Source organism: Sapajus apella, unplaced genomic scaffold (assembly GCF_009761245.1).
Source record: "Sapajus apella isolate SASKATOON/1434 unplaced genomic scaffold, GSC_monkey_1.0 scaffold44, whole genome shotgun sequence".
NCBI lineage: Eukaryota > Metazoa > Chordata > Mammalia > Primates > Cebidae > Sapajus > Sapajus apella.
In genome coordinates, this window is record NW_022436984.1 from 4,894,420 (window position 1) to 4,965,688 (window position 71,269).

The following is a 71,269-nucleotide window of genomic DNA, read 5'->3' on the forward strand; positions in this document are numbered from 1 at the left end:
TTAAAACATTAATAAAATTGTATTATTCTATACATAATAGCCTACTTCTGGCTTTATTCACTCAATATTATATGTTGGCATCAGTAGCACCACTTCCCTCATTTTCCTCATCTGTAGAGTATGTATTTTTTGTAACTTTTATTTTAGGTTAGAGAGTACATGTGAAGGTTTGTTATACAGGTAAACTTGTGTCATGAAAGTCTGTTGTGCAGATGATTTCATCACCCAGGCGTTAAGTCTAGTACCCAATAGTTCTTGCTTTTTGTTCCTCTCCCTCCTCCCACCCTCCACCCACAAGTAGATCCCAGTGTGGTATGTATTTTATACGAACATGGCACAATTTATCCATTTACTTGGTGAAGGACATTTAGTTGTTGCTAATTTTTTGCTGCTGCAAATAATGCTGCCTCAACATTCTTAGACTTATCTCCCTATGCACATGTGCAAGAGTTTCTCTAGTTCACACCTTGAAATAGAATTGCAGGATACAGGTCATAGGACATGTATCTCTTCAGCTTCACTAAGCAATGCTAAATTGTTTCCCAAAGTGTTCGTGCCAGCCCGCACACCCACCAGCATTTTATGAGAGCTTCCATTGCTCTGCATCATCACCGACGCTTGGTATCATCCAACTTTTCTATTTTCGCCATTTTGGTGGGTGTGGAGTGTTAGTGTGGTTTGGCATTTCTCTAATTACTAATGAGATGCAACATCTTTTCTTGTGTTCCTGAACATTCATGTAGCCTTTTGTAAAATACATTTTTATGTCTCTTGCCAAGTTTTTTTCTATTGGAATGTCTGCCTTTGTCATCAATGTACAGGCATTAATTCTATATTCTGGATGTGCTCGTGGGTTTTGTGTATGAGAAATATCTTTTCACTCACTTTTGTATTTTTAGTTGAACAAAAATTTTACATTTTACTATTGCTAAACTTAGTTTTTTTTTAATTTTCAGTTGGTACTTCTGACGCCTTGTTTAAGGAATTCTTCCTGAACTTGTGGTGATATAGATGTGATTTCTATTGCAACTTCTGTATGTATCAGGCTTCCAAATGTCCTGGCTTTTACTGTGTCGTTATTCTATTGGTCTATCTCTGTGCCAAAACCATCTTAACCACTGCAACTTTATAATAACGTCCACTAGGGCAAGCTCTCTTCACTTAGTTGTTGCCATAGCTATGTTACTGTTGTCTTCTTCTCTTCCTTGCTCTCCTTTTTCTTCCCTCTTCCTCCTTCCCCCTCTCCCTCTAGTCCTCCTCCTCCTTGTTCTTATCTTCTTTCTTCTCCTGGAATATCTTAGCTATTTTTGACTATTGTTCTATATGTTATACATTTTAGAATCACCTTGTCAATTTCCACTGAAAACCTTATTTAGATTTTGATTTCAGCCTTATCTCACAATTACTGAATTTATCAATTATGTTGTAAAGAATTCACGTTTGTGACATGGAATCCTTCCATGATGGAATGTAACATGTCTCTCCCATTTATTTAGAACTTCGTGAACATCTTTCTATTTTTCACATAAAGATCTTGCACATTTTTGGTTAGATTTATCCCTGGGTTTTTGTTCTTTTGAAAACAGTATCTTTTTAAAAAATTATTTATGACTTTTTATTGGTAGTCTATAGAAATGCTCCGTTGGTTCCTTTTTTTAAAAAAGATAGATTTTCAACTACTCAAGATTGAGACGGGAGTAGATGTGTCAACAGGAACTGGATAACTTAGATATTCAGAACAGACATTCAGCAGCAGACAAATGGCATGGCTGTGCTGATTACAAAAATCTTGAAATATTTCCATAATGGGTACCCTTGATTTCTTTCCTGTCATACTGGCCATCCTGATCTCTCCCTGGGGACAGGCCCAGACCTCTCCAAGATCCAGACACCACTGTATTAACACCAGGTATGGCACGGGGCCTCAACTTTTGCTACATTAGGAAGGCCAGTTTCTGTTATGGGTGTTTGATTCTCATGCCTTGTGAGTTACTACATATCTTTAATATTACTCCTTAGGTTCATATATTGGTAGTAATGTAAACACCAAGGGTAAAATATTAATCTGAGTACTTTCTCAACAAGAGGTGATCAGTTTTGGGGTTCAAGGAGGGAGTTGGGAGATCTGAGATGAAACTAAGGAAATTCTATTCAGCACTGGCCTCTGAAATCCCTGAAATCCCCTCCCCTGAAATCCCTGCAGCTTCACCATACTCCTCTTGAAGCTCCTGCAGGCACTTCAAAAGTAACATATTTTAGATTGAACACATTATCTCTGCCTGCTAAATCAGCTCTCTGTCTCTGCCTCCCCTAATTAGTGGAATTGCTTCTCTGACTACCTCGTCCCCTTCAGTAGAAAATTCAAAATCATCCTAGACTGTGCCTCACCCTTATATACTCTTTTTTTGGTCACTTACCAAGATCTGACAATTGCATGCCATGAAAAAATCTTTTGAGTTTGACCTTTTCTCCAATCCCATTGCTGCTATCTATTAAGTTTTGGAATCGTTTCCTAAATGGTGTCCTGGCTTCTGTATCAGTCTATTTTCACACTTCTATGAAGAAATACCCAAGACTGAGTAATTTATAAAGGAAAAAGGTTTAATTAACTCACAGTTCTGCATGGCTGGGGAGGACTCAGGAAACTTACAATCATGGTGGAAGGGGAAGCAAACACATCCTTCTTCACAAGGCAGCAAGAGAGAGAAGTGTGCGGAGCAAAGCAGGAAGATCCCTTTATAAAACCATCAGCTCTCATGAGAACTCAATCACTATCATGAAAACAGCATTAAAGAAACTGTCGCCACGATCCACTCTCCTCCCACTAGCTCTCTCCCTAGACACGTGGGGATTATGGGGATTACAGTTAGAGATGAGATTTATGCAGGGACACAGCAAAACCATATCAGCCTCCAACCTCTTTTGCTACTCCAGTCCCTCCCCCGACACTGCTCTTGGTATTGCAGTCCCTGCCTGGTCCATAGCCTGCTCCTTCTTCATCTGTGAAAGGGAGAGTAGTGGGAGCCATCAGCCTGGGCAGGGAGCAGTGTTTTATCACTGCACTGTTTAGAATGGTGCCAGTACAAAGGAGCTTGACTTTCAGCCAATTTATTATTGGGTTTAAATTCTCTACACGCAATCACTGCTTTTTCCTACATCTGGCCAGTGTTCCCACTCACTCCCCTTGGTATGATGCTGGAGGTAACATGATCTGCCATGAAGGTTAAATATAACAACATTCACTGAGAACTTAGCCCAGGCCTCTGCACATGCTGAGCATTTTGTTGATGTAACAATGATTAGTAATAGTATTGTTATTGGTTTCCCATCTCCAGCAAAGCCTTTCAGGCTTGGCCTCCCTCACTCTCTTCCACCTCCCTAAACCCTACACTCCAGCTATGCCAAACTGTTTGCTTTGCCTTGGACACACCAAGTTCTCCCATATTCCTCAAGCCTTTGCAAATGCTCCTTACTCTTCTAGAGTAATGAATGTCAATTCATCATTTAGGATCCAGCTTACAGTCATGCTTTCTGTGAAGCCTTCCTTAAATTAGCCACAAAAAAGCAGTGACTCCTCCCTGTGTTCCCATGGCCCTCTGCTCATGCCTCCTCTTTAAAGTCTGCCTTCACTGGAGTTCCCGGAAGAGAGAGTCTGCACAGCACTCATTTCTGTATCCACAGTCACCAAAATTGTATCTGCCCCATAATAAATACCCAATACTTGCAGGGATTTTGCTTGCTGGCTTGTTTCGTTTTGTTGGGATAAATGAATAAATAAATGGGAATGATTTGGACTTCACCCTAAGCCTAGCTAAAAGTTTGGGTAGTGACAGTTTTGTTTATTTTGTGTAACCTGATAGTGGATCCTTTTTTTCCATGCCTTAAAAAAAAAAAGAAAAATCCGCAAATATTAGAGTACCTGTTTTCCTAGGGAATTGGCATCAGCATCAGCAACTGAAGGAGAGGGGATTCAAGGCAGGGAGGGTGATGACTAGGTCAGCTCAGTCTTCGCAGCCGTCCCTGAGAGGGCGCTGTTCCTAAATCGAAGCCCCAGAGGCGGGGACTGAGACACGGGCGCTCTCCCACTGGACTGGGTCAGCATCCCTCACCAGGCACTGCGGCAGGTCTGGAGCAGAGCGCCTGCCCACAAACATGGCGGCGCCCTGAGCTGCTTCCCGTCGCCTGGACCGTGGGGCCAGCTCGGCCTTGCCAGTACTCGGGGACTTCCTCCGCGCGCCGGCTTCCTGCCCAGCTGGCATTTAAACCAGCGCCTGGGGCTGCAGGATGCTGCTGCGGATGCGGAGCTGTCCGCGAGCTGGGCAGCGTCGCCGCCTCCCCTGAGCCGCCTCAGTCCGGCAGGAGCGGAGCCAAAGCATCCCTTGCTGCAAGCAGAGCAGAGCAGAGCAGAGCAGGCGAGGGCTGGGGGCCGATCGGGGACCCTGGCTTCGGACCCCGTCATCTGGCAGTTTCCTTGCAGGTTCGGCTTTAATTTCGAAGACTGCACCCACTCCTCCTCCAGCCCAGATCATTTATCCTCCCTCCCGCCTGGGCTGCTGGACGCAGCGGCGGCTGGGCTTGGTCCCAGGAGCAGGGAAAGAGTGCGCTCCCTGCCCCGCTAGCCGCGTGCCCGGGCCATGGTGCGGCTGAGCCCGGCGCTTGGGTGAGGCGGCGGCGCGGCTCAGAGCCCGGCGGACCGGCCTTGCGAGGCATCTTCCCCTGAGGAGGAGCCTTACCCTAAGGCTGCGTGCCGGGGGCGAGCAGCCGCCGCGATGTTCAGCTGGCTGGGTACTGACGACCGCCGGAGGAAGGACCCCGAGGTCTTCCAGACAGTGAGCGAGGGGCTCAAGAAACTCTACAAGAGCAAGCTGCTGCCCTTGGAAGAGCATTACCGCTTCCACGAATTTCACTCGCCCGCCCTGGAGGATGCCGACTTTGACAACAAGCCCATGGTTCTGCTGGTGGGCCAGTACTCCACGGGGAAGACCACCTTCATCAGGTGAGCGGGCCCAGGGTCCGGCAGCCCACCCCGGTCAGTGCCCGGCGCTTAGTCCCTCTGGTCACTCCTGGTGCTCCACCCCTGCCAGGGGACCAATGGGAAGCCTTCAGTTGAGGGCTCTGAAGAGGTGTGTTTGTGCAGGCGTCAAAAGCTTACCCCACAATTTTTGCTGGTCTCCCTCCCCAACCTATCCAATGCCTGTCCACTGTACTTGACCCTTGGGCTCTAGTGGTCAACCTGAAGTACTAAAGTGTAAAGCCATTTCTGGTCTCCCCATCTTATGGATGATGAAACCGAGGCCCAGGAGGCACCGTGGGGGAGCTCCTGGTCTCTGGAGAGCCTTATGTTGGTGGGGATATCTTACATCTTCACTTTTTAGGAACACATTATTCACCGGCAAAACCTCTTCCCTTTCTTTTCAAGGGGGCTTGGCACTCACATGGGGGCCTCACGGTTGCAGCTGAGCTCTGACAGGAGCAGGCCTGGGAACAGAGGTGGCCCGGGGATGCTACCTGTCCTCCTTTTATGATTTTCTCCTCTAAAGCAGAGCTCCTATGTGTGTATCTTGGAAACTCAACAGAAGCAGGGTCCAGAAGCAGAATGCTTTTTTTTTTTCTTTCTCTTATTTCCTCTTAATGACTCAATAATAATATTAAAGTCTCTTAGAGATGGAAGGGATATTGGCATTGTCTCATCCAGTTCCTGACTTTGCAGGTGACATAACTGAGGTGCAGAGAAGTTAAATGAATTGTTCAGAGCCGTATAAAGAGTGGGCAGCAGACCTGGGATGCAAGTCCCAGATGCATGTGAGGAGCTGGTTGGCTTAACGCCTGTAACTCTGAGAGTGAGTCATCCATTCCCTTAAATTACAGAATCCTTGGGCTGGAGGGAGGCTCAAGAAGTCAATTTGTTTGCCCTGAATTCAGAGAGGTCCACAAGAGTGATGAGAATCCTTCCTGTCTTTAGAGAACAGGCTCCTCTCTGGTCCTCAATCCTCCCAACCTTCAAGGCCAGCCATTTTTCTTGGCCTCTTTTACAGCCATTCCAAACTGTTGAGAGTGCTGTGGCCCTCTGTCTTAAGAGTCAGGCTCCCACAGCCTGAGAATGGAGTTTGGTGGCCCCTCAAAGTCAAGTATGCTCATTTCCTGCAGAGGGCTTGGAAAGCAGGGGTATTCTTGTTCCTATTCATCGGTTCTTTGAGCGTCTGCAACATGCAAAATGCTGTGCTTTGTTTGGTGAGGAGAGCAGAAAAGTTAACAGTCTAGTTACTAATTGTCTAGGTGCTAATTTTCTCTAACATCAACCTTGTAATGCAAGCCTTCTGGAAGTAGCACCATGCCAATAGGTCATGTCTCAACACAACACCACATTGAGTTTGTCCTTGTGGAGTGCATAGCCTAGGGCTCAGAAGCTTTGAGAAGCCAAGTGATTTTTTTTTTTTTAAACAGTCTTGCCCTGTTGTCCAGGCTGGAGGCAGTGGTGCAATCTCAGCTCACTGCAACCTCTGCCTCCCAGGTTCTAGCGATTCTCCTGCCTCAGCCTCCCAAGTAGCTGGGATCACAGGTGCCCACCACCATGCCTGGCTAATTTTTTGTATCTTTAGTAGAGATGGGGTTTCACCATGTTGGTCAGGCTGATCTCCAACTCCTGACCTCATGATTCGCCCGCCTCAGCCTCCCAAAGTGCTGGGATTATAGGCATGAGCCACTGCACCCAAGAAGCCAAGTGATTTCTGAAGTAGTTTGGGATCTGGAGGTGAAGGGCCTGTAGGCTCTTGTATGTTTAGTAATCTAATCAGTTGCTTCTTAACTTTCTATTTTTAGAAAAATGTATATATATCCCAATAATGTTGGGGGTCCAAGGGCCATCTTTGGATCTTAGGGTGGGAACCCCTGATCTAAGCCATGCTTCTTATTTTATTAAGCACCCATTGCAGCCAAAGGCACTTCAAAGCTGCCTGGGTTGTGTGCAAGGTTTCCTTTGTGAGCCCTGTCCTCCATTTGGCCCATTCATGCCTCAACAGAAGTGCGGGCCATTTGCAGATGGCCTCTGCTCTCTCACAGCCTTCCCTGGCTCTCTGGACATACGTTATTATAACCTTTCATACGTTAGCTGGAGCTTCTCCTTCCTGGAGTATGAGCACTGACCAGACAGCATCTATGCCTTAGCATATCTGGGGCCTCCCCCAGGTCTCAGCTATAGGAGGTTCCCAGCAGACATTTTGCAGAATGGGAGGGAAGATGGGGAAAGACAAGGATGCCCAAGCAGCAGACAGGTTTAAGTGCCTTTTGTCTGAGACACTCTCTAGGCTTTGCCTGAGTCATCGCTGGCTGTTAACTGGGTCTAAGAAAGTGGCAGATTCAAATTGCCACAGATGATTCCTTATCTGAGGGAGCCAGCAAGACTGGAGAGGCAGATCACTCTTCTTTCTTATCCTCCATGTGCAAGAGTTCCCTCTCCCCACTCATGTCAGCGACGGAATTTAGCTCATGCATCAAAAGCAGCCTCCCTTTGAGGGAGTGTCAGCCAGCACCATAGGAGGGGTCGTAACACAGGGAACCCTCCAGAACCAAATCATGTATTTTTCTTCTTTCTCATAAAATCCAATAAACAGTTGTTTTTAATTGGAAAATATAGAAAAGAATAAAGAAGAAAAAACGTCATCCATAATCCCATGACTTAGGAGAAGCTATTTTAATTTATATATAAAACGTATTTAGGCTGAGCATGGTGGCTCACACCTGTAATCCCAGCACTTTGGGAGGCCGAGGCAGGTGGATCATGAGGTCAACAGATCGAGACCATCCTGGCCAACATGGTGAAACCCCATATCTACTAAAAAAAAAAATACAAAAACTAGCCGGGTGTGGTGGTGCGTGCCTGTAGTCCCAGCTCCTCTGGAATTTGAGGCAGGAGAATAATTGCTTGAACCCAGGAGGCAGAGGTTGCAATGAGCTGAGATTGTGCCACTGCACTCCAGCCTGGCAACAGAGAAAGGCTCTATCTCAAAAAAAAAAAATTATATATAAAGCATATAATTTATATGTAAAATATATTTCTAGTATTTTTGTAGCTATTTTATAGTACAGTTGAGAATATGCTGTACACATAATTTTGCATGCTGGCTTGTTTGCTTTTGTTTTTGAGTTGGAATCTCACTGTGTCACCCAGGCTGGAGTGCAATGGCGCAGTCTCAGCTCCTCTGCCTTCCGGGTTCAAGCTATTTTCCTACCTCAGCATCCCAAGTAGCTGAGATTACAGATGCCCACCACACCTGGCTAATTTTTGTATTTTAAGTAGAGCTGGGGTTTCGCCATGTTGAGCAGTCTGGTCTCTAACTCCTGATCTCAGGTGATCCACCAACCTTGGCTTCCCAAAGAATTGAGGATTACAAACATGAGGCACTGTGTCCAGTGTTTTTTTTTTTTTTTTTTTTTCTTATAGCTTGAACATTTCCCATCTTATAAGCATTATTTTTAACAACTGCATACTATTTCATTGTGTGTATCTACAAATCTTCATTTACTTAATCTTCTTTTGGATGTTTTAGGTTGTTTCTAATTTTTTTGTTATCTTAGAATCATTCTGAATATGTGCGTAATATTTTTTCCTATATTATATGTTTTCTTGAATTATTGCCAGGTCAAGGGTTAGGCAGAGTTTTGTTTAAATTATTTTTTAACTTAAAAATTTTTCTATTAAGAGTCATATTTCGCAGTTGCTTTCCAAGAGGGTAAGTTGACCATCCCTTCCCCAGGGCGAGTAAGGCTGCTCTGGGGTGGGTGAGCGCGTCCCTGCCTAGGTCTCAGAAGGCCTCCTTCACTTTCTTCTCCCATCCCTGCCTCTCACGTTGATTCTTGTCTCCATCCCAGGCCTGAACCTGTGAGGGACCTTTTCCTCGGAAACAAAGCCTTGCCTCTTCATTCCCCCAGCTCTTGGCGTTTTGCCCCTGAGCGTCCATCTCTTTGTTCTATGTGCTTGCCACGGGGTCTAATTCTTGTCTCAGGAAGTACACACAGAAAAGGACATTCTTCTAATAACTTATTAATGTGCTGTGATCTCTGCCTGAAATAACTTCCCTGGCCTAAGGCCCGGCAACACAGAGTAATAAAATAAACAGTAAATTGGCTTGGCAGCTGCCCTCTCCAACACAGGCTGCCTCTTTGGAGTATAGTAGCTCTGTGTCTCACTGGCCATGGCAGCCTTTCCTCCTGCCTCTGCTATTCTTCTCCCTTGGCTATTTCTCTGGCTGGCATGCAGCCTTGAATCACTTCTTCCTTGGACCATCTGATCCTTGGTCACTCCTCACTGTCTACTTCTGTGGCCCCTTATTCTGCAGGTAGCGGAGGTGAGTAGCTGGCTGCTCCAGGGGCTAAGGAAGGAAGGCCTGGGTACTTCCACGGGCCATGAGGGAGGCCTCCCTGGGCCTTGGCAGGGCTGAGGTAGAGGCTCTAGCGGGTTCGCTGTGGGGCCTGGGGCTGCAGAGCTAAGCTGCCCTGGGCTCCGTAGGGAGACTGGGCTGGTCTGGAGGGCTGCACAGGCCTTCTATTGTGTGACGTGGATTCCGAGGCATGAGCACATGGTGGGGCTGCTGGAATGAGAGTCTACCGTGAGGGCTACTGAGCTGGCCCTTTCAGCCTCTCCAACTTTGGGAGACTCTGCAACCTCCCTCCCCAAAGGTGATTTGACATTTGCCTGTGGCTGCACCAGCTCACATCACCACCCTGACATCCCCACTCCAGGCATTACAGTGCCACCGTGCTGGGAAAGATGATTCTCCAGAAAGCCAAGGCGTTAGAGTAAGAGGGCCACTACCCCAGTAGACCCACTCAGTGCAAAGTCCATCCTGCCAGGCACAGTCCCTGTACCATCTTCAGCCCTGTCCCCCCACCAAGGCCAGGGGATGTCATAGTAAGAGTCATATTTCGCAGTTGCTTTCCAAGAGGGTGAGGGTGCACCAGCTCTTTTTCTGTCAGGGTTCTGATCTGCTGGGTCTCTAAAGGGGCCTGGGTGAAAACCCACCTGCTTCTTACAAGGCCTGAGTGTTACATAAGGGAGCAGAAAGCCTTAGGCCAGAGTAACTGTGTCTGCCTGCCTTGGCCTGGCTTAGGAGCTGCCTGGAAAGTCAGGTGCCTGGCGGTCATCAGGAAAAACATTTACTGGGAGGAGAAAGACCTTTGGGAAAAGCTCTCCCTCCCATTCCCACTGACAGGGGACGAAGGCCATGGAACACAGCCCAAGTCAGCAGATTCCAGCTCCACCACTTCCTGCCCAGAGACCTGGTTAGGAAGGCCTGACAGGTCAGGCCACCCCCCTTTCTGACCCGAAATTTCCTTATCCATACGATGTGGACAGTAATAACCGCCTCGCAGCGTTACTGATGGGATTCGGAAGGAGGCAGAACCAATTTAGCAGCAGTTGTGCCCCAGGCACCACGCATGGGGCTTTATCATTTCCTCTCCTCTCTCCAGCGGATTCTCTAACATGAGACTTAGAGGCAGACCTTCAGGAAGGTGGGGGGAGGCCCTTCTCCAGCACAAAGGGGCGGGCTGGACAAGAGTCACAGTGCTGAGCTCTGGGGATGGTGCGGGTAGTGCCCTGGGCAGGCTGGCCTGTCACAGGAAGGCTGGGCTATCTGGCCACCAGATTCTCCTTTGTGCTGGAATTCCTTCATCGCATGGCTGAGGGTGCTATCAACAGGGCCAGTTATGGCTGCTCCAGGGAACACAGAGCTGACTCATGCCTCAGCTTGGCCGTGGAGAGTCTCCCATCCACTTCCTTGCTTGGGTCTATGGGGTGCCCTACAGTCTCCCTCAAACCCCATGAGGCTGACAGGGCAGTATTATCATCCTGGACTCAGCCTGTCCTGTCCCCCTTCATTCTCGTGCAGCCCCGTCTCAGCTGTTCCCACCCAGGCCTGAATTAACTTTTCTTTTTTTACACTGCTGTGGGAATGCTTTCTCCTGGCAACAGAGGCAATCTGTATTGCTTCCCATAAAGAATCAGTGCATGAGATTCCTCAATAGATCTTTCCTTTCTGAACACAGTGGTGGCTTTGTTACAAAGGCACCCGCTGCTGTAAGCCATACCCAAATGTCCCTGAGAATCTACCCTGCCAGCCTGTGCTTCCTGGACTTGCTGGTGGCCTCATTAGACCCAGTGTTTCCCCAGACCCATGTGTGGTCAGCAAGTTTTGGATCATGTGGGTTTAGCAGGACAAACCCCCAGGACCTTGCCTGACCACTTCGGGCTGCGGCCCTGTAACTTCCCCAGAAACCACCCTGCTAGGCTGGGAATCCTTCACTCATCTGCTGAGAACACCACGTCCCTCTTCCATGGAATTTAAGACGCCTGTGTGAGGATGACCCTTCATCACTGTTGTTTGGCCCTGTTCATTCTGGGCGTTTTTGAGGCTGCCTCAGAATGGTTCTTTTCAGCCTTCTGTGTTTCCGCTGTCCCTGGGGCCTTTGAAGATCCCTGCTTCCCGCACCCCACTGTTGCCACTCCCTTGCAGAGCCCTGCTTAGGGATTCTCATCTACACACTCGCCTGGTTAGGTGCCCGGGCAGGCAAAGATGGATGGGGTTTCCCGATCAGGGTGGAATCTTTCTCAGGAAGGGTTGCTTGGCAGGGTAATCTTGCCCTACTGTTTGTAAATTCCAAAAGTGTCCTTTTAGAGCCCATGGGGCTAGGGACCTGCTCTGATCACATGATAGGAGCAGCTTTGGGATGCCACACCCCAGTCACTGAGGCCAAGCAGGGAACCCAACGGCTGATATTTATAGAGATGACAATCCTCCTGTGTCTGTGGGCCACAAAGCCTCACCTCTCCTCCAAGGCCTGGCCCTGCCTGCCTCCTGCCAAGCCGTGTTTCCTTGTGGTCTTCTTGTCCCACTCATTGTTCTAAAAGAGAGCTCGACGCTTTTGGCCTGTACTCAGGCTGCATTTCCTGGTCGAGGCAGGAAAGGAGAGTGAGTGTAGTGCTTCGAAGCGTGAACTCAAATCCAAATGCCAGGTTTAAATCCTAGTCCTGTGACAATGTACTGAGTGCATTTACTATTTACTGAGCACACATTGTTAAACCTTTATCTCCTCCTCCATCAATTGGAGTGATAATCTAGGGAATTTAAGGTAGTGGTTAAATGCTTAATGTCTGCAAAAAATTTAATCCTCAGAACACCCTGTGAGGTGGGTTTTCATATTAGGTCCATTTGATGAGGAAGAGCATAGTGCTCACATCATAGTATGTGGGAAGGCGGAATGAGATAACCCATGGAAAGTTGAGAACAATGCCCAGCACGTCGCAGGTACTCAGTCAGTCTGAACGATTACCTGCCATGTTATTGAGGGAGGTACTGAGGTTCCCTGAGTTAAGTACCCCCAAAGAGCATAGCCCTCATGGTTAGAGAAAGCAAGTTGGCACCTGTAATCCCAGCACTTTGGGAGGCCGAGGCAGGGGGATCACAAGGTCAAGAGATCGAGACCATCCTGGCCAACATGATGAAATCTCGTCTCTACTTAAAATACAAAAATTAGCCGGTCATGGTGGTGCACCTCTGTAGACCCAGCTACTCAGGAGGCTGAGGCAGGAGAATCACTTGAACCCAGGAGATGGAAGTTGCAGTGACCCAGGAGATGGAAGTTGCAGTGAGCTGAGATTGCACTGCTGCTCTCTAGCCTGGCAACAGAGTGAGACTCCAGCTCAAAAAAAAAAAAAAAAAAAAGAAAGAAAGAGAAAGCAGGTTGGCTGGCCCCAGGCATCTGAGATTATTCCCAGCCTCTCCCAGGAGGCTCTGAAGGATAAGGTATTCTGAGAAAGCAGGAAGTGCTAGCCAAGGGTGCAGCTGTTAGGATTCCCTCTCATCACATTCTCAGCACCAGCTTTCAAAGTGATCCTCCTACCAGAGGAGATTCTGCCCTCACACTCTGATTATTGGGCTGGGCTCTGGAGGGATGAGGGACTTCCCAAGGCAACCTGAAACCTATCTGTGCCCTGCATGCTGAGTGGCCTTTGGACAGGAGGGCTCCGGCTCCTTCCTCCAGGGCTGGCTGCCGAGACTCCTCCTTGGGGACAGAGTCTATAGCAACCTCCCTTTAACTACCATGGAACCGCAGAGTAAACTCGCAGCTCAGAATGATGCTCAGAGACACACATGGGATGTTGATGAGTGGGAGGAAGGCCTGAGAGCTTCCCTGGCCACCGCTCCTCTGTGCAGACCATGCCTGCTGCTGCAGTCCACCCACACTGGCCCAACCCAGGGAGCCACAGGATGGGCAGAGAGCTAGGGCATGGGCCCTGGTGATGTGGCCTCTGGTACTAGCTCTGCCCTATCTGCCTGTGGGGCCTCATCAGTTCGCTGGGCAGTGATTTCCTCAGGGTAATAGACAGTTGAAGAGTAAAGGATTTGGTCAGGCTGATGTGGGTGTGGATTCCAGCTCTGTTACAGTTATTTAGCTTTGAGAAGCCATGTAACCGTCTAATCCTCAGTTTCCTCAGTACCTGCCTATCTGTAGGGCTGCTGTGAGAACTGAAGGAGATGCTGTTGTCAAAACATTTAGCATAATGTGCCACCTGTGGAAAGGCCATGGAATGTCAGCAGTTGTTTCAGTCACATGAAGGGCTGGGTCCAGAGTAGGTTACCAACACTGGCTGGACCTAGAATCAGCTAGGTAGCCTGGAGAAGTAGCAGTGTCCAGGACCTACTCCTGATGGAGCAGTGAGGACCTCTGGGATTGGGGCCCAGACACCTAGAGCTAAAGCCCCACAGGGGGCTGGGATGTGCAGCAGGCTGAAGACCACCAACCAGGAGATCACCAAGTTTCTTTCCCAACCTAACAGACTCTGTCTTGACATCTCTTCTCCTGAGGGCCCCCTGGCTCTTCCCTCTAAGCATAACTACAGGCCTCCAAGGTTTTAAGCAGGAGGGAGATTCTCAGCACTCAGGGAGAGCTCACCCCAAGGGCCTGCATTTGTTGGGCAACATCTCTTAGCTCCTGTCCATCGAGGTCTTGGAAGATGCCCAGGGCCTTCCTGTGGCCAGTCCCAATCCAAGGTAGTTCTGAGCTCCTTCCTTCAGCCCAGCCTCATGCTTCTTGGCTCCAAGCTGTTCTGAGCTCCTGGAGGGCTGGCAGGCTCTTAGAGGCATTCACATTCCCTGTCTGGCCATGTGCCTCTTGGCTTCTAAAGGGGGCTATGTAGAGGGGCAGGGGACTTTGGGCTCTCACCACTCAGGTGCAGAGAAGAGCAGAGAGTCACCTGCCTTCCTGGGCTACAGCCAGAAGCTCAGAGGAGCAGTCTGCTTACCATCCCCCTGTCCGGTCAGGAGTGGCCACCACCGAGGCAGCGCTATAGAGGTATGAGTGACTGCAGGTGGGCACCACCCAGAAATGCATCCCTCAGTAAGCAGATGTTTAGAACAGAAGGCACCTGAGCTATCACATTGTCTAGTCTCTTAAAGGGAACAGAGGATGGGGCCCAGAGAGGGGAGGGCGCCTGTCTGAGGCTGCACAGTGAGTGAACAGGACCAGATCTTGGACCTCTGGCCCCTTCCTGGCCCAACTAAAGGACAGAAAGAGAACATGTTTAAAACCATTCCTTAAAAATAAACAAACTCCCTTCCTCTTGTTTACCTCTCTGGTTGGGATAATGTGTAAACTCCCCTACTGCCATTTTTCTTCCATCTAGGAAGAATTGAAATAGTTCAGTTATTTGTAAAATTTTAAATGACCAGCAATGTGGCCTTTAAATTAGCCAGTAATAATCCATAGAATGGAATTCTGCATTGTCATTAAGAGGAATAGATCTGTCCTGCTATGTCCTAAACATATGAAGCATGAAAATAAACATGTGCATTGATCATATCCCTATAATCATCACGGGGTCTGTACATTCCTGCCTGTTCACAGTACAGCATCCTTCATGGTTACGACGCATGTGTATGTTGCCAGGGGAGTGTGTGTGTGTGTGTTGGGTGCAGAAGGAAGGCATTGACAGATAAAAGGTAACTTTTGACACCTATTTAGGTAGCACAGGTAAAAAACCAAACACATATTTAAAAACATAGCACAATTATAATCTCTATTGGGGAATCCCACCATATACTATTACATTTGTAATGAAATTACCTAATAGCCAAGGGCACAAGAGAAGACTCATTTGTTGAAAATATCTGTTTTTGCCAGGTACTATACAAGGCATTTTGAATGTAGGCTCTTCTTTGAAAGTTGGAATTAAATGGATAATGACAAGAAAGACAGAATGAAAGGAGTGTAGTTTGCTTCTATGTTAAAAAAAAAGATCAAGCAGCCGGGTGCAGTGGCTCACGTCTGTAATCCCAGCACTTTGGGAGGCTGAGGCAGGTGGATCACCTGAGGTCAGGAGTTCGAGACCAGCCTGGCCAACATGATAAAACCCAGCCTCTACTACAAATACAAAAAAAAAAAGTTAGCAGGACATGGTGGCAGGCACCTATAATCCCAGCTACTCGGGAGGCTGAGGCAGGAGAATCGCTGGAACCTGGGAGGCGGTGGTTGCAGTGAGTCGACATTGTGCCATTGCACTCCAGCCTGGACAAGAGTGAAACTCTGTCTCAGAATAAAATAAGATCAGGCCGGACATGGTGGCTCATGCCTGTAATCCTAACACTTTGTGGGGCCAAGGTGAGCCAATCACCTGAGGTCAGGAGCTCAAGATCAGTCTGGCCAAAATGGCGAAACCTCGTCTCTATGAAAAATACCAAAAAAATTAGCTAGGCATGGCGATGGGCACCTGTAATTCTAGCTACTTAGGAGGCTGAAGCAGGAGACTTACTTGAACCTGGGAGGTGGAGGTTGCAGTGCACCAAGATCACACCACTGCACTCTAGCCTGGGCGACAGAGTGACACTCCATCTTAAAAAAAATAAATAAATAAGATCATAAATGTGTGGATGTGTATGAGCACTTAATAACATAGTACTTGTATGCCTGGGACATTTCTAGAAGGATACATTTCTAGAAGGATACAGGGTACAAAATACAGATACTAAAAATGTAGGATAAGATGGATATTCATTTTTCATAGTGTACCTTTTATATTGTTTGTATTTTGTATCACATAAGCTATTTTTATATTAAACAGCTAGCTGGTTAAATAAAGACCTGTGAAAAGTCAGCAGAGTCTATAAATGGTTTGGTTCTAACCATGTCTTTGTGTGGGTACTCAGCAGGTTACTTTCAGTTATGGAGTCTGTAATACTCTTTGTAAGAATCATTTCAATCCAAGCTTTGTTTCTAAGCTGAAATCTTGCTCCTCCATCCCCCCAGCTCCCAACTGATTGAGAAAAGGAAAAAGATAAGGACCAAAAAACAGAATATTTTAAGATCAGCTGAAATTCCACCTCCTCTACAAAGTTCTTTGGACTCCATTATCTAGCAAGCTTTTCTCTCAGCCATGAGATCCTGCTGCTGCGGCTCTGCCCTCCCCTCTGACTTGCATGGTGTCTGCCATATAGGAGACGTGCTGTGTTGATCTTGAGCAGAACACCTGCATTATGACTGTGTTCCTTCCTGCCAGGTACCTGCTGGAACAGGATTTCCCAGGCATGAGGATTGGGCCTGAGCCCACCACGGACTCCTTCATTGCGGTGATGCAAGGAGACATGGAGGGGATCATCCCTGGGAATGCCCTGGTCGTGGATCCCAAGAAACCCTTCAGGAAACTCAATGCCTTCGGCAATGCCTTCTTGAACAGGTGAGTGTGGAGGGGAACACAACACTTTGGGGTGCTCTATTTTCTTCTTCTTGGAGTATGGGATGTGAAAGAACAGTAGGTAGGATCTTGAGAGGCTTGGTGCCTTTTCCAAACCTGGAGTCTCCTGTCAGTCTTTCCATACCTAGGTTGCCCCTTGCTTGCTGGGAGTATAACTGAGTCAGTTGTGCGATGCAGGAGCCACAGAGGCCAGGCTGATTCCTCCTTATCAGGAAGCAGGGAAGGATACAACAATAACTTAGGTCACATTCCCCTACTCTGCACCTACCCCTAGTAAAAGCGGAGGAAGATGTTCCATATCTTTCCCAGCATTTGCCTAAACAGGCAAAGGCTGGACTTGCATCCAACTAGAAGGAGGCAGACGAAGGCTCTTTTCTGTTCATGGATATTGTTTCTACCTGGTGGAAAGAACCCTGGACTTAAGACGGAAGCCTTAGGTTTGAGCAGTAACTCTTCCACTAAATGAAGTGAGTGACCTTGCACAGGTCACCTCTCTTCCCCTGGGACAAGTTCAGCCTTGCAGATACAAGATCATCATGATGATTTGAATAGAAAAAGCTCTAGAGATGCTTGGCAAACTAATATGAGCCTTCAAATGAATTATTCTGCTTAATCAGAAGCAGGCTGATCCCCTGCTCACACTTCCTATACTTATAAATCCAATTTCACGTGTGCATGGTAAATACTTTGAAAATAATTTTAAAACTACTTTTTCTAATTGGAGGTGTTTAGAGTAGAGGTAATGAATATGGGCTTTGCCTTCAGATAGACCTGGGTTCAAACCCCACCTCATACGGGGGATCTTGAACAAGTTGCAAAACTTCTTTTTTGCTAATTTTTCCCATCTGTAAAATAGGATAATAGGAGTGAACGGAGAAATAAGTGGGATAATAAACAGAAAACACTCTGTTCCCCACAGAACAGAGCCCCAGGCCACTAGGGGCCTGGTGTCTACTGAAATAAAACATGAATTCTATCCCTGGCACATAGTAATCAGCAGGTTAGTTAGTGACAGTGTTATCATGTCTTGTCTCATTTGATTTCTTAATTGTTCGGTGAATGGAATAGGCATCCGCTGTGGTCATTTTTCAGTTGTAGAAGTTGAGACTCATTGCCCAAAGGATTCTCAATGTCTCTAATCCCAAAGAATAGTTTTTATAAAGCTACAAACTTGTCTTTGACCTTTCCTATAGTGTCATGGAGTCAGTCTGAGAAAGGGATAGGAAGAGGACCACATGCATGAAATGTGGAATTCTGAGTGGTCAAGAGCAGGGAGCAGAGGAGGGGTCACGCTGAGAAATCTCGAGAACTTGGCCTGGCAGAGAGAGAGGCCCAGGCATGGGGTTTAGTTTGTGTCGAGAATGAAGCTGAGGTCAGTTTAGGAAGAACGAGGAGGCAGTTGCGGTGGCAAGGTGCAGTGGGGCAGGCGTCCTGGAGTCCAGGGGTGTCTCTCCTACCTGGAACTGAGTGAGGAGGTCCTGGATGCCCAAGATGCTAAAATGCAGAAATGGAGGGGGTGGGATGAGCATGATTCAGAAGAACAAGTCAGCAGAGATGAACAGAAGCAGGGATATCTGAGCAAGGGAGTAGGCAATGAGTTTCATTTTGAACACGTTGAGTTTGCAGTGATGGTGAGTCAGCTGAGGAGCATCGTCCTATCTGAATGCAGAGAGGAGAGGCTGGACCCCAGGGGAGGGAAGAGAAAAGCCAGGGAAAACAAGAGGAAACAGGGATTGTTGCAAGAGAGGCGTACAGGTTTAGTGGTTAATGCCATTTTCGGATAATTGTGCTTATAATGATATAGTGTATTGTATTATGTGTAACAGCATATAGCCTATTATGATAACAGAATTTAAATGATTGCCATCATACGCTGGGTGCATTCCTGAGAGCTGAGCGCTCTTATGTCATTAATCAAACCCAGCAAGCCTCATGAACTCTATTGTTAAATGCATTGAAACCAGGAGGTGTGTGTGAGGTTGGGTGGGAGTGGTTTACTTTGGTAAAGACACTTAACCTCTGAATATTATTATCTTCATGTAGAAAGTGATAAAATGTAAATTGCCATAATCCAATCCTGCAAATATTGTGTGAAGAAAATCTGAGAGAGAAAGGAAAAACTATATAATTCTTTACAGTGGTTACATTTTTTATTTTATTTTATTTATTTATTTTTGAGACAGGGTGTTGCTCTGTTACCCAGGCTGGAGTGCAATGGTGTGATCTCAGCTCATTGCAGCCTCTACCTCCCAGGTTCAAGTGATTCTCCTGCCTCAGCCTCCCGAGTAGCTGGGATTATAGGCATGTGCCACCATGCCCGGCTAATTTTTGTATTTTTAGTAGAGACAGTGTTCTACCATGTTGGACAGGCTGGTCACGAACTCCTGGCCTCAAGTGATCTGCCTGCCTCGGCCTCCCAAAGTGCTGAGATTACAGGCATGAGCCACCGTACCCGGCCTACAGTGGTTCCATTTAGGGAGTGGAATTGAGGAGGGCAGAAGGATGGAGAAGAGAAAGACCTTCCTATTTCATTTTATGTCTTGCTGAACCATGTTTTTATTTTTACCATGTACATTTATTTTACAAAAAAATAATTTATAAAGAAAATATGTAGGAAGGTGTTATGAAACAAATAGCATGCACATAAAAGGTGACATTATTAAGGGGTCCTGAATCTCCTTCTAAATCTGTGACTTCAGTGAATAAAATGAAGGTGACTCAGGCAAGATCCTGCATTTCCAGAGTGACCAGCTGTCTGGCCTGGAGGGCAGACACTGATAAGGAAAGAACTGTGGCCACAGGAGGGGCTGTGTCTCCTGGCTCCCTCCCAGGTGCCTTGCTAAGGGGTAGAATTCATGTTTATTTCAATAGACACCAGCCCCCTAGCGGCCTGGGGTTCTGCTCTGTGGGGAAATATAAGGCTGATCCAGTCCAGTGGACACAAGCCTTAGAAAAGTGGAAAGAGCCAGTGGTAACCCAGGCAAGAGGAAGAGCAGGGCTGACCAGGCCTTTGTGGGAAAGTTGACATTTGACCTTGCCATTAAATCATGAGTGAATGACACCAAAAATGTAAAAAAGAGAGGACATTCCTGGCAGAAAATACTGGAAGGGGGGGAGAGGGAGAGAGAAGGAGAGAGAGACAGAGAGAGAGAGAGAGAAATATGCATCACTAGGGAAGAATGATGAGAGAATGTGGCTTTCTGCAGGCACCTGTGAAGTCGTGAGGTTCTGAGATTTTTCTCCAGCAGCACACAGCAGCTGAAGTGGTGGATGTTTAGGTTGGCTGGGGGTCTGCCAGGCATGTCCACTGAAAGGACAACAGGGGACATGGAGGAGCCCTCTTGCATGTGCCACCAGCTTCGCTGCAGCCCCCGCAAGGTGCTGCACCTGAGATTTCCCGGTTCCCGTCTCTGTGCTGCCGAGTGGTCCTATTTCACACCCTCTGTCTGCTCCCCTTCCCTTTCTTCTCTTGAATTACACTTGACTGCTATCGTAATAGAGATGTTTGGCCTTTAGATGCCCAAATATGTGTTCCTGGTTGGTTGCCATTCTTCAAGACCAGCTCTAGTGCCTCATCCTCCAGGAAGCCATCTCTCTGCCTTGAATCTTCCAAATATTTCATCTGACTTCTCTCAGGGTGCTGGTCCCATTGCACTGTGTATTCTGGTTGTCCATGTGTAGGCCTCCTCTCCTGCACCAGGCCGTGACCCTTGGAGACAGGGATCGAGGTTTGGACATCTTAGTGTCCCCAGCAGTAGGAGCTGCCTCACGATCATCCAGGGAGCTTCCTCAAAGCATAGATCCTGAGTGAGACTCACTTCTGGGGCTGGGATTCTGGCCTGGCTGCATTTTAAGCCAGGCAGGCTTGTGATCCTCTGGCCGTGGCACCCAGCCTATTATCTTGCACAGAGTAGGGCTTCAGTTACTGTTGCATGATAACCCATTTACAATGAGGACCTATACAGAGAAGCACAGCCACTCTGCCCACGAGGATCAGATCAGAAGGAGGATGCCCAGACCCTGACTCTGTACAGCGATGCTTTGGGACAGACCCTCGAAATCCCTCCTGCCTCGCTTGTCCCTAGGGGTTCATAGGAAGAGGAGGCAGGGGGTCTTCTCATTGACTCTCTAAAGAAGCTGAGGTTCCTAGAGAGGGCCAAGCTAAGTGGAGTTACTCAAGGCAGGGAGGTAGCTGGTCAAGGACAAACTAAAGACAGGGCCATAGAATTAGACCCAGGCTTTGGTCACACATGAAGATGGGATGTCGCTATGGAGTAGCCCTGCTGGTCACACATTTTACCAAACACACCCTGGTGCAGAGCTCTCTAACACTGGATGTGGGGAGAGGCAGGAAGACTGGGGTTCTGCCCTGGGTCAGCTGTCAGCCATGCCCTGCACTGGGCAAGCCCCTGGCGAACTGAACCCCTCTGCATGCACCTGCAGCTCACCTGAGAAAGACAGGTGGTTGGAATCATGGGGCTGGATCATGAAAGGTGGGTACTCACCCAGGTTTCCTCTGCCCATGCAGGTTTGTGTGTGCCCAGCTACCCAACCCCGTGCTGGAGAGCATCAGCGTCATCGACACGCCAGGGATCCTCTCTGGGGAGAAGCAGAGGATCAGCCGGGGTAAGCAACCTACCTAAGGGGTGTTGGCTGTGGACTTCATGGTTCTGGCATGTTCACTCTGTTACATACCAGAAGAGAAGCACCCAGGGCCATGCTGTTCCTTGGCCAGCCGGCACTTCACCTGTGCTGTGTGGGATCATTTTACCTGCGGCAGCCCTAGGCAGGGGTCAGCAGGGGTCGGGAGAGGAATTCAGGTCCACCATAGCTCAGGAGACAGTTGGCCTCAGTTTTCCCATCTGTAAAATGAAGACATCAATATCAGCCTCACTTCATTGGGTTTATTCATGCTACAAGAGGTACCTTCCATGGCCCTGACCCTGGCTTGCTTCTTAAGTTCCTGGGGAGCTTGCAGCTCTGCAGGACAGCCAAATGCATACAGAGAAATTCAGCTTAATAGAGTCAGTGCTCTGGGTCCTAAGAGGAGGGAACCAGGTAGTAAAAGCGCTTCGAAAACTGTTCACTCCAGAATAATACAGGGTAATTGCTCATTAAATGAGGTTGCCTGGTGTGGTGGTTAGGAGACAGAACTCTGGAGTCAGGCTGGCAGGGTTCTAAGCCTGCCTTTCCCACCTCCTAGCACAGTGACCCTTGGCAGGTTTCTAAATTTTGGTAACTTTATCTGAAAAATGGTGGGGGGTGGGGTGGGTAGTACTATCCATCTTCTAGAGTTGTTTGAAGATTAAAAGAAATGCTTTAGATAAAAAGCCTTTTCTGGCTGGCATGACCACCTAGTAACCATGAGGTGTTATGGATCATCATCGTTTTCATCATTGTTTTCTTTTTTCTAGTTCTAAAATGCTAGGCAGATGCTGTCAGAAGCTAAAAGCAACTGCTCTGGGCCCCCATCCCCAGCCTGTCCTGCCACAGTTTGCCGAGTGTCCTGCATAGCCCCCTACCCTTTCTGTGCCATGTGTTGTATCTCTAGCAAGAAAATCAGATGATGCCATATCCACCCCAATATTAGAACTAGTTGCTGGGGCTGGAGTGACATCAGCACTTGGAAGTCAGCCTGTGGTTAAGGGAGGGCTTGGAACTGCTGGGGATCTCTGGGAAGCAGCTAGAACTCTTGTCTGAATGGACCTACGTAGGTGACCATCTGCATGTGCCTTCACCCTCTGTGCTCTGTGGCTCCAGCTGGGACACAGTTCCATCCTGCCCGTGTCTGTGCCACCACAGTGGGGCCCAGAAACCTCTGCTCTTTCTGCAAGAGCATGGCCTGCCCAGGCCAGCACTGCTCAGACTAGACCGCTCAGAGGAGAAGTCACAACCTCATGGTGTGACAGGCAAGTGCTCCCACAGCTGTGTATTGATGAGGCCCAAGTGGTCCAGACCCTGGGCCCAGGTGCAGTCCACTAGCACCAGACCTGAGCTTCTGTTCAGTGCCCCTGTGAGCTGCCTTGGTGTCCTCTCTGCAGAGAGCAGCTCTCTTCTGATGAGGCCAGGTGTGTGGTACAGGGCCAGGCTTGGCTCTTTGGGGCTACACTACGTCTGTGTGTGAGCTGCCAAGCCTGTCCTGGCCAGGAGTGGAGAGGGAAGAGGGGCCCTCCAGGCCAGCAGCTTGCTCAAGGGCCGGGTTAACCCATCAGCCCTCCGGGGAAAACACAGCCTGGAGTCCTCATCCTGTAGCAGGTGGGAGGGAGAAGGAGGCTGAACATCCTGAGCAGGAAAGCCCTGCTCTCTCTCCTCACCACCTCTTGCTTTGCTTAGGAGGTAAGACTGGGAAGAAGAGGGGAAATGAAGCAGCTGAGTCAGGAGGGACTTGAGAAACTGTGTTAGCAATTCCTGTAATTGGTGGCCTGTGAGTTCTAGGACATCACAGCGTTCCCTGGGAAGGGAATGTTGGGAGACTTTGTTCCCTGGCTCCCTGTCTCTGCTGTATTGTGGAGGTGAGAAGGAGCAGGAATCCATGGCCTGGGAAACAGGGATGTCTGACCCTCCTTCCTTCCAGCCGATGTGCGCTGTAGCGCCTGGCTCCCTGCTCAGCGCCCTGTGTAGGGCAGCGCAGGTGATTCCCCTGTCTTGCATTGGTTTGTTTCCCTGAGCACCCCTCTTCTCCTAACCCACCCATTCCCACCCTTAAGTGGTTCATCTCTGGGGTTCACTCTGCATTTAGGCCTAAAAGGGATTTGCTGTTTTACTCAGGCAGCTCAGGACTCCTTCAGGAAGGCTGGGGAAAGCCACCTCTTCCCAGGGTTATGTCCCTGGGGGCCGTGCACATGTGTACCCAGAAGGCCACTGCAGCCTGACCAGCAGGTCCAGAGAGGACTCCAGCCTCTGAGGTTTCCAAGGACACTGTACTAGGAGTTCAGAGCTCTGGGCTTTAGAACCTCTGTGTGTCTCAATAGGTCACATTTTCAGTGTCCCCATGTGTAGCAAGGGGTAATGATATGCATCACACAGCCTTCTTGTGAGGTCCATAGACCATATGAAAACACAGGCCATAGCCCTGGGTCTGGATCGCCATGAGCAACCTTCCTCCATCCTTATCTGTCAGTTGGCATCACCCATTATACAATCCCAGAGTAATCTCTGTGAATGTCTGTGCAAAGGATTCTGGGCCCCACTATGATGGCACAGACATGGGCAGGATGGAACTGTGTCCCAGCTGGAGCCACAGAGCACAGAGGGTGAAGGCACATGCAGATGGTCACCTACCTAGGTCCATTCAGACCAGAGTTCTAGCTGCTTCCCAGAGATCCCCAGCAGTTCCAAGCCCTTCCTTCCAAGCAGTGCACAACCTGTGCAGCTGTATGTGGCAGACTGGTTCCCAGGGACTCCTGCCTTCCTCAGTTCCTATCCTATTTCATTCTTTTCCTATTTATCTACCTCTCTCCTGCCTTTGTCTGTTGGACCTCAGTGAATGCCTTATGCAAATTAAGTTCTTGGCATTCTTGCCTGCACTTCCTAACCCCTCTCACCCCACAATAACTAATCCCCAGGTCCCCATACTTCTGGGAGAAGTGATGGCCCTAGGAGTGGCTTTGCAAGCCAGTTTGTTTTCTGCTTTCTTGAGTCCAGAGTGTAAATGCAGCTGCTGGCAAAAGCAGCCTGCATTAAAATCAAGAGCTAGGAGCTGGGCTGCTGGTGCCTGGTGCAGTGCTGACCTCAGCACCCTGAGGAGACCAGGAAAGTTGGGCGGAGGGCATCAGATGCCCTCAGTTATCTGTAGGACCCCAAACAAGGAGAGTTTCCAGGGTGCCTTTCTTTCCCACAATTGGCCTTAGAACACATAGTTCCGGTTTAAACTGACACACATAGACCCTCCCCCACCCATACCTCCTTTTACACACACACCCACACCCACATATGCACACAGACTCCCCACACATATCCCGCACATATACACAACTCCCCTCTTCCCCACAGCCCTCCCTCCCCCACTACACAAATGTGTGCTGAGAACCAAACTTGCTTCATCATGGCTTCTTGCCTGGGGCTCCAAGAGCTCTGGGTTTGGCCACAGAGCAGACTGGGTGCTTCTCACCTTCCTCCAGCCAGCGCAGGGCAGGACTGGACACCCTTGCTCCCTGGAATAATCCTGCCAACTATGTCCTGCACTGGGCCTCATACCTGGCGCAGGGCTGTGTCTCACCAGAAAAAAAGGGGCAATGTTATCAAGTCAGCACAAAGGCCCCAATGGGCCACGTTAGACTGCCTGTTCTGCAAAGTGAGCTGCTTCCAGGGGCTCCAAGATCTCAGGCTTCGCAGGAAGGAGCACTGGGGACCCAGGCTAGAAGGCAGCAAAGTGTCCTCCTTGCTCAGGGTATTGCCCCTCTACTGAGCCTGGTGGGGGTGATGTGTCTGGTGGGAAGAAGGGTGGGGTGCTTCTTCCTGGGGAAGCTGATTCTGGGAGGTCCTGGGGCAGCACGTGTCTCTGGATGCAGATGTGTTGGGGTGGGCAGGGGAGGCAGGCAGGGAGGCGGTTCCTGGAAGTGGCAGGATGTGCCCCGGCCAGGCTCATTACTGGGAAGAAGTGAGGATGCGGCAGAAGTGGGAGGGCTCCAGAAGGCTGAGTGTCCTCAGCTTAGGAACCACATTTCCTGGCTGCTTCCCAGCTAGAAATCCCCACAGGCACCACCTTAGGAAAGCAGGCCAGGGCTTTGTGCTGACACCACAGACTGCACAGCTGGAAGCTCCTCCCCACAGGCCCCTTCCTGTACAGGTGAGCTCAGCAGGGCCAGAGCAGGTTGAAAACTTGCCCAGGTCTCACATCTGCAGTGAGAACTCTGGTCTTCCTATTCCAAGTCCCATGGCTTCTCAGCACACTATCATCACCTACCCAGGAAGAGCGCAGAGGGTAGGAATGAGCGCAAACCTCTCATCTCCAAGCTTCTTCTAGGGGGCTTTAGGGCTCAGACCTTGGCAGTTCTGGGCTGATCCTTGCAGCCTCACATTCCTAGCCCATCTGGGGGACTCTCTCTGGAGCAGAGCCTGTACTTAGGGGCCTCTGGGTCTTCCCAGATTATGTGCTGGGACATGCATCCCCGTGTGGGCACTCCCATGCCTGGGCAGAGCAGCTGAGTCCTGACACCCTTCAACAGGCCTTGCCGACCATCTGCTCGGGCCGCTCTTTGCCGTTACTTCTTGGAAGCGTCTAATGTGGCATTTGTTCCCCATTGTCAGCCAAACTCTTCCTACATTTTGGACATTGATGCCTTGTTATTCCTCTTTTGCTCAAATGTCTTTAAATCTTGACGGAGACTTTTGAGAAGGAGCGATGGGCTTTTGTATGTACCCACTGCAAGTAAGTGCCTGGTTTGAGGGCTTGGCCTCCAACTTCAGGCTCACATGGCTGTGAGCTGTTATAGAAAGAGAACGTGGGCTGCGAGTCAAGGAGCTGGGTTCCAGGCCTCAGTTGGCCACCGGCTGGCTGTGTGAGCTGGGGCGAGCCCCTTAATCTCTTTGTGTCCCCATTCCCTGTCCTGTAAGATGTGTATGCCCTACTTACCTCCTGGAATATGGAGGATTATGAAGAGTAAATGAGGTCGTGTGGCTGGAAATGCAAAGAAGCTTGCTGCCCTGTCAGGGCCCAGGCACTGCTTTCAGACCACGAGGAAGCTGGTGGGTGATGAAGGAGTGGCTGTGCTTACTGTGTTTGTCTGATTGATTTCCTCCTGTGTGGCATTACTTCGGAGTGCTTTCTTTCCAGTCCTCTGGAGCCTAGGGTTGCAGAGGACCACAGATCCCTGCAGGCTGCCCCGTCTCCAGGCCCACAGCCGGTTGACTAGACCTCTTAGAGCCAGCAGACTCATGCCATGATGTCCAGAAAGGCAGCTTTTCTGCTCTGCCTCCTGGGGCTTGAATCTCCCCCCACTCACTGATCCATATTTCAGGAACCCTTGGGCTGCCGCGGGTGCTCAAGAGCTACTGCTGTGGGTCTCAGAGCCACTGCTGGAACCAGAGAGGGAAAGGGGGCCTGCCACTGGTGATGCCGCTCACTGCAGCTGCCGAGGCAGAGTCTCTGCCGTCAGATCTGCTGCCACAGCTCTACCACAGACTCCTCTTTCAGTCATTTGTTATCCCCATTTTGCAGCTCAGAAAACTGAGGTTCAGATTTGACAAATAAATGAAAAGCTAATCCTATACCATACCCTTTTTCTTACTGGATCCAGTCTATATCTTTGAGATACCCCCATTCCTAGATCTACACCGAAGTCCAAGCCAAGTAAAGAATGAAATTTCGGTCCTGCAGGTGACACAGGCTCAGGGGTAGCCAGGAGCAGGGAGGCTGAGCTTCAGAGGAACCCATGGAGTCATTGCTTGATGGTCATGGTCTTCCTAGCCGCACCTGGCCGGAAGCTACTGGCATTACTGAGTCTGTAGTTTAATAGCAGCTTGCCAGAGTGAGGAGGAGGCCTCTGCTTATAAAATCATAGAAACAGTTCCTGGAAGCCCTTGGCCTGTCCTGAGGCAGAGAAGGACTTCACCCAGGCATCTCCGAGGCCTGTAAGACAGCAGCCTGCAGCCTCGTTCTCTCGTTGGGCCTGCAAAGTTTCTTTGCCTAATCTCCATCCATCCCCCTGTACTCCCGACCCTCACACCTCTGGTTTCAGATGCAGAGAATTGTCAACAGAGAAAGGAAGCTCAGAGGTTGTCCAGCCCAATCCCCTGGTTTGATGAGGAAAGACAGCGAGGAGGAGAGAGGGGAGGCTGCATGCCCGAGGACACACAGTCCATTAGTGGCTAAGCAGAAATGAGAGGTGGGCTCCCCCAGGCCAGTGCTCCTCTGGTGACCCCTTCCGAGCATGTCCCATCTCATAGAACTAGTGCTTAGAAGGAGCACTTTATAAAAAAAAAAACAGCAGGGCAATCAGAACAGTCAAGATCACAGCTCAGTGGTTTCACCTGCATCCTCTGATTTGGTTTGATCCTCACAGTAACCCTATGACTGAGTCGCCGGTTCTTCGACCATAAAACTGAGGCCCAGAGATTACTCATTTACTGTCTCCCAGATGCAAAATGTGTAACAAGGATCCCATGTTCCATTCAGCAAATACTGATAGTGCATCTGCTATGTGCCACGCACTGTGCTGGGTGCAGGGGAAGCCCAGAAGAATGAGGTGCTACCCCTGTCCTGCCCAGCTCCCAGTGCAGCGACGATTTCAGTGGGCTGAGCGGCAGAACAGGAGCATGCATGATGCTTCAAGACCACCGGGGGCAGGGACAGGGACGGCCAGGGGTCTATCCTGTTCTGGCAGCACCGACATATTGCTGACCCTCAACCTTTGCAGACACAGCCTCCTCTTACATCACTGGCGTCATCAGGGATTGCCGCAGGATTGCAGGGACAGAGCCTCTTCTCTTCTCTGCAGCTTCTCTGGTGCCTTTGTGTTCCCCAGCGTGATGGAGGCATGGCTACAGTGCAAGAGTTGAGTTTGGAATTCAGGTCTTGGCTCTGACCCTCAGCATTGCATGGCCTTGGGCCTTTCTCTGACCCTCTATAAACCTCCATTACCTTATCAGCATAGGGCTCAATGCTGGCCGCCCTGGCTGCCTTAGCCTGTTCTGAGCCATTGAGCCAAGGCATGGGGCTGAGATTTGCTAGACAGGTGAGAGAGAGCTGTAGCTCAGTCTTATCCTCCCAGCAGCCCTCCTGGGGGCCTGCCCCACTGCAGCTAAAATCCAGATTGGGAAATGAAGAGCAGCAGAAGGCCAGGGGCCTGGCAGAGAGTTGTGGAGGGCCCTGCTGCGCTCCTGATGTGAGCTGTTTGTGGAGGCGGGGGTTGAGGTAGGGGGCTCAGGCTGCCCTGATTTTCTTAGCCCTCCGGCCTCTCTCCACCCACAGCTCTGAGGGACTGCCTTTGGGAGGTGACAGCAGCCTTGCCATGGGCTGTGCCAAAGGGAAGTTAAAAATCGTCTGGAGCCGTCCCTGGGGAGAGGAGGAGGGATGGAGGGATGGAGGGATGGAGGGATGGAGGGATGGAGGGAAGGAGGGGAGGAGTACGGGCTGCAGGCTTCACCTGGAGTGGGAGTGTTTAGGCCTCCCACGCTCCAGTGAGGACTGGCTGGGCCTGCGTACCAGGGAGGGAGGGAGGCAGGAAGTGGCCAGGTGCAGAACAGCTGGATGGCTGACAGCTGGGTCGTCTGGCCTCACCACTTGCCAGCTGTTTGGCCCTCTCCTCTTTGAACCTCAGTTTCCTCCCCTGGAGGTGAGAATGATACTCCTCATGCTGCCTATCTCAGAGGGTGTTATGAGGGTGAAATGAGGTCATGAATGAACAGCTTGCCATCCGCAGAAAGCACCGAACTTGGAGTTGGAGAGCTAGGGGTTGTGTCCCACGGGTGGTCTTTGCTGAGTCACTTAACCTCATAGAGTTTGTGTGAACATCTCCCAGGCAGAGCAGCCTCTGAAGCACTTTCCTGGGCCTTGCCCCTGAGCCCAGACAAAGCACCTGTCTTCAAATGAGAAAGAAAAATCTAGTTCACACCAGGTCCTCCATGACACACCAAACAGGGACTGTCCTCAGGGTGGTACCTGGAGACACTGGGCCAGCTCTGCCCTTTCCTGAGCTTCAGTTTCCCTATCTGTAAATCAGGGAGTTGGACCATTGATTGCTAAGCTCGTCGTAGCCTCATGTGTCTACCCCTCAAGAGCAGGGGAAGAAGACTCGTGTGTTCGTTGAGATGTATATTAGTTGAGCAGCTGATAGATCTTGGAGAAAATCACCTGGGAATGGAAATACTTTGAAGCACTTCATTTACCAAAGACAGAGGAGTTTAAAATGGATAGTACCAGTATCTGGGTAAGCAGAGGAAGGTTTTACCATCCTTTGTTCGTTGGAATTCTCTTACAGCCACTGGACAAACGTTAAAGGGGTCCTCCAGGAAGCTTTAGGGCAGCGACTTTTCCCATCCGTGCTGATCCCATTCTCTTAGCCCCTGTGACAGTGCCTCCACATGTCCTAAATATGTACACCACTGGGTTCACTAGATGCCACAGGGTAAGGGAAACGCTTCTTAAACTTAGTTCCCTTGACTCCTCCTCATCGATGCCTGCAGCTTAGTCTGATGTGACAGCCTTTGAAAGCCAGCTCAGTGCAGTGATCCATTGCACTGACTCCAGGGCCACCTTCCTGGACTCGAGTCCCAGCCCATTGCATACCAGCTGGGGAACCTTAGACAAGTTACTTTATCTGTTTGTATCTCTGGTTACTCCTCAGAGAAGTGGGGCTGACATTAGTGTCTAATGACACTGCATAGGGTCTTCATGAGGATTAAAGGAATTAATGATTATGAAGTACTTAGGTCAGTGCTGCACACCTTTTGAACGCTATGGAAGTGTTAGCTTTTGTTCTTTTTATGGACCAGTGGTATTCAAAGTGTGGTCCTTGACCGACAGCCTCAGAATCTCCTGGGAGCTTGTTAGAAATGCTCTGCGTCAGACCTACTGAAACAGAAACTTTGGGAATAGAGTCCAACCATCTAGGTTTTAACAAGTTCTGTGGGGGATTCTGATGCAGGCTAAGTTAGGACCCCCATTACAGACAATCTGAGCTTCTTAAGTCTGATTCAGTCATAAGACAGTTGCCTGATGATCTTGCCTGGTCTCCAGTCTCCCTCTGTGAGGCAGGGCAGGCTTTTCCCTAATGATTTGGTTTCCCATTCAATGGTGGCCATGAGCTTTGGGTCCCCAGTGAGTGTCCCCTTGGAACCCTTGTGCTACGGGGAGCCAGGGTGGTTGATCACATTAGACCCCAAGAAAGGGCTCCTACCTCGGTGCCAGAGTTATGCCATGGGGCAGTGGCAGCAGGGGAGGCTGAGAACCCTGCTTAGACTCTGAGCGGGAAAGCCTGCCACCTCCATCCTCATGCCACTGCTGCTGCTCATGGGCTGTGTGCACTTCCACAAGTCACTTGACTGAGCCCCACTTCCTTAGCTCTTGTCTTCCTATTTTATGTCAGAGGAGCCTGAGACACAGAGTTAAGACCTACTGGGGCTCTGGGTGTCAGGAATGTATAGACTGTTGGTCTGCCCTCCCGCTTCAGCCCATCCTGGATCCACAGCTACTTGGGATTGAGTATAACAGCTTCTGTGGGGCTCCTGTAACCAGCCTGACCTAAAGCAGCTTAGTGCTCAACAACCAGGCTGTGGGTGACCAGAGTCCCAGTCACATCCTAAGGAAGAAACCCCTTGTGGTTTCAAGAGTTGGGAATTCTGTGCTGCAGCTGATTACAAAGGAAAGAGCCTGCGTAAGAACAAATTGTGTGTTTTTATAAAAAGAATTGCAGATTTATTCCAGACCAGTGATGGGCATGGTCTGAACCATCATCAGTATCTACCTTTTACTCTTTCATTGTTTTCAGACATTACAAAGGATTTCTGAGTTTTTGTATCAGGTTAGGTGTCCAGACTTCCTTTTGCAGCAGGCTGCTAAATACAGTAAGCATGGATAGGAGAGCTGGATAGTGGCGTGTCTTATGGATATAATGATGTTAATAAGAGTAACTAGGCCAGGTGTAGTGGCTAGCCGGGGGTGGTGGCTCATTCCTGTAATCCCAGCACTTTGGGAGGCCAAGGCAGGCGGATCACCTGAGGTCAGGAGTTCAAGACTCAGCTTGGCTACCATGGCGAAACCTTGTCTCTACTAAAAATACAAAAATTAGCTGGGCGTGGTGGCACATTCCTGTAATCCCAGTTACCCTGGAGGCTGAGGCAAGAAAATTGCTTGAACCTGGGAGGCAGAGGTTGTAGCTAGCAGAGATGGTGCCACTGCATTCCAGCCTGGGCGACAGGAACAAAAAAAAAGGAACTAGCATTTACTGACAATCTACTAAGTGCTGGATTTTTGGATTATTTAATCTTCATAATTCTATCAATTAGGTATTCCTATTATTTTAGTATTTAATAGTATTTTTAGATGAAAAAATACTGAGACATTGAGTAATTTGCTCAAATCCAAACAGTCAAAATGTGGAGGAGCCAGGATTTAAATTCAGATCTCACTCCCAAGACTGTGTTATTTCTACTGCACCTGACTGCTTCTCCAAACCCCTGCCCTACACCCCAGCGGCCCCAGCCCCTGACTGTCCCTCTGCCGGCAGGGTATGACTTTGCAGCTGTCCTTGAGTGGTTTGCCGAGCGGGTTGACCGCATCATTCTGCTCTTCGATGCCCACAAACTGGACATCTCTGATGAGTTCTCAGAAGTCATCAAGGCCCTCAAGAACCACGAGGACAAGATGCGGGTGGTGCTGAACAAAGCTGACCAGATCGAGACGCAGCAGCTGATGCGGGTGTACGGGGCCCTCATGTGGTCCTTGGGGAAGATCGTAAACACCCCAGAGGTGATCCGGGTCTACATCGGCTCCTTCTGGTCCCACCCCCTCCTCATCCCTGACAATCGGAAGCTCTTCGAGGCTGAGGAACAGGACCTGTTCAGGGACATCCAGAGTCTGCCCCGAAATGCTGCCCTGCGCAAGCTCAATGACCTCATCAAGAGAGCCAGGCTGGCCAAGGTGAGGCAGCCCCCTGGAAGGTGGGCAGCTTGGGCAGGGGCCAAGAGTTTGGGGGTCAGCTGCAGGAGCTGAGGGTTGCTACCTCCAATAGCTGGGCTGGAGAATGTCCTGCAGCCACCTTGTCATGTGTGTGGCACCAAGGGGCAGGATAGTGTGGGGGCCACGGTTACAGGCTCTGGGATCAGAGGGCCAGATGGGAACAGACTCCACTATTTACTGTCTGTGGGATTCCCAGCCTTGGCAAGGCTGATAGTCTCTCTATGCCTCTGTCTGCATCTGTAAAATGAAGGGGTTGTTGGAGGATAAAGTGAAATAAAGAGTCTCAAAGCCATCATCACAGCGCCTGACAGCTTTGGAGATGCTCAGCAAATGTCAGCTGTTAGTATTGTCTTTAGCAGCAGCAGCAGCAGCAGTAACATGACTACCTCATCCTGACTTTTCCGTAGCTCCCCACAACCTCACCTTGCCCATGTAACATAGAAAAACAGCCCAGCCCTCCAAGCAATGTGGGGGCATGAGGGTAGTAGAGGTAGAAAGAATTTCAGAAGTAGGAGCAGGGGGAGGCAGGAGGGATGTAGGGTTAGCAATGGGGTGGGAGCCATCCTAGAAGGAAGGGAACGTCCAGGGTCTTGATGTGAAGGCTTCTCTCTGGCCCTGTTTGTCAGGTCCACGCCTACATCATCAGCTCTCTGAAGAAGGAGATGCCCTCGGTGTTTGGGAAGGACAACAAGAAGAAGGAGCTGGTGAACAACCTGGCTGAGATCTATGGCCGCATTGAGCGGGAGCACCAGATATCACCTGGGGACTTCCCCAACCTGAAGAGGATGCAGGTAGCGAGGGTTGGGGGTTCTAAAACCAGGGACAGTGTCTGAGAGCTGGCTGAGCAGCCTGAGTATGGAGGAGGCCACCCTTGGAGCCCCTGGGGAGAATCCAGCTCAGAATCATCAGGCAAGGCGGTGGCCCTGGATCTGCTCTCTGTTGGGCGGTCACTGGCCCAACAGGGGAGAGACACGGAGCCCACCGCCCCAATGGGTGCAGGTGTGTTAGATGATGTTGGGGGTCTGACACCTCCAGTTGATGACCTTCTCTAGTCACGGCCACCACCGGCTTGACATCCCACCATCTCTGGTGCAATGGGATGGGCCACCTGACCAAGGTTCTCCAGGCTCTTAAAGTGCCTGAGTTTACATCCGAGGTCCACCTTATGAGCAATTTGAGAAACAAGCTTCAGGGAGGCAGAAGTGCACACGGGTGCTCATCTTTGGGTCATATTGCAGGTGCCTATCTTGGGCCAGTGACCATCACATATGGTTTCTTGTGGTTTTCCCCAAAGCACTCCTCAGAGGGAGGCATTTGTCCTCTACCGTTTTACAGAAGAAACTGAGGTCTCAGTGTTTTCTGAGTGTAGCAGTCACATAGACCACAAGAAGAAAAGCCAGGAGCTGTGCCCAAGGTCCAAACAGGAAACCACCATACCACATTGACTGGATCCTCTCTGAGCCTTCATCTCCCCATCTGTAAACTGAAGCTACAAAATCACCTCATACACAGGTGTTGTGAGCACCAGTGAGATAATATTTCCAAAGCCCTTAGCATAAAGCCAAACACAAACTACACCCTTAATACACAGTAGCCATCACTGGGTGGGCAGGGGGAGCTGGGCGCTAGCACAAAGCATCTACCCTCTGTAGGTGCTTCTTATGATTTTAGTTTTTAGTTGATAAGTTAAAAAAGGGGTCTTAGGGTTCCTTTCAAATGTTATCTTCTCAACTTCTTATCAACTTCTTATGATTCTAGAAATGAGGGAATTAGAGGCCGGGCACAGTGGCTCATGCCTGTAATCCCAGCACTTTGGGAGGCTGAGACAGGCAGCTCACCTGAGGTCAGGAGTTCTAGACCAGCCTGGCCAACATGGCAAAACTTCTACTAAAAATGCAAAAGAGTTAACTGGGTATGGTGGCAAGCACCTGTAATCCCAGCTACTTGGGAGGCTGAGGCACAAGAATCACTTGAGCCCAGGAGGCAGAGGCTGGACTGAGCCTATTTATATACACCATAGAATGGATATACACAAGACTGTGCCACTGCACTTCAGCCTGGGCGACAGAGCAAGACTCCATCTCAAAAACTAAAAAACAAAAGAATTAGGGAATTAGAAAAGTTAAAAAATAGCAGCCATAGAAGGACTTAATAGATGCTGTTGCTCTTGTGTCGATCTTTAGCTTGAGAATCAGTTTCTCAGTTTAAATCTAGGGTTTTCATGACATCACTATAGTCCTAAATAGGTATTTTTAGTTTCCTATCTTTCAAAAGAAAAAGAAAAAAATACATATTCCAAGTATTATGTATCCATTCATTCCTATAACCACCTACCTCGAGCCATTCACTAACCAGCATTGCTTTTGTGTTGAGGATTTCCCGGTCCTTGACTTGGAACACTTCAGCTCTTCGCTTCTCCTTTTGTTAAGAATTTAATGATCTGTAAACAAACATTTGGGAAGATAACATTTGAAAGGTACCCTAAGACCCCTTTTTAAATGTGAGAAATCCTTTCAAAACATAAAAATTCTCGCCTCATTTGCTTGCCAGTTTGATATTCTGTTCTGTGCTTCAGTATGCTGAATCCACAGTGTAAATAGCTGTCCTGTGTGGGTGTCTGTGTACGGTGATGGGAGTACCTGCCCATCATGCCCCCTAGGAGATACTGGGACCCCTGCATGGGAGCCCACCAAACACACCTAGATGTGAGCAGGCTGGGAGAGACAGGAGGAATGAGAGGTGGGAGGACCTTGGGACATGATGCCCTGAGGAGTGGGAAATAGGGCTCTGTCTGCTCCTTCTCCAGGAGGCCTTCAGCCCTCAGGCCTCTGTGGCTCAGCCCCACCCTAGGAGGGAGGTGAGAGGTACTCAGGCGAACACCTGCCCTAGAAAGCTGTGGGTGTTTTCTGCATTTTTCTGCAGCAAACTAGCTGTGCTTCACCCCTGCATACTGGCCCCTTCTCAGCCTCTGGAGAGTTCTGTGGCCAAAGCTAGGGCAGGAGCAGAAAGCTCTTACCTTGTCACCCTCTAGAGGCCATGGAGAAGTTGCTGTTCTAGACTCTGAACCTTTCAAAATTGAACCTTTCAAAATTGCAGAAACCTGAAAAGTAGAACATATTTCTTTTATGGTGTGGTGTGGGTAGTCATGTGAAGGCAAAGGGAGCTCTTCCAAAATCTGCCTGCCTGCCTGTGCCCTACTGTGTCAAACCCCTGAGGGCAGTCATGCCTTGTTAATGACAGGGACGGGTCCTCAGCAGTGCATTGTGAGGTGATTTTGTCGTTTCTGTGTGAACACCATAGAATGTATATACACCTGGATAGTAGAGCCTACCAAACACCTAGGCTATATGGTATGATGACCTATTGCTTCTAGGCCACAAACCTAGCATGTGACTGTACTGAATGCTACAGGCAGTTGTAACTCAATGTATTTGTGTATCTAAGCATAGAAAAGATACAGTAAGAAAACCATATAAAAGATAAACAATGGTATACCTGTAGAGGGCACTTACCATGAATGGAGCTTGCAGGACTGGAAGTTGCTCTGGGTGAGCCAGTGAGTGAGGGTGAGTGAGTGTGAAGGCCTAGCATATCACTGTACACTGCTGTAGATTTTAGAAACACTATACTGGCCGGGCTCCGTGGCTCATACCTCATACCAAAGTAATCCCAGCACTTTGGGAGGCCAAGGCAGGCAGATCACGAGGTCAGGAGATCGAGACCATCCTGTCTAACACGGTGAAACCTCACTGTTGTACTGGTGCGAGCACAGAAAGTCAACACCAAGACAAAAGTATATCAAACTGCAGGGTCTTTATTGCTGGTGGCCACGGAGGACTAGCGCCTCTCCAACCCGTGGCCCCAAAAGGAGAGTGTCAAGACCTTTTATGCCCGTAAACTACCTCGGGGATGAGGGTGAGGGGCGGGGGGTGAGGGTGAGGGGCGGGGGGTGAGGGTGAGGGGCTTCAGACATTCCAAGGGCCAGTGGACTTTGGACATTCTGTAAATTACCTCCTGGGCAGAGATGAGGGTGAGGGGCTTCGGACATTCTGATTGTTACTTAAGTGGTTCACAGAAGTCAAGATAAGTGTTAGTTTACATGTTGTCTGGGTAGGGTGGAAATTACAGACCTTAGTTACTTATTACAAGTCGCAGGGGCCAAGATGGTATGGGTTTGGACTGCTTGCCCATCATTAGGGTTACAGAGAGCAGTTTCAACAGAAAGCTGAGGTATGGTTGAGGTCTGCAGTTTTTTTGGGCTTTTACCATGTCACACTCGCCTCTACTAAAAATACAAAAAATTAGCTGGGCGTGGTGGCATGTGCCTGTAGTCCCAGTTACTTGGGTGGCTGAGGCAGAAGAATTGCTTGAACCCGGGAGGCGGAGGTTGCAGTGAGCTGAGATCGTGCCACTGCACTCCAGCCTGGGCGACAGAGTGAGACTCCGTCTCAAAAAAAATTAAAAAAAGAGAGAGAAACACTGTACACTTAATCTACACTAAATTTATTTTTAGAAACATTTTCTTTCTTCAGTAATAAATTAACAATTCTACTTTAGAAACTTTTTGACTCTTATAGTAACACTTGGCTTAAAACATGCATTGCATATCTATACACAAATATTTTCTTATTCTATAAGTTTTTTCTATTAAAAAAGCATTATTTTTTACTTTCTAATTTTTCATGTACTAAAAACCAAGATGCAAACACCCACAGTGGCCTAGGCCTACACAGGGTCAGGATCATCAGTTTCACTCTCTTCACCGCCATGTCGTATCCCACTGGAAGGTCTTGAGAAGCAGTAACACACATGTAGCTCTCATCTATAATAACAATGTCTTCTTCTGGAATTCCTCCTGAAGAACCTGCCTGAGGTTGTTTTACTGTTAACTTTGTTTGTAAATAAGTAGAAGGAATACACTCTAAACAATGAAAAGTACAGTATAGTAAATATTGACATAAACCAGTGACAGTCATTATCATTATCCAGCATTACGGACTCCATGTAAATGTGTGTGCTAGACTTTTATACCACTGGCAGCACAATAGGTTCATTTACACCAGCATCACCACAGATACATAATGTGTTGTGTTATGTACAATGTCACTAGACAATAGGAATTTCCCAGCTCCATGACTCTCTTCTGGGACGCTCATCGTATGTGTGATCCCTCATTGACTGAAATATTGTAATGCAGCACATGACTGTATTTTGAAATCTCTCTTCAGGGAACTCCAATGAGCATCCTGATTAAGAACCATACTTTGGGGACAACCTTGGCTTCTAATTATGATTTGGTTTTAGTAGACTGTGCCTTGTTTTTTTGTTTTTTCACTATGTGGGGATAGAATGTGATTTTCCTACCTCAGAAGGCATTGGGGGACTGAATGAGGTAATGTAGTGAAGACCTTTGTGGTGATTTTCAAGTACAGCATAACCCTTATTAAAGTAGAGGCCATCGTGTGGTGGCTCACGCCTGTAATCCCAGTACTTTGGGAAGCCAGGAGTTCAAGACCAGCCTGGCCAACATGGTGAAACCCCATCTCTACTAAAAATACAAAAATTAGCTGGATGTGGTGGTGCATGCCTGAAGCCCCAGCTACTTGGTAGGCTGAGGTGGGAGAATTGCTTGAAACTGGGAGGCGGAGGTTGCAGTGAGCCAAGATCAGGCCACTGCACTCCAGCCTGGGTAACAAAGTGAGGCTCTGTGACAAAAAAAAAAAAAAAAAGCAATAATAAATAAAATAAAAGTAAAAAAAAAGTAGAGGCCCATATGACCTAGTATCAGGGAGTACAGCATTCAAGAGACAAGATTCAATAGCCAAAACTGACTTAAAGAGATATGTATGTTTTCCTCTCTGGAATGAAATTAAAAGGGATTGAAATAAATAGGTCAAGCCAATACTTGTTAAATTTCTCTTTCTTCCCAGCCCCTACAACTCTTCTAATTCCTCCTGAAAAATCCCATCATCAGCCCAGTGGGCCTTCATTCCCCTCCCCTCTTATACCTTTGATTACCATGTCATGTCCATCAGCTGAGCCTCTAAGTCACACGTCTTTCGTTGTGGAAAGGGATCAGTTGTGAACATTCTAGTGTTCATAGGAGGCACATGACAAATGGAGGGCTCTCCCCTCTCACTGTATCCTATCTTCATCTTCTCTCCCCTTCTTCCCAGGACCAGCTGCAGGCCCAGGACTTTAGCAAGTTCCAGCCGCTGAAGATCAAGCTGCTGGAGGTAGTGGATGACATGCTGGCCTACGACATTGCTCAACTCATGGTGCTGGTGCGCCAGGAGGAGTCACAGCAGCCCATCCAGATGGTGAAGGGCGGAGCATTCGAGGGCACCCTGCACGGCCCTTTTGGGCATGGCTATGGGGAGGGGGCTGGAGAAGGTATTGACGATGCTGAGTGGGTGGTGGCCAGGGATAAGCCCATGTACGACGAGATCTTCTACACCCTGTCACCAGTGGATGGCAAGATCACAGGCGCTAATGCCAAGAAGGAGATGGTGCGCTCCAAGCTGCCCAACAGCGTGCTGGGCAAGATCTGGAAGCTGGCCGACATTGACAAGGATGGCATGCTGGATGATGAGGAGTTTGCGCTGGCCAACCACCTTATCAAAGTCAAGCTGGAGGGGCACGAGCTGCCCAATGAGCTGCCTGCCCACCTCTTGCCCCCGTCCAAGAGGAAAGTTGCTGAATGATGGGGGTGGAGGGGCATTCAGACAGGCAGGTGTTAGAGGAGGAGATGAGAGCAGTGACTACACACACACACACACACGCACGTGCACGCATACACACACACACACACACACACATACATGCACAGATCTTGACATTGCACTGTAGGTAAGAGATGACCATGATGCCCATGTTTGCAGCTCATACTTGTTTGGGTACATCTCTAAGTTCTCGGGATCAGTAGAAGGAAAGGAGCACTCCCGGGCGCCAGAGTCTAAGCCTAAGTCTCCATCCCTCCTCCCCTCTCATCATCCACTCCCCTCTCAGAGACCTGAGGATATTCACTTGCCCACAGATGGCCCACCCACCTTCAGATTCCCCAGTGCCTCCACACCCGGGCTCTGGGCAGATGGAAAAGACTTTTCATTTAGTAGACAATTCACTTTTTTTTCTGTGCTTCCTCTACCTGCTTTGGCTTCATAATAAGAAATCCATTCAGGAGCTAGGAGATCTGAGGGCCGGGAGGCAGCCTCAGGGAGGAGAGGTGAGAAAGGAAGAATCTTCTAGAGATGTCATCCCAGGAACTCTGTTCTTTCCTTATCTAAGCCTCTGTCTTCTTCAGCAAAACCTTGTTTTGAACTCTGCCGGTATTTCATTTTAAAGAATCCCAGAGGCGGAGAGAGAAGAGAAAAAAATTCATAGCGCAAGGAAGCTGTCCTATAATCCACTGAAAACCTGGCAAAGTGGTTTTAGTCCATGGATTTTGTTAGATGTTCTTTCCACCTGGTCTATGGTGTTTAGATGTTCATACTTGACTCACATTTACCCAGCCCCCACTGCGTGCCAGGAGCTATGTTAGGCACTTTATATACGTTATTATATGTGGCCCTCCCTGATGCCCCAGGTAAGTATGCATTAGCCTTCCCATTTTGCAGATGAGGAGGCTGAGTAGTCTCAGAAGGGTTTAGGCAAACTTCTCAGACTCACAGAAGTCACATGTGATGGAGAGAGGATTCAAAGCTGGAGCCTCAGACCCTCAGATGCTTCCCTGCACTATGATGTATTCAGAATCCCAGCATTGATACCCAATGACGAACCATGGAGAACAAGCCAAGCATGCAGGCCCCCTGCAGCCTCCTAGGACAGGCTGGCAAGGCAGGAGGGCCAGCCAGCATTTGGTGGGCCATCAGTCTGGCCATCTGTCATGTCACAGAAGCAAACCGTGCCTTCTGGCTCTGCGCCCCGTATTTCCAGCCTCACAGACGTCCAACAGCACCAGCAGGAGAGTGGGCTGGCCTGCTCGGTGCTGTTCGTGCCTGTCCCTGCTCTGCCTCCCACCCAGTTGTCTGAATCATCCCAGCTTAGATGCAGCTACCATACCATCTCTTTTGTCAAGTGGGACCTCATGCTAATTCTTAGAAGGCTAACTTGAGAGGTCTGGTGTCTTGGATCCTCAGGGACTCTGCAGAGTCCTTGGAAAATCCATACCATGCTCAATGCCCTACACTCTCTGTGTTCTCTCCCCTGGCTTGCTTCATGGCCACTGAACCAGTCACTTTGTATGTTATGCTCCTACTGTGATGGAAAACAAAATGAGTATAACTTATTTTATATCCATATTCAGACTATATAGAGAATATTCTATGTATCTATGATGTGCTTACTACTGCAGTGCGTCTGTCATTAGTCTTCATGTTAATACAGTACATTTATTCTTTGGTACCTGCTTGGCCACAGAGCATCGTTCAATGGAGGCTGAGGGAGAGGGGCCGGGTTCTTAATTGGGGTTCCTGGTGGAATCTTTAGCTGAGCATGGCTCACTGTGGCCACCCAACAGCCAGTATCCACAACCAGCTTCCCAGTGGCCTGGAGTTCCCCTGGGCCCAGTGACCAACCCAGGCGAAGCTGGTGGAGCCACCGCTCCCTGCCTCTGTGGAGTGAAGATGTTCCCCAAGCCTCTGGGCTTCCTTCTGCAAACACGCATTTATCTTTCATATGAAATGAAGGGCAGATGAAGACCAGGCAGAGGTTTCACCTGCTCTGGAGGCAACCCTTGGGTGCCAAAGTGCAGGCTAGGGACCATTTCTCAGCTCCACACTTTTCTTTGAGCTGAAAGGGAAATGGGAAGAAAATAGCAGGGGTAGGTGAAATTCTTGTCTTTTTATTTTACTGGAAAGGGAGCTATCTGTTCTCCCCTTTATTCACCACCACTTGAACACATGCACCACTTTCCTGCCCTTCTACATTTCCTGCCTCTTTTCTCTCTTTTCTCCTCCACCCAGGAGGGATCTGTGAGATGTGGGAATTCCATGTTTACACAGCTCCCATCGCCCTGGAAAGCGGAACTGATGTTTGAAGGGACAGATGTAGCTCACTCTCCCTGGGAGTGCCCACTAGCCTTGCTGCCTTGGCTTCCTGACCCCTTCCAGGCTTTAGGGTTCTGGGAGATCTCATGCCTCAGCCTGGGAAATTTAATAGGGAAAGCAGAGACATGTCATGTCAGTCCCACAGACAAGAATTTCTAGAACACTTGTCCTGTTGTTCCTTTCCCCCACATTACTCGGTCTGGGCCATGGAATCCATCCAATAAACATACCAACACCCTATGCTACTGACCAAGCAAAGCTTGCCCCTGGGACCAAAGAGCTAAATCATGACCAAAGTGTAACATGAATGTAACCGAAAATGCAGGTTGGTTGCTCAATGCATGCAAAGTCCAATTAACAAGAGTGAGGTCTGATACAAATAAAATGAATGTATTCCCAAGCTAGCTTGGAGGAGGGGCACACAATGTCCCGCCTTTTAATGTGCCGCTTCCCCTTGGGAGCAGAAAGCAGACACTTTTATAAGGTAAGGGAGCAAGTGAGCAAGGGTCCACCTGTTATCGTGGTGCCTTATCTACTGGACAGTTAAGTAAGGCCTTCCTAGGCAAAAATAAATGGAAAAAGTGGCCAAGCAGGCATGCTTTAGATACGCCCTCCTGGTGAATGAAAGTCCTGAAGCAGCCCCTGGAGGGTGGGAGTTCCAAGGCAACCCTGGAGGTGAAAGTTTGAGGACACCGTGCTTTGGTCTGCAAATGGTCTCCAGTCAACTCTGGAGGATCATTTTGGAGCAGAGAGATAAACTTGCCCTATAGGGAATATCTAATGAAGGGGAGGTGAAAGGTTATATTTGCATTTTCTTTTTTCGAGACGGAGTCTTGCTGTGTCGTGCAGGCTGGAGTGCAGTGGTGCGATCTCGGCTCACTGCAACCTCTGCCTCCCAGGTTCAAGCCAATCTTGTGCCTCAGCCTCCCCAGTATCTGGGACTACAGGTGCCCACAACCATGCCTGGCTATTTTTTTTTTTTTTTTTTTTTTTTTTTACTTTTAGTAAAAACAGGGTTTCACCATGTTGGCCAGACTGGTCTTGAACTCCTGACTTCAAATGATCTGCCCACTTCAGCCTCCCTAAGTGCTGAGATTACAGGCATAGGCGAGAGCCACTGCACCAGGCCTATATTTGCATTTCCAAAGGGCTAAGTATGAAGTTGGGAACCTAGGAAATGGAAAAAAAGAAGAGAGGGGAAAAAAAACACCTCCTAGAAAAAATGGGGTGCTTGTTTACATGAATATTTCCAGATGACACTCCTGGCCATAGCAGGGCATGGGCCTTGGTTTGCAGAGTGATGAGAAATTGCTGTGAGTCAGCCCCACTCCCATTTGGTTCCGAAACCTGTATTTATGAGTTAACTCATCAGAATTAGAGTGATCTGGAGAGGAGAACAGGCTTGTTTATTCTCCCTACGTGATGCTGACTGGAGTCTATACATCTTCAGTCCTTTGTTTAATTTGTCCATCCATCCATCCATTCATCCTTCGATCTTTTTTTCACTCAAAAGATGCTGAGCACCTCTTACAGAAAATATCCTGAGGGAGAGAATAAAGAGATTCATTTCCTGAGTCATTCAAAAACACTCAATAAAGTTCACCTGAGTGTAGAGACAATTCTATATGGATCAAAGAGCTCACAGCCTAGTAGGGGGGAAGGGGCATTTATGCAAGCATTGATAATACAGTGAGGGCACTTGAAAGGGGGGTGCTCAAGAAAATCAGAAATGGCTTTAAACTGGGGAGAGGTGGTCAGAGAAAGCCTGTGGCAGGGTGGGCACTGGAACTGAGAAACTGTCTACGGCCAACCTCTTGGTCCTCTTTTCTTCCTTCCTAATCTAAGAAAGATAGGCAGAATTTTTACACAAAACACAGCATAGAGCATTCTCAGCCCACCAAATCATGACAGGCTGAGAACCACTGAAGTATTTGTGGAAAAGCACAATTAGAATTTTGCCTCTGGGGACTGTGCTGTTTTTTCACAGGCCATTTTCAAGTGAAAATTATATCAGTATCTTTCAAGTTGAAATGTTAAATGCCTGGAGGGAAAGAAAAATGGTGATGGAGGAGTGTCAGTTATCCTGGCCGAGGGATGAGGACACTGGGAGCACTTCACGGGCATAGACTCCTAATTAGTGCTGTTTACCACAGGTCGGTTCTCCTGTCCTCTGTCTCGTGGGAGGTTTGTGCTTTTCACCCCTTTGAAGTAGGCGAGCTGTGTGACTTGTTTTGGCTCATGAAATAGATGTGTAAGCAACATATCAACATGTCTCTTCCTTGCAGAGACAAATGTGCAATTTGCCACATTCTACTTTTCCTGGCTCTCCAGCAATGTGTGTGGGAGTGTGTGTGAAAATGGAGCCTATGTCCCAGTTCATGCTAAAACCCCTTCCCAACCCATACGGACAGATGCCATGAACAAGACATAAACTCTGTCATTTTAATGTTAAGCCATTGAGAGTCATGGGGCTGTTACATGACATAGCCTATTCCATCATGACCAACAGACCTGGTAAGTCTTTCAATAGTTTAGCCCATGGAGCAAGTGAAAAGGAAAGAAAGTCCCTTGGAAACCGAGTTTCTGCCTTCTTTTTTTTTTAAGATGGAGTTTCACTCTTGTTACCCAGGCTGGAGTGCAATGGCTCAATCTCGGCTCACCGCAACCTCCACCTCCTGGGTTCAAGCAATTCTCCTGCCTCAGCCTCCCAAGTAGCTGGGACTACAGGCTACACCACCATGCCCAGCTAATTTTTGTATATTTAGTAGAGATGGGGTTTCATCATGTTGACCAGGATGGTCTCAATCTCTTGACCTATGATCCACCTGCCTCAGCCTCCCAAAGTGCTGAGATTATAGGCGTGATCCCCTGCGCCCAGCCTTTCCTGCCTTCTTAAGAGCTGAGGTCACTTGAAGCTGAAGGGATGGGTTACTCACATAAAGCCCTTCAGTGTCTGAGTTGTATTCTGCCATATCCTAGCCCCACCCTTCAGTGTGGCTTTTTATGTTGGAGAACTTTCCAGTTAACAGTGTCAAATGCTAATAAGACTTGCCTTCTCCCTGCAGGAATGTAGGTACTGGGGATTGACTGGGTATTTGTCTGCCTAGGGTTATACAGGGAGGTATCCAGGTTGGAAAGAGGAAAACTACAGTTCCCAGACTCCCTTGCAGCCAGGTTCAGGATGTGATTTTAAGTCCTGCCAATCAGATATACTTGTGGGAAACTGCGCTGTAGCACATTCTGCTAGAGGTGGACCCAGCAGCTATACAGCTATGACAGCAGCTTCCTGGCTTCACAGTTTCCTATTCCTGCTCAAGAAGCTGGGAGTCTTGTTTGTGAGGTCAGAGAAACAATGGCAACACTAGTAGACAGCATTGTAAGTGACCATCCACCACTTTGTGTTTGCTCACCTACCTATGGTACCTGAGCATTGCTGCCATGTACAGATTGCACAGAGGGTACCTGGGGCGCCGCAGGAGAGGCTTCATGTCTCTGTGTGTGTGTATGAGCATGTGTACATACCTATGTGTGTTTGGGTCCGATTGGGACGGTACACAGAAGTGGTTCTTGCAAGATAAGTGAAAATAGGAGAAGACGTGGCAGGGTTTCTCAGAGAGAATGCTGCAGGGGAATTTTCAAAGCAAGAATTCCTTCCTAAGGATTAATTGGGATGCATATGTGCATGTAAGACACTTGAGGCTATAAAATATAGACATGTCAGAAGTAGCAGTTCTATATCCTTCCCTTAGAATTTCATGAAGTGTAGGGTGCCCTTCCCCACCCCAGGGAGTATCACTGAAGTGTCTCGGTGGCAGCCATGGCCCGAGGGCAGGTAAGCACAGAAAAACACGGACTCCACAGAGAGAGGCTGTCAGGAGCTGGAGCTTGAGCATCCGGCAATCTGAGTTCCTCCGTCAGAACAAGCCATGGGGCCACTCTGTGCTCTTTCCCCAAGCAGGGTCACTTCAGACATTTGGAGATAGGAGGCTACAAGGAGATGGGAAAGTTCACCAACAATGTAAACACTCTACATGAGAGAGTTTTGTTGCCATGTGCTAGAATAGGCATGCTTCAGGGAAGAGGTGAGAATCCTATACATGGGAAGGAAGGAAAGAATCAAGCCCTGTAAAAGTACAAAGGAAAAAGAGACTAGAAGAGATGTGGAGCTGGGGCATCCTGCCAAGGATCTGGGTGCAGCAAGGTTTACAGTGTTGCATAGTCTAAAGGTGCCAGGATCCTGGAGATGGCCTGTGGGGTGTCTGCAGCCCTCGCCTACTGTGGCCACTGCCACATCCCGAAGTCCCTGTCTAGCTTCACAGCCATCATGATGTGGTGCTGACAGGGGGCTGTGAACACTCAAGGGGCACTCATCTGGGTGGGTTTGGGTATGACGCAGCATGACAGTCTGGTTACAATGCAGACCATCTGAGAACTCCAAGGGTGTTCTCAGCAGATCCTCCAGTGTGTTGAATGCATGACTCTAGTGGCAGGTGTTTCTCTTCATTTGCAAAGTGTCGGGATCACACTATGTTATAGTTTCCTTTTCTGACAGCCAGTGCTTTTATAGCATTTCTTAAACCCCCTTTAAGACAAGGAGCTAAGGCTGTGGCAAATGCCAGATCACTATGGAGAGAAGAGGACCCATCACTGCATCCTAGTCCCATCACAGGCCGGAACGAGGATTTGGTTCACCTTCGAAAGAATCTCAAGCTTAGTGGCATCATGGTACCATCAGTGAAATCTGACTTCACTGCAAGGAACTCAGCTGGTGCTTCTTGCCCTGCTCAGAGTAACCCTTCCAGCCTCAGGCAGCTGCAGCTTATCCTCTTGATACCCTGGTGCATTCAAGAGCCGCAGGAACTCAGGCCCGAGATAACATTAGCCTTGAACTCTTCAGCAACATTTCCTGGAACTTCGTGAGATGGAGAGAAAACAAGAAAACTAACTCTGAGCTGCAGCACTTGGCCAGATGTTACTCCTCAGCCCCGGAGATTTACTTTACTAGTCTGTAATCCTGGTTTAGTGTTCTGTGTAAAAGAAGCCCTGCTTTATGCACCAAGGGTTTCACTCAGGCTAATGACTAGACAATGACAAAAATCCTCAAGCTAGGATTTTCCAAGACCCAGTGCAAATATGTCCTCCAAGCCAATGTGACACCCCACTCCCACCATCCCTGCCATCTGCAAACCCCTTGAGCTTTGGAAGTGCTACCTGCCTAATGCCACCTTATAGCACCATCACTTGCACACTTGTTTAATTCCACCTATCTAGATAATAAGCTTCTTATGGGCACAGAATATGCTTTGCACAGAACAGTACATACCTTGCTACTCCCCCAAGTCCCCTTTCAGGGGTAAAGGACTTATTTCTCCAGCTGCTGCACTTCAAGCTGTCTCCAGAAATTTCCCTCACCTGCAAAGATCTGCCTCCCCACTGCTTACGTCACACCCTCTTCCCAAGGGCAGCTGTACCCAATGACTGGTCAATGAGGACATATGAAGGTCTGGCCCCCTTGCTTCAGCCTGGAACAGTTCTGCAGGGATATCCCAGCTCCAGAACTCCCTATGGGGTCAGCTGAGCCCTCATGACCGCATTACAGTCCCACGGCTCCCTCTGCCCAATCTTGCTTCTCTTCCTTCCCCTTTCCAAGTGTAAAACCAAAGGCACTCTTTAATAAACGTTTTGCATTATGAGTTCCATCTCAGGGTCTGCTCCCCAGGGAACATGACCTGCAACAGTGTCTAGCAAATAGAAGCTACTCAATAAATACTTGTTGGCATTAATGAACCATCAATTGCTTAATAACAAATCCAGAGGATGGCCTCCTGGGGATTACTTAGCTGACCATGTGAGTAGGTGCACTGGCCTTGCCAGAAAATATGTACCACATGGCACCAGATCCTTGGCAGGCCACTTTGAATCACTGGGAGAAGATGGAGCCATGGAATGTGCAGGACTTCTCCTGTGAATGTGGCCCCAAAGTTACCCCTTGGCTGGAGTGACAGCTCCAGCTAGAGGGTCGTTCTTACAGAATGATAAGGACCACAGGGCTCATTCTGTGCAGAATGAGACCATTTCTCAGATTGTTCCATCTGCTGTTTCTTATTTTCTTAGAAAAGCAATCTCTCCTGTTATAGGACATGCTACAGCTCAGAGACAGAAGTTGGCAGTTGAGAGGGAAGGCATCCTTTCCTGGGGTCCAGCTCCAGCCCCAGCTTTACATAAAGCAAGCATTCAAGGGAGGGACACTTCCTTAGGAATGAAATTGATAAAGATACTGCCCTTAAGCAGCAGCCTAGAACAACCACGTATAGAAAGTGAGACTTTCTAACATTCAATCTAAAAGCCCCAATGATAAGGATGAGATATTTTCAACTGCAGACTTCAGGATATGAAAGATCAGTGGATGACAAAGAACTATGACAACAGAAGACCTGATTGGGGTTAGGATACCAACAGCTGGTTCCAAAATCTAAGTCACCATGGATTGGCAGCAAGGCATGGAACCTGCTGGTGGTAGGAGCCAGAGAGCAACACGGCTTCCATGACCAGTTGGCGTGTCTTTTCTGGCACCGACCTGGGGAACCGTGGTACATACATCTTAAGACTATGGTTTCACCAGCTCCTCAGTGAAGAGGAGTCAAATTTAATATCAAGGCCATATTGTATCTTATATATAGTTTATTATATACATAATTGCATGCTGTAAGTAGTTAAAAGTTTTGTAAACCATGAAGACCTTATTCCATATTCTTGTCACTTTACCATCTTTGAAAGGTGTTGAGAAAAAGAATCCTCTGCAGATACTTTTAAAGGAGTATCTTTAAATTCACCTGGCCATAGTGAATTCCAATTGGTCTTCGTGGTGAGGAGCCTAGTGGTCGGAGTTTGTAGGCAACACCCCCTCATAGAATATGCCTTTAGAAGGTCTGTTCCTGATTGTGTATGGCCTAGGCTACAGGACCGCAGGATTTGGGGACTGAACATGACCTGGGAAATCACCGTGTCCCCCCAAATCTCAGACACCCTCTGATGAAGTTCTGTCTCGTTGTGACTGTCCCTGGCCCCTCACATGTACAGACCAATTTATTCTGGATGCAGTATCTTCCAGCAGTGACTGTCTACGTTATAATACTATGGCTTTGAAACATGCTCAAAGAATTACATTCAGAAAGCAGTTAGAGTCATTAAAAATTTGTCAAACCTACTGAATGTATAACACTAAGAGTGAACCCTAGTGTAAACTATGGCTTCGGGTGACAATGATGTGTCAGTGTAGATTCTATTGTAACAAACGTAATTTTTGGTGCAGGAGGTTGATAATGTGGAAAGTTGTGTGGGGTGGGGTACAAGGAATATATGGGAACTCCCTGTACTTTCTGTTCAACTTCACTGTGAATCTAAAATTGCTTTAAAGAGTATTTATTGGCCAAGGGCAGTGGCTCATGCCTCTAACCCCAGCGCTTTGGGAGGCCGAGGTGGGTGGATCACTTGAGGTCAGAAGTTCAAGACCAGTCTGGCCAACATGGTGAAACCCTGTCTCTACTAAAAAGGCAAAAATTAGCCGGGCATGGTGGTGGGCCCTGTAATCTCAGCTATTCAGGAGGCTGAGGCAGGAGAATTGCTGGAACCTGGGAGGCGGAGGTTCCAGTGAGCAGAGATCACGCCACCGCACTCCAGCCAGGGCTGACAACAGTGAGACTCAGTCTCAATAATAATAATAATAATAATAATAATAATAATAATGTTTACTAATTAAAAAAAAAGAAAGAAATCTTGGTCCTCTCTGTACAGGTGGACCTCAATATCTATATGTAGCAGTAAAGGAAATACTGTCTGGTATGAGCTGAGTCACTGGAGTTGGGTCCTCTAGCTCCTTCTTTCCCATCAAAATAAAATTTAAAAATAATAAAATCAATGACTGCTGGGTATTATGGTGAGAGTTTTGTGTTTTGAGCTGGGGTTTGCGGCCTGGTTATTTGATTAATTATCTGCTTATCTGGGGAGCACTTGGTTTCCTTGTCCTGTGGTCCCCTTCTCTGCACCCCCCATCAGTTCCCTTGTCGAATGCCCACCTTCCATCACAGACAAGCTTTGAGATCATCATGTCCTCTCATTTCTGTTAGTTGTTGGTCTCATGCAATTCATATATGGAAAAAACTAACCCAGGGTGACTTATTGTGGAAGGAAAGGGAGATAAGTCACGAAAGGGAAATATACTTTTTTTCTTCGCAGCTCAGGAAATGCAACTCTCTAGATAAGTTATTGTTGTTAACACCTTAATTTTCTTCCAATGCAAAAATAAAATTTCCCTTGAAAACCAAGCATATCATTCATGTGGCCCAAACCACGTCATTTTTTTAGATAAAAAGGGCATATTTGTGACGGGGAAAGATGATCCATTTCAGTCCACTCTCCCATCACTGAGCATTCACTAAGCAAGGATTAAAAGCAAAATAACCTCTCCAGTGCCCTTCCTCTGACTCTTCCCACTGCCTGCAATGGTTTCATACAAAGTTATTTCAGTTATTGTAGTTTCTGGCCCTAATCCAGCTTTTCTTTTTGGCCGAAGTGTTGGGACATTGCAGTGTAGACAGGGCTTCAGCATCCTTGTGTGTGTGTGTGTGTGTGTGTGTGTGTGTGAGAGAGAGAGAGAGAGACAGAGAGAGAGAGAGAAACGATTTGTGTGTGTGCTTGCTTATGTGTTATATGTTTTTGTCCCATTTCTTTAACAGTGCAACAGTTTTGAAGAGCACCTGGGAAGAACTTTGCAAAGCACACCTTACCACAACATTCCTATCCTGTTTCTATTAAGCAATTCCAGCTTTGGAAAGAAAACATTGAAAAGGGCCTCTACTTGAGCAATTCGAAGATTCTAGACAATGTTTGCATATTGTTAAACAGTCCTCTCTCAAGGCCACAAGGCCTATTACCAGTGCCTCTGCAGCATATCACCCAGGGAGGTTGTTGAACCCTTCTTTGAAACACATCTGTAAAATACAGGCAATTAAACCCACTGTCACAGGGTTCTCATGAGAATAAAGTGAAACAACGTCTCTAATGGACCTAGCACAGAGGAGGTGCTCAATACATTGCGATTGCCTTCCTCCCTTTCACCCCTTTGCAGTTCTTGGGCGAAGGCATGGCTCTATCCCCTTTCCTCCTGACATTGCCTGCCGACAACCTCCAGCAGAAGGCAGGTAGGACACGAGCTCACTCTGATGGTTAGCACATTCCCCTCTTTTCAGCCCTGTCATAAGTCCACAGTGACCTCTCCCCTTCCTGAACTTGATAGTACCCACAAATGCAGCACCTAATAACATGCAACTAAGCGCTTATTAAGGGTTCACATGTCTTTCTTTTGTCTGCCAACAAGGCTGTAAGCTAACAGACGGCAGCCTTATGTTTCCTATTCCTGCTCGTAGGCGATCTGCTGGTCTTCGGCAGTGGACATGCCAGCACAGGCCCAGCGAGTGGAGTCCCTCAGGGCAACAACCTAAGAAGCCTCCAGCCTGGCCTGGCTGTGCCCATCACACACCAAAGCTGGTGAGTCCGAGATCTGGCCTTGCAACCAGGGGAGAGTCCTCCAAACTTCCCAAAGCCCAAGGCTTCTGTCCCCTCTGCCTGCTGAAGTTGAGTCACAAAAATGGTGACAAGGACAAATCTTGGAAGGCAAGAGTGGGCCTGATGTCAACAGTTCATCTGGGGCTCCTCTTTGCTCAATGGACACCCAGACACCTCACATAACCTCAACTTCTGTTACCATCACTTAGTCCAGAGCATAGTGAAATGTACCTTCTTGAATACTGAAGCTTTCTATTTTGCTTTTCTGAACTCTTGGTATTACTGGGACAACATTACCCTGTGTGAGGGAGGTAGAATCATCCAGAAGAAAATGCTTATTTTATAAAGTCAGTAGGCCTAAGTTGGAAGCCCAAATCTACCATGTAGTAGCCTTGGATGACTATGTATCAGATATTTTTTTTTAAAAATAAAGGTAGTATCACCAGAACTTGTATGAGTATTAAAGTTACTAACGATTGCTAACATGTGCTAAGTACTTATTATATACCAGGTGAAGTCCTTCACATGCATTTCATCTGGACCCCAGAACAACCCTCTAAAGTCAGCACTATTATAACTCCCATTTTACAGAAGAGGAACTTAAAGGGTAAAGCTGAGATGAGGTGCAAGAGATGAAGTGACTTGCCCATGGTTACCATCCAGTAAGTGGCAGATCTAGGGTTAGCAATAAGAAGTCTTTCAAGAGTCATTGCTCTTGTGTATATCTTGTTCTTTCATCTCTAATAAAGACTTTTTAAGGATAGAGATGTACATTTTACTGACTTTATATCCAACTCTAAAGCCTGTAAAACATGCATCCAAAAAAAATGCTAAAGAAGAGAAGGAAGAAAAGGAGCCAAGGGCACAAAATCTTTAGGGAAATAATAAAAATTTTGAATATATAAAATGTGAGATTATTTACATGCAGCTCCACCAGAGACCAGGAGAATAAACAAATTGTTCTTCACAGTCCTTTCTAGACATGTGACACTGAATACTAAAAACAGCTTAAATATTCAAGCTGTTGACCTTGTTCATGTCTGAAATTCCCTGTGATCTGTCTGCTCATTATTTGCCTATCATCTTGGGCTCACTATCACGCCTCACTCTGCCCCTTAATTGTAGTGGAAAGATGAATGAATCTGTGATGAGTGAAAAGATTTTTATCAGCTAGAAGATTTTTTTTTCCACATTAACAATGTTCCCGGGACTTCACTAGTAGGTTCTTATCTGTTCCCATCAAGGTCATAACTGCTCTGTGATGACCTGTGTGATTAGGAACCTGTTGATCACCTGCTGGAAGTTGAAGGTGGCCCAAAGTCAGGTGAGGAGAAGAGCCTTCTCAACCCAATGTAAGACCAAGAACACTTCTCCCAAGTCAAAAATGGGGTATTTCCAAACCTGAATAGTGAATTCTTGCTTAAGGTATAGCCACATTTATCACTGTGCCCTTGAGTGGAAATACTCCTTTCCCAGGTTACATCATGTGTCCTCCTGAAAATTTACTTCCAATCACAGCTGTACCTCAAAAGTTGTGCACTCAAGGCCGGGTGCGGTGGCTCACGCCTGTAATCCGAGCACTTTGGGAGGCTGAGGCAGGTGGATCACCTGAGGTCAGGAGTTTGAGACCACCCTGCCCAACATGGTGAAACCCTGTCTCTACTAAAAATACAAAAAAATTAGCCAGGTGTGGTGGTGGGCACCTGTAATCCCAGCTACTTGGGAGGCTGAGGCAGGAGAATTGCTTGAACCCAGGAGGTGTAGGTTGCCGTCAGCTGAGATCTCGCCACTGCACTGCAACCTGGGCAACAAGAGTGAAACTCTGTCTCAAAAAAAAAAAAAAATGGTGTGCACTCAAACCAAGGGTGGCCAACTCTTTTAGAAATCTGCTAAAGTGAAAACCTCTTTAGATGGAGCACATACTCTCTGGTTCGCTCCATCTCTATTCTAGCTGCCTAACAGGCTGCATTGATCACCTGACTCTTATAGGCTTTTCCTATAGGAAAAATCAGTGAGACCACAGGCCCAAGACCTGGACCTTGAGGAGTATCCCAAATGGACAGACAGCAAAGGCAGGGTTTACACCCTAGATCAGAGACAGAGAAATAGCAACTTCAGAGATGGAAGGAGAAAATGTGGTCCCAGAACCCAGTAGTGCTAAATGCAATGGAACCATTATCAAAAGTGAGGGGAAGTGAAGTTTGATAGGAGAAGGTTCCTGAGTCCTCTAGAAGGTGAGGGACATAGTAAGAGCATGGACTACAGTTGGAGGAAGTTTAGGAGGCCATAGATAAAAAGAATGAACAGGAGCTCAAGGGGAGCAGAATTGGTTAACAAACAGTAGACATGGGAATGTTCACAGGTTAAGAAGGAGTCAGTGGAGGAAAAAACTTTCAGGTGACCAACTGTCCTAGTTTGCTCGTACTGGGGGTTTCATGGGTCATGGGACTTTCAGTGGTTATGACAGAGATATGTGAACCAGAACAACTCCATCTTAAATAGGAGCTGGGTAAAATCAGGCTGAAACCTACTGGGCTGCGTTCCCAGATGGTGAAGGCATTCTAAGTCACAGAATGAGATAACAGGTCAGCCCAAAATACAGATCACAAAGACCTTGTTAATAAAACAGCTTGCAGTAAAGGAGCCGGCCAAAACCCACCAAAACCAAAATGGCCGTGAGAGTGACCTCTGGTCGACCTCACTGCTACACTCCCAGCAGTGCCATGACAGTTTACAAATGCCATGATAACGTCAGGAAGTTGCCCTCTATGGTCTAAAATGGGGAGGCATGAAAAATACACCCCTTGTTTAGCATATCATCAAAAAATAACCATAAAAATGGGCAACCAGCAGCCCCCGGGCCTGCTCTATCTGTGGAGTAGCCGTTCTTTTATTCCTTCACTTTCTTAATAAACTCCCATTCACTTTGCACTGAGGACTTGCCTTGAATTGTTTCTTGCACAAGATCCAAGAACCCTCTCTTGGGGTCTGGTCGGAGCCTCTTTCCTGTAACACTTAAACCAGTAAAGTCCCAGGCAAATGGCAGTGAGTGAGTCATCCTTACAAAACACAAAGGGGACAGGGAGAGGATAGAGTGAGATAATTACAGGATCCTGGAGAAAGCAGAAAGGTTAACCTGAGAAAGGAAGACAGATATTTTTATATACCAATTTTTTTGTCACTGAGAAGTAATATCTTGGCACACAAAGGACAGATAGGTTTATAAATCACAGAAACACTCTCAGTGGCTCAATTAGCTTGGTGCAAGATTAAACTCTTGGTCTCTCTCTGCTATCTTGAGCCTTCTGATCACTGACCTTCAGCTGTCTGTCCTCCCGCTTAGGTCAAGCTATCACTGTTAGACCTCAGCCCTGATAAGTAGTTTGTAAAGTCAAGACCACAGGCTGGTCCCCTGCTTTGGCTCAAAACACTCTTCCAGATGCTACAAAATCCCCTAAAGTCTACTCACAGAAATTCCCAGAACTTGCCTCTCCTCCATGGTGCTCCCAAGCACCTTCCGACTGTTTCTTGCTCTTCCTAACAGGTAACGGTGTTAATACATTCATTACACCAATTCACAGTTGGCTGCCAGCTACTGACAATGCCCTTTTCTAAAACCTCAAGCCCTCAAGGGGGGTCCCCAGGCCCTTGGAAGGAAGCACCCAGGCCTGCAGCATGTGCCATTTTGTGCCCCATCTTTCTCCCCTCCCACCCAGCCCCAGTAGTGCCACATTCCCAAATCCCTTTGACACCTCATCCTACCCAGCCTTCCCCCATCCTGGACCCACTTTTTGTACCAGCGATTTCTCAGGAGAAGTGCTGAGACACACAATTTCTTTTTAGTACATATTTTCTCAGAGTTTAGGAAATTCTCCAAAGCTGAAATGCCTTTCCCCTTTCAGTCAGAAGTTAGAAACAAATGAGTATCTTGAAAAGATAAAATCAGAGGACCAGGGGATGGCTCCTGGCTCTGTTGCTATTAGCTCTGTGACTCTGAGTAGGTAACTTGAGCACTCTCAATCTCCATTCCCTCTTCTGTAAAATGGGCATTGCTGTGATCTGAATGTTTGTGTCCTTCCCAGAATTCGTATGTTGAAACCTAATCACCAATGTGATGGCATTAGGAGGCAGGGCCTTTGGGAGGTGATTAGGCCATGAGGGTAAAGCCCTCACAAATGGGATTAGTGCCCTTATAACAGAGGCCCCAGAGAGCTGCCTGGCCACTTCCACCATGTGAGGACTATGAACAAGGAAACGGGCCCTCACCAGGCACTGAATGCACCAGTGACTTCATCTTGGACTACCCAGTCTCCAGAAATGTGAGAAATAAATTTATGTTGTTTATAAGTCATCCAGTCTGTGGTGTTCTGTTTTAGCATCCCAAATGGACAAAGACAGATGTATAATGTGTACGTCCAAGGGTTAGCCTACTGATCAAATTAGAGGGGATAAATAAAAACAGATTGTCAATTCTGAGGCCCATTCTAAGAATTCCTAGGTCCATTCTATAAGTAAGTTGGCAGCACCAAAAGTAACAATGAGGTGGGGTGCAGTGGCTCACAACTAGCTCTTTGGGAGGTCAACGTGGGAGGACAGCTTGAGGCCAGGAGTTTGAGATTAGCCTCGACAACATAGCAAGATCCCGTCTCTACAAAATTTAAAAAAAAAAAAAATAGCCAGGCATGGTGGCACACACCTGCAGTACCAGCTACACGTGAGGGTGCAGTGAGAGGGTTGCTTGAGCCCAGAGGTCTGAGGTTACAGTGTGCTGTGATCATGCCATTGCACTCCAGCCTGGGCAACAGAGGGAGGCGCTGCAAGTTAACAATGAGTTAACATAAATGTTTGTTGGATGGATGAATGAATGAATGAATATGGGATTGCTCAGATCAGTCAGACGTGTGGAGAACCTTCACATCAGTCAGTACTAACAATGTGGGTATAAAAACCAGGCCGCCAGGCGCGGTGGCTCAAGCCTGTAATCCCAGCACTTTGGGAGGCCGAGGCGGGTGGATCACGAGGTCAAGAGATCGAGACCATCCTGGTCAACATGGTGAAACCCCGTCTCTACTAAAAATACAAAAAAAATTAGCTGGGCATGGTGGCACGTGCCTGTAGTCCCAGCTGCTCGGGAGGCTGAGACAGGAGAATTGCCTGAACCCGGGAGGCGGAGGTTGCGGTGAGCCGAGATCGCGCCATTGCACTCCAACCTGGGTAACAAGAGTGAAACTCTGTCTCAAAGGAGATCACATGCCCTTTCCCCGGCCAAGCAGTCACAAGTTCAAGAGCCCATGGTGGTGGGAATTTGAAGTGACTCGGTCAGTGGGCAGGACGAGAGGTAAAATGTCAGGGCACCAGGTATGAAGTACCAGCTACAGAGGAGGCTTGACAATGGAAAAACAGCACCACTAGTGAGAAACCTCTTGAACAGGAAGGAAAGGCCAGGGTGAAGGGGCATGGTAAGCATCCTAGAATCTCAAACACAGGAGTTGTTGGCACCAGAAGAGGCCACAAGAGCCATCTTGTCTGACAATTCAAACTCAAACGAAAACAAGTGAAGTAGATGGGTCTGAGCCAATGAGCAGCGCTGGATTGGTAGCAAACAGGAGATCACATGCCCTGGTAGAAAAAGGCATTCAAAAATCAGCTACAGACAAAATTGTTCGCCAGCCAAACAAAATAAAGATGAAGACACCGGTTCAGAAGTACAAGTGCCTGCCAGTTAATGACAGTCCTGTTATTGAAATCAAGATCTTCTGACTCCTAAGCAAGACATTGTCAAGACAGCGAGGGAGGAAGGAGGGTCTGTGGGGGAGGCATCTCCAACACACATCGGCCCTTGTGCCTCAGCTGCAGGTGGACCTCTGAGCACTTCAGAACCAGCTTTGTTCTAATGCAGATTTGGAGAGAAGGAATCTTATAACAAGAAATGGGAGAGAAAAGCCCAAAGTCATGGAACCAACAGAAGGATGTAACTCTCAATAGGTAATTAGAAAGGGAGAGACAGAGAGAAAGAGAGAAACTAACTCTCAGTGACACCCAATCTGTCCCTCAGCATTTTTGTGAAATTTGTCATCCCTGGTGCGGTGAACACTAGAAATAATCAGAACACTTCATGGGAACAGGAACAAGGAGGCCTAGCCACAGGACACTGCAGCCAACAGACTCCACACCTTCATCCTTTCATCCAGAATCTGTTTCTCAAGTGCCTGCTCTAGTCCAGTCTCTCTGCCCAGTGCTGGGGACACAGTGGGGAGCAAAGCTGGCCTGGCCTGGGCCTCAGAGTCACTCAGAATCTATTGAAAACACATTTCCTCTGGGCTCCACTTTTTAGTCCTTATGTGACGTTGACCGGGTTGCTTAACTTCAGTGAGCTTCAGTTTCCTGTGAGATGGAGAAAATAATACTGGTAGTGAGAGAATATAACATGACCTACATAAAGTGTCCCTCACAATAGCTTCTCCTCTATGACCTGTTACCTAGGATTTCACACAAAGTAATGCATTCTAAAGAATGAAGCTTTCAAACCTGAAATGCAACATCTTGACTTCGCTGGAATTTACTACTCCCTATTCCAGGACAAGACAAAAACAGGACCATAACTTATGAGTGAAGACAATGAATATGTTATCATCAGAAATGTACATTTCAAGATAATGCAAATCCTGCTTCCCAGGATCCCGCATATACCTCCCTCTCCCACCCCATGGGCCAAGGAAGGGCTGGCGCCATCTTGGACCATAAGTCATTTCAAAACAGTTCCTGGAGGGCACAAACCCTCAGGGCAGAACCTTCCACACAGCTGAAGAATTTCCTGCCAAAACAGATAAGAATTTCCTGTTTTGCTTTTCATTATTACTTTAAATAATCCCATTCAGCATCTTTGAGGAGGATGGTGAGCAGCAGGGGCTGAGAGGCAAGTCAACATCTTTTCTAGATTAATTCAGGATGATAGCAGTGGCTTTGGAAATGGCAAGTTGAGATCTTGCCAGAATACACAAAATGACTGGTAGAAACTGAGCCCTCTCTGGAAGGAACAGTCGATGTCAGCCTAGTTATTCTTCAGACCCTGAGCCCCAGGGGTCGGGGATTTCCACCCCTGTCCATTGGAGAGAGGGGCTCCTTCAGTCACCCACAGCAGCGACTTGGAATCAGAGCTGATAAGTCCATCACCTGCTTTTGCCTCTTCTCCCTGTCTCTGAGAAGCCATCAGCCTCTCAGCATGGAGAAGAGGAGACCCGCAAATGACTCCTTACAGAGATGAACAGCTGATGAACCAGGTCGCTTTTGCTTGGCATTGGACTTTGTCCATGCCTTTGACTATGAGTCCAGGCAGAGTGTCCTCTTGTTATGGCCTTAGAGTTCAGGAGGGAGCACCAGAAGCTCTTGGTCTACTAGAGAGGCAGAGAATATCCTTTCTTTTCTCAAGAAGTCCCCTTAGAAAAACACATGTCAAGGCAGTTCCAGGCAATTCCCAAACAAAGTACCCCAGCTCCTTTGGGACACTAGGACCACTGCACGTATCTGTGCGTGCTCAGAAAATACAGGCTGGAGAACTCAAGGATCCTCTCATAGTTTTGTTCCTGGACCCAACTGAGGGTTGGGCTGCTTATTCTAATAAGCTGCTTATTCATTATTATTCTAATAATAACAAGATACAGATGAACTGGGAGAGAGGGGAGTTTTTATTTCTGTAACCAGTTATAGAGAGAAGGCCTGGAAATTCTCCCAAGACCAACTCAAAATTACAAAGTTTTCCAGAGCTTATATACCTTCTACGTTGTATTTCTACATGTAAGTGTGCATTCATCTAAAGACATAAGTGATTAAATTCTTTTAATATATAACTAAGGTCTGAGTCTTGAAGACCTTTCTCTGGAGGCTCAGTAAATTTACTTAACCTAAATGGGTCCAGGACTTGTCTCCTGCTAAATCACAGAGGTTTGGGGAGTTCCTTCAGACCCCCAGTAAAACTTGTTTAACTCTAAGAGGGTCTTGTTAAGAGTTCCCCCATTATCCTGTCATACTTCACAGCCCAGGAAGGGCCTAGGCAAACTCTGCGGGCTTTTGTTACATTCCAGCCCTTGTAAAAGGGCGCTGGCTCTTTCAGCTTCCAATATTTAACTTAACCACTCAGTCAGTGCTGAAACGTTGTTATGGAGGCCTGTGTGCGTGAGACCTGGCCTGCCACAGTTTCCCTAGTGGTTTTGGGAACACTTGCTTGAATTTCATATCCAGAAGAACTGCTTCAACCCAACTGCACACTCCAGCAACCTGTTCTCTTCACTACACTCCCATGAAGAGAGGAGGGAATGAAGAGACTCACTGGTCACCTTTAGAACTGAGTGCTACTCACCACACCCCTCATCCCAAACCAGCTCCCCATGCTGACTCCCTGCTTTCCGCAGATGGCATCCTTTTTTTTCCAGGCACGGGACTCAAATCTTCCAGCTTGTCTTCATTCTTCCCTCTTCCTCTTTAGATACCATCAACTGGTCGCCAAATTCAGGCCACATGTCAAAGGTGCCAAGAGCTGTGCTAGGTTTTTCCCAAGTCATTTCTCTTGCATTTGTTCTATTTCCCCTGAGGCTCCTGCCCTAAAATAAAGCGTCAGGCTTCGGGGCCTTGTCACCTCTCCCCATAGGAAAGCAGTGGCCCCCTGGTCTGCCTACTTCTTTGTGTTCTGCTGACCTCTTCTCTAGAGCTGCTGCTCCCATCCCATACACCGCTTGATAAGCTCACAAACTCACTCAGAAATTTCAGGGCCTGGTCGGGCACGGTGGCTCACGCCTGTAATCCCAGCGCTTTTGGAGGCTGAGATGGGTGGATCACTTGAGCTCAGGAATCTGAGACCAGCCTGGGCAACATGGCGAAACCCCATCTCTACTAAAAGTACAAAAATTAGCCTGGCATGGTGGCACGCACTTGTATTTCCAGCTACTTGGGGGGCTGAGGCAGGAGAACCATTTGAACCTGGGAGGGAGAGGTGGCAGTGAGCTGAGATGGTTATTGGACTCCAGCCTGGGCAACAGAGGGAGACTCCTCTATCTCAAAAAAATATAAAAAAAATTCGGGGCCTAGCAAATGCTGATAAGGGAGCACACACCCCTTCAAGCCCCTGATAGCCTTTAAGATCCCACATAATCTCGTGTCAGATTTCTCGCTTCTTATTCTCCCCTAGAGCACTTATACTTCAGCCCATCTAGGCACTAGACAGTTCCCCCATTCAGTTAACATTCTTGATCTTTGCCAGCCCTTCTGCTTCTGCTCCTGCGAACCCTTCTAGATTCAGTGCTTTCTAATCTCCACCTCTCAGAGTGCAGCCTCTTTATGAAGTCTTTCCATGAAGTCCACTGGAGCAAGTATTTTCCCACACCCCTCTCCCACCCTCACCCCCACCCTCACTGATCCACATAGCTCTTTGCACCATATGGGAGGCAGGATTGTTGTCAATTTCTTCTTCTGAGTGCATGGTAGATGACCTTGTGACTTGCTTTGGTCAACAAAATACATGTGGAAGTGACAAATGTCACTTCTGGCCACAAGCTTTAAAGGCCAGTATACATTTTATTATATTTTCTTCCCCGTGAAACACTATGGAAGCTCAGCTCCCATCAGCTTGGGTCCTGCCAACCCACCAGGATCATATGATGTGAATGAGAAAGAGGCCTTTGCCCTGTTGGCTTGAACCATCATCTTCCCGTAATTTGCCAAAATGACAAAGACAAGTGGAAGGAGGAGAGGCGCCCGACACATGTTCTCTAGGTCTTTTAGAAAACAGAGTTGTCAGCTGGGCACGGTGGCTCACACCTGTAATCCCAGCACTTTGGGAGGTTGAGGCGGGTGGATCATCTGAGGTTGGGAGTTCGAGAACAGCCTGACCAACATGGAGAAACGCTGTCTCTACTGAAAATACAAAATTAGCCAGGCTTGGTGGCACATGCCTATAAGCCCAGCTACTTGGGAGGCTGAGGCAGGAGAATCGCTTGAACATGGGAGGCAGAGATTGCAGTGAGCCGAGATTGCACCACTGCACTCCAGCCTGGACAACAAGAGTAAAACTCCATCTCAAAAAAAAAAAAGAAAAAAGAGTTGTTCCTTTGGCCACATACATGCAAATCTTTAAGAAAGGCCATATGGTAGACATCAAGGAAATGGGTGCTGTTTAGAAAGGAAGGCCTCCCAAGTGTTACCATGGCAATACTGGAAGAGCCTACCGTGCCATCCAGCATGTTGTTGGCATTGTTGTAAACAAACAAGTTAAGGCCAAGATTCTTGCCAGGAGAGCTAATGTGCATATTTAGCACATTGAGGACTCTGAGAGCCGAGGTAGCTTCTTGAAACACATGAAAAAAATGATCCAAAAAGCAAGGAAGTCAAAAAGAAAGTTACCAGGATTCAGCTAAAGCTCCAGCCTGCTCCACCAGAGAAGCACACTGTGTAAGAACCAATGAGAAGGAGCCTGAGCTGTTAGAACCTCTTCCCTATGATTCATGGAATAATAAGTGCAAAAAAATAAACACCCTTTGGACTATAAAAATATTTCTCTTCATTGAGTAGAAGTGTGGTGTCACCGCTCCCAAAGAAATGTTTAAAGCAAATTTTAATTGTGTCCTAATTCATTGCATAATGTCTTTTTTTTTTTCTTTTTGAGACAGGATCTTGCTCTGTCTCCTAGGCTGGAGTACAGTGGTGCCATCACGGCTCACTGCAGCCTTGACTTCCAAGGTTCAAGCAATCCTCCTACTCAGCCTTCCTAGTTACTGGGACTACAGGTGTGCATCATCATGCCGGACTAATCTTTTTTTTTTTTTTTTTGAGACGGAGTTTCGCTCGTTACCCAGGCTGGAGTGCAATGGCGCGATCTCGGCTCACCGCAAACTCCGCCTCCTGGGTTCAGGCAATTCTCCTGCCTCAGCCTCCTGAGTAGCTGGGATTACAGGCACGCACCACCATGCCCAGCTAATTTTTTGTATTTTTAGTAGAGACGGGGTTTCACCATGTTGACCAGGATGGTCTCGATCTCTTGACCTCGTGATCCACCCGCCTCGGCCTCCCAAAGTGCTGGGATTACAGGCTTGAGCCACCGCGCCCGGCCAGGAGTAATCTTTTTTTTTTGTAGAGATGGGGTCTCTCCATGTTGTCCAAGCTGGTCTTGAACTCCTGAGCTCAAGTGGTCTACCTGCCTTGGCCTCCAAAAGTGTTGGCATTACAGGTGTGAGCCACCACATCTGGCCTTGTAATGTCTTTACTATTCAAATTTAATGCTTTTCCTGCTGAAAGATGTGAGGTGGCTTATTGTACAACAAATTCCTCAACTGGTAAGAAAGTGGCCAGATATTATTTATTAAATATTTGTACTGGTTTGAAGATAGTCCTTCTCTATCATAGGATAAATAAAATAATTTACACAAATAAAAATAGCCAGGTGCAGTGGCTCACACCTGTAATCCCAGCACTTTGGGAGGCAGAGGTGGGCAGATCACAAGGTCAGGAGTTTGAGACCAGCCTGGCCAATATGGTGAAACCCTGTCTCTACTAAAAATACAAAAATTAGCTGGCATGGTGGTGGGCACCTGTAGCTACTCGGAAGGCTGAGGCAGGAGAATAGTTTGAACTCAGGAGGTGGAGGTTGCAGTGAGCTGGGATTGTGCCACTGTGCTCCAGCCTGGGCAACAGAGTGAGACTCCATCTCAAAAAATAATAATAAAAATAAAAAGTAAAAATAAAAAATAAGCCTTTGCTTCTTAAGCCACTGAGATTTGGGGGTTCTTTGTTATCACAGCAAAATCTAGCTTATCCTGACTCTTGAAACATAAGACCAAAAAGACCATCTAGTCCCATCCCCTGTTTTACAGATGGGAAAACTGAGGCTTAAAGGAGGTGAAATGAAGTCCCCAAGGTTGCATGGTAGGCAGCTGACTCAATTCTAGAACCAAGTTCTGCTAACATTCAGGCCCACACCTCTTTTACGGCACCATTGTAACTGCCCAATGGGTTCACCTTGCCTACTGCCGAGACAGAACTGATTTTTCAAGGCAGAAGAATTGCAATGGTGAAAGAGTAATTCACACAGAGCCAGCTGTGCAGGTGATTGGATTTTTATTATTACTCAAATCAGTCTCCCTGAGCATTTGGGGATCAGAGTTTTCAAGGATAATTTGGCCAGTATGGGTTTAGAAAGTGGGGAGTGCTGATTGGTTGGGTTTAAGACAAAATCATAGGGGGCCAAAGTAAGTTTTTCTTGCTGACTTCTGGGTGGGATCACAGAACTGGTTGAGCCAGATTATTGGTCTGGGTGGTGTCAGTTGATCCATAGTGTGAAGGGTCTGCAAAATATCTCAAGCATTGAGGTTAAGTTTTACAATAGTGATGTTTACTCCCAGAAACAATTTGGAGAGGTTCAGACTTCTAGAGCCAGAGGATGCATGACCCCTAAAATGTAATTTCTAATCTTGTAGCTCATTTGTTAGTCCTGCAAAGGCAGACTGGACCCCAGACAAGAAGGGAGTCTTTTCAGGAAACGTCTGTTATCAATTTTGTTTCAGAGTCAAACCATAAACTGAATTCCTTCCCAAGGCTAGTTCAACATACATCCAGGAATGAACAGCTTAAGGATTAGAAGCAAGATAGAGTCAGTCAGTTCTGATTTTTTTCATTGTCATGATTTCCTCAGTTATAATTTTGCAAAGGGGGTGGCGGTTTCACCATTTTGTAGTATTGTTGAGACAAGAACCTAACCACAAGAGCCCAGGATCCTGGCCCCCGCAAACAACTGCTTAGCTATGTGATCTTGAGAAAGTCACTCCTGCTCTCAGGTCTCAGTTTCCTTATCTCTATAAAATGAGGGACAAAACTCTCTTCTAGGCTGTCTTGCTATGTACCCCTCTCTTTGTGTGATCTTTTCCCCAGTACTCATTATGGTACCTTGTGTTGACCAGGCACTCATGGTGTGGTGATGATTGACTAGCAGTCTCATAGGCACATTGTACCCACCTGATGGATTTTCCTTCCTGCTACACAAAATAGACCATGGCACTGCAGTAGAGAAAGAGGTTAATTGATGTAAGGCCAGCCACGCTATGCAGGAGATGGAGTTATTATTCAAATTAACCTCATCGAAGGCTCATAGGTTAGGGGTTTTTCAAAGACAGTTTAGGGGAAGGGCTGGGGGTGGCTGGGGAATGGACATTTGCTGCTGATCCGTTGGGGTGTAATTATAGGGTGGAAAATGGTCCTCCTGTGTGCTGAATCACTTCTACATGAGGCCACGGGAGCCATTGATCAGTGGGTCCAGGTGGAGCTATGGATGCCAGACATGCAAAACACCTGAAAACATATCTTGAAAGGCCAATTTTAGGTTCCACAATAGTGATACCAACTGTAGGAGTAGTTGGCGAAGTGGCATATCTTGTGACCTGTGAAATAATGGCTGGCAATTGCTTATGTCTATACCTTAGCAAAATTCAGGCTCCTCTTCCTCTTAACCTAGTGGTATCTCATTAGCTTTACTAAGGCAGTTGAGTTTTGAGGAAGGGCTATTATTGTTAGATATAGTGAACTCCAAGTTTCTCTTCAAAGAATCCGTATGTCAGTATGTTCAGCCCTCTTATTCTTTCATTCTCCACTTTGAAGTTTAACTTCCTGGTTCTCTGTGCCTCCTTGCCTCTAGTTTCAGTAAACAACTCTCCTGCCAGTTCTAATCAATAGTTCACATCTATTCCCCTGGTCACCTGCTTTGACCTGAGTCACCTCTGGTCACCTGCTCTGACCGGTTCCAGAACCATCCTTCCTGCCAAACTACCCACCCCACCACTCTGGCTTGTACCCCTGCTCTCTTTGAAATAGCCAGTTGGAATTAGCTTAGACTGTGCGGCCAACCCTAGCCAATAGGGGAACGACATAGCAGTAGGGGTACCTGCAACAGGAATAAGAACCCCTTCCCTACCTTGTCCAGGTGTGCTCTTGCCATTGCTCCATCTGTGCAATGCACCCTTCTATAGAAGTAAATTGCCTTGCTGAGAAAATTAATATTTGAGTACTACTCATTTTGCAACACTGAAAATTTACATATAACCTGGTCATTTAAACTACAACCTAAATGTCTCCCAAAGCTAGCTTGGTAGCTGGGAGGCTAAAGGCAATGAGGACTGGCTAGATCAGATCTCCCCCACTGCCATAGTTTTCTGTTATAATTTTTGCAAAGGAGGTTTCAATATCCCATCTTTCTATGGGAATAACCATACTGCCTTCTCCAGGGGAGGCAAAGGCCAGATTGAGTACACTCATCCAGTTTTGAACCAACTTTCACACCTCTAGGTTCCTCCTTCTGTTGCCCTCAGGTGTCTGAGTTCATACTTGACTCATCTAGCCAAGTCCTGGTTTTAGCTGTTATCCATGCAATTAGCATTCAGAGTCCTTAACTGGTTCCACAAGTACTTTGCCTTTGGCAATGAAGTGTACCCTTACAATGAGAGGTTTGAGCTTGTTTGAGAGTGTATTTGCTTTTTGGTTTTTCTCTGGCCCCAGTTCTTGAGCATTCTGGGAGCTGTCAGCCTTTTGACCCGAATCACTGGGTTTCTGTCTATGACATGCTCCAATTCCTTTTTTGTCTTTTGATCTCCTTTTCTTATACTGTGTCTGCATGAATACAACCAATTATTTGGAAGTTAAGAAATATATCAAAGTTTTAAAACGTGACAGGCCATCTCTCACTCCTGAACATGGTGCCAAAAGTTAAAGCTGCCTCTCAGCAATTAGCCAAATACCTGGCTTCCTTAAAGGGGTGGTCAACCCCACAGCAGGAAGGATCTCAGAGGGTGGGTACCCTCTTCCTTTTATTGGTGGCAGAGAGGTCAGGGGTCTGTGACATTTATAATGAGTGCTGTTATGAACTAAATGTGTCCCCTAAAAAAATCTTCCAACTTTAGTATATGTGCTGCCGAAGCGAGCACCCCTAAAAAAATCCTACGTTGAAATACTAATCCCCAATATGATAGTATTTGGAGGTAGGGCCTTTGGGAAGTAATTAGATCATGAGGGCAGAGCTCTGGTGAATGAGATTAATGTCCTTATAAAAGGGGACTCAGAGAGCTCTCTAGCCCTACTTTTTGCTGTAGGGGGACTCAGCGTGTTATTAGTACAGATGAGAAAACTAAGACCCTGAGATGAGAAGTTAATTTTATAAAGTCTCAGCTTCAGAGCCAGGGTTAAAGCCCAGATATCCTGCAATACTCTTTTAGTTGCACCATTAAAACAAAACAAACAATACAAGACACTCAATAAGTAAATAATGTGCTGGTGATATGGACAGGAGACAGATACCGGGTAGAAGAGCACCAAAGTCCCCACCCACAAGCCTGGATACCCATGGCCCTAAACGGGAATAGGCATTCCTGTTTTTGCGCCTAAAAAGTTGCCTTTTGATCCACCAAGATCCCTATCCTGTATCTATATAAATCCCAGGCCTTAGAATCTATTCCCCCTTTCTCCTGTTATTAGCGCCCTGATTTTTATTTGGAGAATCACCTCTTCCCCTATGGTGCAGCCTGGTGGAATTGTCAGAAGCAGACAAGTAGATAAGCACACAAACAGAAGAGGAGAAGAGCAGCAGAGAAGGAGAGAAGAGAAGGAACATCAGGAAGAGTTCTGCTAGGGATGGTCAGAGAATCAGCCACTGGATGGCCAAACTCCAGGGGAAGATCATCTTCCCACTCTACCCTTTTTCAGCTCGCCATTCATCCTGCTGAGATCCACATCCACCATCCAATAAAACCCCTGCATTCACTGTCCTTCAACTCTGTGTGTGACCCAATTCTTCCAGGATGCTGGACAAGAGCTTGGGATACAGAAAGCTGTGACACTGGCCCTCTGCCCTTGCAAAAAAACAGAGGATCCACTGAGCTGGTTAACACTTAAGCCGTCCACAGATGGCAAGGCTAAAAAGAGCACACTCTGACACATGCCCACTTGGGGTCTGAGAATCACAGGCTCCCACCCCTTGATGCTGTCATGGGGCTAGAGCCCAGCACACTGGCTCCTGTACCTTTCATCTGCATGCCTCCTTTTATATAAGGGGTTTGAACAGAGGTGTTGACTGAACAGATGAGCCACGCGCCTGTCACACATCCTGCAAGTGGCGGGGGGCGGGGGTGGTCAGAAAACTCTCCTATTTCACTTGTTTATGCACATCTCAGACAAGAAACTAAGGGTATATTAGCAGGGTTACAAGAAAGCGTCATACAACTTGCAAATTAAGCAAGCTGGGCATTGAGGAATTTCTTACAGCTCTCTAAGTATGGTAGTTATTTGTGCTATGGTTACAGCACTGCAAAAGCAGTTGCCCTCCTGGATAGATGCTCCTTCCAGGAGAAAGGATTCCTGGAGTCTGCCAGTCATCCAGCTGGAATCCAGATGGATTCCTCATTAGCTTGGATTCTGACCTGCCTCAAGATGTTGAAAAAAAAAAACATCTTGATGGTTCAGATGAGAGTATCTCCTAGAAAAAAAAAAGAAAGAAAGAAAAAAAATACTGATGGTAAAGAGAAAAGAGCATGAACTCTGAAAACAAGTTGACCCAGTTCTAATTCCAATCCCAGCAACCTTTATCAGCCTGGGCTTTCTCCTCTGTAAACTAGAAAGGTCCAGCTGGTGCTATGGCTACTTCCATTTGGGGGCTGCTGGAAAGACCGAATGGGCTAGCCTACGCTAGTAAGTACCTAGCACGCAGTCAGGCCTCAGTAAACTTTGCTTCCCTCCACCTGCTTGCTTTTGAAAATGGAGTCACCCAACTTAAGGACCACTTTTAGCCAGGGCCTTTAGACAGTGTTCCAGTGTTGCTAACCTGAGCTGTCTCTGCTTCTTAGTGAATGCCTCTGAAGCCACTGTCTAGGCCCAACTGTGACTTGCATGGAGCATCCTACAAGGTCCCTAAGTGGTTTCCACAATAAGACTGCGACCTGGAGTTAGAAAGAAAACCAACTTGGGGTGTCAAAGCTCTTTGTCTCTCCCGCCATTTGGGGCCAGTCTCAAAGGGAGACAACCCTGGGAGCAACCATTTGGAAGGAGAGATCTTCAGTTGGGGGAAAAATTTAGTGCAAGGCTTGGATATGAGAGATCCTCTCTCTCCCTGTGATATTTTTAATTCTAACATCAAGTAAAAATAGAATTTCCTGTTGATCTGATAAGAAATTCCTGTTTTTCCAGAGAGCTGGGCAGCCTACACCCAGGAGGCATGGGCAGCAGGGGTTACCAACTATTTCCGAGATGGATAGTTAAGGAAAGGAGGGGTTGGATGGGCCTCGGTTCACATTTATTTATTTTTAAAGTGTAAAGCCAGCTCATACCAAGAAGAATCACAGGGCGTGATTAATAATTTCCTACATACATCGAAGGCCTCGGCTAGCTTTGGAAAACTCTCTCGGCTGCCTCCCTAGAGCCTGGATATTTTTAGTAGCCAGATACAGTTTGGTTCAGATTTCTCAAGCCTGAGTTCTTGGACCGCACATGTTGTGCATGATGTTGAAGAAAAGCACCTTACACAGGCATGCAGGTACCAGGCTCCAGACTGCACCTCAAATCCCTAGTCATTCCAAATTGCACACTCAATTCTAAGGCAGCCCCAAAGCCGTTGGCTCGGCAGCCCCAATCTGTGCTTGCTTTTGCATAAGCAGCTCAAAGAGTATATTTTTGGTGGACAGTTTGGGGGTCTCCCAGAATCTATTCCCCCTTTCTCCTGTTATTAGCTCCCTGATTTTTAATTGGAGTATCACCTCGTTCCCTATGGTGCAGCCTGGTGGAATTGGCAGTCAAGGACTTTTGCCCTCCCCTAGTCAAGGGATCCATCAATCAGACCCTTTCCTGGGATTTTGAACGTTGAGTACAGCAAAGCAAAGACAGAAAAATGGCCACTTCTCATTCAACCCAACCATCATCCCTGCTCCCCAAAGCCCCAGACCTTGTCTGGTTCCTGCCTTTTGGAGCCTGATTATTCATTTCTCCTTTAATTCTGTGGGCAACTCAGTAGCCTTCCGATAGATCTCCATTTTTTTTTTTTTTTTTTTTTTTTTTTTGAGACAGAGTCTCCAGGCTGGATTGCAGTGGTACATTCTTGGTTCACCACAACCTCCGCCTCCTGGGTTCAAGCGATTTTTCTGCCTCAGCCTCCTGAGTAGCTGGGACTACAGGCTCACACCATGATGCCTGGCTAACTTTTGTATTTTTAGTAAAGATTGGGTTTCACCATATTGGGCAGGCTGGTCTCGAACTCCTGACCTTGTGATCCACCCACCTCGGCCTCCCAAAGCGCTGGGATTACAGGCATGAGCCACTGCGCCCGGCCAGGTCTCCATTTTTTAATACTTGCAAGTAACGCACTGTGACTAACACAGAGTCTACTGATGGTGAATCAGAAGTATCACCCTGCATGTCTTCTAACAGGGGAGTAATAGTCATAGCACAAATGTGTGACCCTTGACTGTTTAAGATTCACTCCCACATACGACAGCTTTTAACAACTTGGCGAGAAAGGCAAGCAGCGATCACAGCACCTTTTGAAAAATGAGAAAGCTGGGGCTCAGAGCTACTCAGCTGCTACACAGCCTGGGAGTGGCAGAGCCATTTCTAAAACATCTGTCCCTCTTCTGACTCCAACCACGGATATTCTCCACCAGACCACACTGCCTGCTTGAGCTGAATTAGAGCCTCTTTCCCAGGAGGGTGGTAATCCAATCTTTATCCTCTTGCCTATGGATGTCTATGGTTCATCAGGAACAAAAATTGGGACTCTTTTTAAATATTATGTCAGAAAGTTTGGTTTGCCCTGGCATCCAAGCAAAGGACGCACAAAGACATTTAAAGCCACTTAAAGTCATCTTTAAAAGGTCATCAGGACCTTCAGCTGGATGACTGGTAGCCTCCAAGAATTCTTTCTCCTGGAAGCAGCAGCTATCTGTTTAGGAGGACAGCTGCTTTGGCAGGGTGAAACCATAGTGCGAATAATCATCCCACTCAGAGGGCTGTAAGAAGAAGTTCTTCCGTGATGTACACACATGTTCATACTGACTATTGACAATAGCCAAAATGTAAAAGCAGTTCAAATGTCTATCAACAGATAAACAAAATGTGGTACATCTACATAATGAAATAGTATTCAGCCACAGAAAGGAAAGAAATATTGATTTCTTATTCAGAAATAAGAATAACTGCTACAATGTGGATGGACCTCAAAAACATTATGCTAAGTGAAAGAAGCCAGACACAAAAGGTCACATATTATATGATTCCTTTTGTATGTAATATCCAGAATAGATAAGTCCATACAGACAGAAGACAAATTGGTGTCTTGGGGGCTAGGGGGAGACGGTGGGGAGGGGACTTCTTAGTGAGTAGAGGTTTTACTGTCTGATAGCAAAGTTTTGAACTAGATAGAGGTGGTGGTTGGATAACATTATGAATGTATTAAAGGTCACTATTGTGAATTTCCTCTCAAATTATATAAGAAACTGACATGGATAGGTAATAAAAGTAATTTGAACAAAACAAAAGAAAATTGTCATCCGAATGTATCCTTCATTTTTTTTTCCTATTAGTCTTCCTGACCCACTGCCTTCCTCATTTAAACACTCATAATCACACCCATAAACACTCATAAACCGCGACAGGGCTCTCTTCGTGTCATTTTTAATCACAATGTTTGTTCTCTCAACAATGCCCAATGTCATCCCAGTGACTGCAGATGAAGGCTCAGTTTGATGTACAAATTCTTCCAACCTCGACATGGAAACTGCCAGGCCTGGCCTCTGCTGTGGCCAGGTTCCTCTCTCACTATCACTGGAGCAGACTTCCTGACCCCAGTCTTCAGAGAAGAGGTGATCTTCATGAACGCTTGTCCTCTGTGATGGGGGATGACAACAATGATGACAATGTCACCAAACCCCAGTTCCTACCACTAATAACTTCTATTTGTCAAGAACCTTATCTGTCCCAGCTCTATTAGGTGTTTTCTATTGAGGTAAGGAGGTTTCCCAACAGAATTCAGACGTCTTTCCTGAGCTCTCTGCTTAGAGAGTGAACTCTGGTGTCGACTCTGCTCCGGTGACTATTTCTTCACTTTTCCTCTGCATTAAATAGCATGCAGCCTTCTCTCACTCTGTGTTAACCTCTGCTCCCTTTTGTTTTACAATTTCCCCTTCACTTCTCCCCTCATTGACATGTAGGATTTATATGGTTTTCGTATTTGTGTGACCTGTGGAAGCTGCACAATGGCATTGCAGCCAAGATATCAGGACAATCATC

The 71,269-nt window shown here is 47.5% G+C and overlaps 1 protein-coding gene across 2 annotated transcripts; it reads left to right on the forward strand.

Annotated features, from left to right (window-relative positions):
• The first annotated feature begins 3,726 nt into the window (after nucleotides 1-3,726).
• Nucleotides 3,727-40,766, forward strand: EHD3 (EH domain containing 3). 2 transcript variants are annotated; one of them, XM_032239222.1, is made up of 6 exons: nucleotides 3,727-4,996; nucleotides 16,550-16,726; nucleotides 21,273-21,370; nucleotides 31,912-32,324; nucleotides 32,990-33,154; nucleotides 38,540-40,766. In XM_032239222.1, the coding sequence occupies exons 1-6, from the start codon at nucleotides 4,770-4,772 to the stop codon at nucleotides 39,065-39,067; spliced, it is 1,608 nt and encodes a 535-aa protein (XP_032095113.1). In that variant the 5' UTR covers nucleotides 3,727-4,769; the 3' UTR covers nucleotides 39,068-40,766. The 2 variants fall into 2 exon arrangements, with proteins under 2 accessions (XP_032095113.1, XP_032095114.1); XM_032239223.1 differs by lacking the exon at nucleotides 3,727-4,996 and adding an exon at nucleotides 8,745-9,344.
• The last annotated feature ends 30,503 nt before the right edge of the window (nucleotides 40,767-71,269 follow it).

Bases quoted from the DNA above. Each gene is read 5' to 3' on its own strand.
- EHD3 (XM_032239222.1), top strand. From the start codon at position 4,770: ATGTTCAGCTGGCTGGGTACTGACGACCGCCGGAGGAAGGACCCCGAG. The intron at 4,997-16,549 runs GTGAGCGGGCCC...CCTTCCTGCCAG, and splicing joins GGGAAGACCACCTTCATCAG to GTACCTGCTGGAACAGGATT. The intron at 21,371-31,911 runs GTAAGCAACCTA...CTCTGCCGGCAG, and splicing joins GAAGCAGAGGATCAGCCGGG to GGTATGACTTTGCAGCTGTC.